The sequence below is a fragment of the Capsicum annuum genome, chromosome 5, assembly GCF_002878395.1.
Source record: "Capsicum annuum cultivar UCD-10X-F1 chromosome 5, UCD10Xv1.1, whole genome shotgun sequence".
NCBI lineage: Eukaryota > Viridiplantae > Streptophyta > Magnoliopsida > Solanales > Solanaceae > Capsicum > Capsicum annuum.
This window is the reverse complement of record NC_061115.1, coordinates 112893135-112965223: the sequence shown is the minus strand read 5'-3', so window position 1 is coordinate 112965223 and position 72089 is coordinate 112893135.

The following is a 72089-nucleotide window of genomic DNA, read 5'->3' as shown; positions in this document are numbered from 1 at the left end:
CCTGTTGTAAAACAGTGCCATATTGGTCAGTGGCACGCCACGCCACAAGCTAAAATGCCAATTGTATTTTTTCCAGTGTCTCAGAATGATTTTTTCCAAATTGCAACAAACATCCATGTCGCAAATAAAGTGGCAATGCGATGGCCTGTATCGGGCTATTCCCCTATTTCCCAATTATTAAATTCCAGTGACACGGAGCGACAACACGGTATCACGCCATGGGTCCAAGTTGAGAAATTTTCACCAAATTTTGAAAGATGAGTCCAGGTTTAAAAAGGTCAATCCCCCCCCCCCCACCCCTATATTTAAACCTAATAACACATGATTTAGCTATTTTTCAACCAAAATATACTAGTTTCTCTCAATTTTCTCTCATGAAAAAACTAGGGTTTCAATTGGAGATTCAATTTCAAGGAAATCTCTCCATCAATCCTCGATAAATCAAGAACAACGGTATGTGTTGTGTTGATTTATGTATTCCTTTCATTCATAAAGCTCAAGAATCCTATTTTAAATTATGAATCATGATTATTATGTTGTGGGTTGCTCAAGTTATATGATGGTTGTTGTTTGATTCCCATGTTGGGATCCTTATGTGAAACTATGAAAACTACATTAGCATATATATTGATATCCATAAATTTACTGGTTTATGATTTGTGAAATTTGATGATTTCACCTATGCCTTAAATTATGTGTGTAAGGTGTTTGATAAAATGCCTAAAAGGATAGAAATTATGAATTATAGATAAATTTTAACCTAAATGACATTGTATGCTTGAACCTTATGTGTAAAATAACTTCTACGTTATTCTTATGTACTGAAATTGCTTGTGGGATTGCTCATGAGTTAGCCTTATGAAATTTTGCTATGTATACATGCTATCTTATTCATGTACCAAGCTATGATAATCAAATGCCCATGAAATATCTCCAACTATTGTATTATGGATTGTTGATATTGGTCATGTATTCAATAATGTCATGCCTTGTTAGTTTCCTTCCATCAAGTCCTTGGGTTTTTTGTACCCAAAAAATATGGCTATGTGCCTAGATTTATTGTCATGTTTCCATGATATCCGCAGTCAAGCCATGGTCCATAGAACCCAGTCTGCCATGTGACTTAGAAAAGCTCAGTAATTCAATATCTCAATAGTATTTTGTCAGCTAATGGAACTCCATGAATTCAGCGTAGTCCAATTTAGTTAATCATGTTCAGTGTCTATTCTGATGGGAGTAAGAATTAGTACTGATTGAACCCAAGGATGGGAACTCACCTATTATATGAGGGTGTTATTATTAGAAGTAATCCTTGCATTTTAGAACTACATAACCTGCGTAGGTTGAGACATCATAGCTTGTTATATGAGGGTAGATGAGGTGGCTTAACCTATTAAATGAGTGTTCCCACCATTCTCACTAAAGTTACCTATTGTATAAGGGTTACTCATAATTGACCTTACCATTGGCGCGGTATTGACACCCTTCCAATTGGGGTTACAGATTGGACCCCAACTTAGCCATAATTATGTATCAGGGGCATATCGGTTAGATGACTAATTCCTATGATTTTGGTTACAGAATTAGGACTGTCAAATACAGTCATTCAATTTCAGTAATAGAACTCAGATAGTTCTTCAGAATTTAGGGTTCTCAGATACAGTCAAGTTAGAATAGTGCAAAACTCCACTAGTTCCATCAAAAACTAGACTGCTAGATACAATCGCTCAGTATTAATTATTTTAGTTATACAGTTATTAGTGTCTTATGTTATCAATACTCAGACTCAATAATCATGTTATCACAAACCTAGTTACAGTTATTATGTATTCATGTAGCTCACGTTCATATTATTCAGGCAATTAGTATGGATCATGCATGTAAACCCTTTACATTCAGCCTACCTCACATGTGTACTAGCACATTCAAAGTATAGATGCATTTTTGCTATAGTGTCTTATTCTATAGGTTCACAAGCACCAGCTCCAGAGCATCAGTATCATTCCAGTCTCCGCAGTCAGAGTTAGCAGTGAGTTATCATCTTTCGAGGACATAATCATTTCTTTATTATCTTATTAATTAGTTTATTAGTTGGACTTAGTTGGACATATGTCCCATCATCTCCTTATTCCGACAGTTATATTTTAGAGGATTTTCAGACTACAGTATGTTTAGATAATTTTGTTTTGGGCATTTATTCCCCATCCCAGATGTTATATATTATCGGATATTATGTTACAGTTTGAACCTTATGGCCTTTCAGTTTATGTTTCCACATTATACAATATATCATGCAGTATATAGGCACAAATATCAATCATGGGTTAACTTATGGTCCTTCGGAGTCATGAGAACCGTGTAGCATTCTGGGTACCAGATTTGGGGCGTTATAAACTTGGTATCGGAGCCTAAGGTTTGATAGTGTCCTAGGAAGTCTAAAAGTCATATTTAGTAGAATCTTATGCATAGGTGTGTTGCGCACCATATTTATGTACAAAAACCTATGAGATTTTTTAGGAACAGTTTCCCTTCTTTCAGTATTCATATTGTGCCAGTGGGCGTAATATCAAGTCAAACTCTCAGCCTAATCTGTTTCTCTCTATCTTTTATAGAACATGCCTCCTAAAAGAAGAAACAAGAATCTGTCATCCCCTCAGCCCTAAGAACCTTTGGGCAAACAAGTTTCTCATGCAGAGTTTAGAGTGTCATTCACTACTCTTGCTCAGTCAATTACCACTCAGAATGAAAAACGGTTGTTGTTTCGGTTAACTCAGTGGACAATTCAGCTGCAGCCAAGATTTGGGACTTCACCTGGATGAATCCTCCATCCTTTGTCATTTCTAAGTCAGCTGAGGACCCTTAAGAATTCATCGATTAGGTTCAGAAGGTTACTGACATTATGGGAGTTTTAGTTGTTCAGAGTGTAGAGCTAGCTGGATATTAGTTGCAAGATGTTGTTCACACTTGGTACAAGAAGTTGAAGTTAGGAAGGTCAATTGATGCAAGACCTATAGAACGAGATGAGTTTGTCACCGTATTTTTAGATAGGTTGTTTCCCCTATAGCTGAGAAAGGCTAAGGTGTTAGAATTCATCAACCTCAGGCAGGCAACATGATGGTGAAAGAGTATATTCTTAAGTTCACTCAATTAGCCAGATATGTCCCTCATGTGGTAGCAGAAAGCTGGGCTAAGATGAGTAAGTTTATTTCTGGGGTGAATGATAGTGTGGTCAATGAATGTAGGTCTATGATGTTAAATAGTGACATAACTTTAGCTAGTCTTTGACTCATGCTCAGTAAATAGAGTAGCAAAAGATTTAGATGAGGGAGAAGAAAAATAAGAGAGCAAGGACAGGTAGATTTAACTTTGCTCAGCCCAATTCAAAAGGAGGAAACCATTCTCAGTTTCATCCAAAGTCATCAGCTCCAGCTTCTTCTTCTGCTAGTGCTCCAGCTCCTAAGTTTAGGGATGGTAATAAAGATTGAGCGCTAGGCAATAACTCTCAAGGCAGTAGTAGCAGTGCCCATACATATCCTCTTTGCTAGGCTTGTAGAAAGTACCATTAGGGTATTTATAGAGCTGGCAGTGGTATTTGATTTGGATGTGGAAAGCCAGGACATAGAGTCAGAGACTGTCCCCAGCCAGGTCCTCAGGGTCAGTAGAACCATTCCTCATCTTAGTTCGGTCGCCTCAATTAGCAGGGTACCACTTTTAATTCTACTAATGGGAAATACCCAAATAGGCTCTATGCTCTCCAGTCCCAATAGGATCAAGAAAATTTTCCTGATATGGTTATCGGAACATTACAGATCTTTCATGTGCATCTTTATGCTTTTCTTAATATAAGAGCTTCTCTGTCTTTCGTTACTCCTTATAAAGGAGTTGATTTTAGAGTCAGTCCTGAAATTCTAGTAGAGCCCTTTTTAGTCTCTACCTTAGTGGGTAAAAGCATCATAACTCGGTAAGTATACAATAACTACCAAGTTAGGCTATTTCATAAAGTCACCTCAGCAAATTTAGTCAAATTATAGATAACGGATTTTAATGTCATTCTCGTCATGGATTGGATTCATTCCTACTATGCCACTATTGACTGCAGACACAAAATAGTCCATTTCTAATTTCCAAATGAACCCATCCTAGAGTGGAAAAGTTGTGTATCCACTTTCAGAGGTCAGTTTATTTTCTACCTCTGGGCATAAAAAATAATATCTAAGTGATGTGTATATCATCTTGTTTGAGTTAAGGAAACTAGTTTTGATTCTCCCAGCCTTGATTTAGTCCTAGTCATTAATGAATATTCAGATGTCTTTCCTGAAGATCTTCTAGGAATTCCTCCTGAAAGGGAAATAGACTTTGGCATTGATCTTCTTCCAGATTCACAGCCTATATTTATTCCTCCATACAGAATGGCACCGTCAAAACTAAGAGAATTGAAAGAGAAGTTAAAGGATCTCTAAGATAAGGGATTCATTAGGCCTAGTGTGTCCCCGTGGAGCTAACTAGTCTTATTCGTGCGCAACAAAGATGGTTCTCTAAGAATATGTATTGATTACCATCATCTCAATAAAGTCACGATCAAAAACAAGTATCCTCTTTACAGATTCGATGATTTGTTTGACAAAATTTAGGGTGCCAACTATTTCTCTAAGATATACCTCAAATCAGGATACCATCAGCTCAGACTTAGAGAATATGACATTCCAAAGATAGCTTTTCATACTCTGTATGGTCACTTTGAATTCCTAGTCATGTCCTTTGGTCTTACCAATTCCCTAATAGATTTCATGGACTTGATGAACCATGTTTTCAAGCAGTACTTGGAAATGTTCATCATAGTATTCATATATGATATTCTGGTCTATTGCCGTAGTGAGTGTGATCATGCAGACCATCTCAGAATTGTACTTCAAAATCCTTGAAATCATCAGTTGTTCACCGAATTCAGTAAGTGTGAATTATGGCTAAGGTCAGTAGCATTCCTAGGCCATATTATTTTCAGTGATTACATTAAGCTTGATCCTCAAAAGACTAAAGCCGTAAAAAATTGTCCTAGGCCTGTGTCTCTATCAGATATTAGGAGTTTCTTGGGTTTGGATGGCTATTACAAATAGTTTATTGAAGGATTTTTTTCTATTGTATCCCCTATGTCCATATTGACTCAGAAGAAAGTCAAGTTTCAGCGGATAGATGCTTTCGAGAAGAGTTTTTAGGAGTTGAAGAGTCGACTAACCTTAGCCCCAGTTTTAAATCTTTCAGATGGTCCAGATGGGTTTTTTTAGTGTACTGTGATGCATTCAGAGTAGGTTTGGGTTTTGGCCTCATGTAGCATGATAAGGTCATAGCCTATGCCTCCAGACATCTAAAACTCCATAAGAATAATTATCCTACTCATGATCTTGAGTTAGCGCCATAGTATTTGCCTTAAAGATTTGGAGGCATTATTTATACGGTGTTCATGAAGATGTGTTCACAGATCTTAAAAGTCTCCAGTATGTCTTTTCTTAGAAAGATCTCAATCTTTGTAAGAGAAGGTGGTTAGAGCTCTTGATAGATTATGACATAAGTGTCCTTTATCATCCGGGCAAGGCCAACATAGTAGCCAACACTCTTAGTAGACTATCTATGGGTAGTGTGGCTCATATTGAGGACAGTAAGAAGAAGTTAGATTAGGAAATCTATCAGCTTGCCAGACTAGGCATTTGCTTAGTCAATATAGAAGAGGGTGATATACGGGTTTAGATTAGTTCAGAATCATCTCTAGTTTCCAAGGTGAAAGAAAAGTAAGATAGAGATCCCAGTCTAGTCAAGTTAAAAGAGTCAGTCAAGGGACAGAAAATAGAGGTTTTCTCCTAAGGGGGAGATGATATTTTGTGATGTCAGGGTCGCATGTGTGTTCCAGGTGTAGAAGAATTAAGGCAGTGAATTCTTACAAAAGTGCATAGTACGCGCTACTGTATTCATCTAGGGGCCACAAAGATGTACCGCAAATTATGGGAGATCTATTAGTGGAGTGGGATGAAGAGAGATGTTGTAGAGTTTATTGCTAAGTGCTCTATATGTTAGCAAGTTAAGATAGAGCACTAGAATCCTAATGGGTCCATGCAATAGTTCCATATTCGTACTTGGAAGTGGGAAGAAGTGAACATGGATTTCGTGATGGAGTTTCCTCGTACTCGTCATCAGCATGATTTAATTTGGGTCATTATAGATAGAATAACTAAATCAGCTTATTTTCTTCCAGTCCATATATCTTATTCATTTGAGGATTATGCCAAGCTCTATAACAGAGAGTTGGTTAGATTGCACGTTGTTCCATTATCCATTATCTCAAATAGAGGTACCCAATTCACCTCTTACTTCTAGAAAGCATTCCAAAACGATCTTGGTACCAAAGTTCATCTCTGTACAGACTTTCATCCTTAGAAAGATTGTCAAGAAAAAAGGACCATTCAGACCCTAGAAGATATGCTAAGGGCGTTAGCAATTGATTTCAAGGGTAGTTGGGATGACCACTTGCCTTTGATTAAGTTTGCATACAACAATATTTATCATTTCTATATTAAGATGGTTCTATTCAAAGCTTTCGATGGTAAGAGATACAAATCTCTAATTGGTTGGTTCGAAGTTAGTAAGGCCTCAGTTATAGGGCCTGAATTAGTATTCGATACCTCAGAGAAAGTCCAGTTTATCAGAGAAAGACTCTGGCCTACTCAGAGCAGACAAAATTCTTGTGCAGATGTGCGTAGAAAGGATCTTGAGTTTGAGATTGGTGACTATGTCTACCTAAGGATTTCTCCCCTTAAGGGAGTGAAAAGGTTTGGCAAGAAGGGAAAACTTAGTCCCCGATATTTCGGTCCCTTCAAAATTCTCAGTTGCTTTGGCAAAGTAGCTTATGAGCTCGAATTACCTTCAGATCTAGCCGCAGTTCATCCAGTCTTCTATGTCTCTTTGCTCAAGAAGTGCATAGGTGACCCAACAGTTGTAGTCCCTATTCAAAGCATAGATGTTCAGAACAACCTCTCTTATGAAGAGATTCCAGTCGAAATCCTAGTCTATCAGACTCATAGACTAAGGAATAAAGAAATCCCTCTAGTCAAAGTTCTTTGGCAAAATCAGTCATTGAGGGAGCTACTTGGGAAACAGAAGCAGATATGCGAATCAAGTATCTTCACCTCTTCTCTGCCAACTCATATCTAGCTCAAGGTAACAGTTCTCCTTAAGCTTTTCAGTTTTCATGTCCAGATTTTAGTTACGACTTGGTATTAGTCTCATGTTCAGGATTCTATTTTAAATTTGGTACTAAGTACCATTGCTTATTTAGTCATATGTTCATGCATAAGATTAGTCATATGTTCATGCATCAGATTAGTGATGTGTTAATGCATCAGACATGCATTCTCCTAGTGAGAAATTATGTTATTAGAAATCTCAGTCATGTGTTCATGAGTCAGTTAAGTCATGAAATCATGCATCAGATATGCACGCTCAGTATAAATCCCAGAAATATCAATCATCTTTCAGTTGTTCGTGATAGCATGTACTTCAGCTTATTGTTTCTCCCATCTTAGTTAGTCATATTCGAGGACGATCGTTCCCAAGGGGAGATATTTTAATACCCTGAAGTTTGTTAACTAATTTCATTCGAAGACTATCAAGAAATAGCTTCAAAATTGAATTACGTTTATTCCTTGAGGAATTTTTAAGATTTTTACCTTTTGTCATGTAGGAAATTCAGTAAGCTTTCCATCGATATAAGATTCTCCCAAATCTGATTACCGGGTAAAAATTTATGATTATTTCAAGTTCCTATTGTAAAACAGTGCTATATTGGTTAGTGGCACACCACAACACAAGCTAAAATTGCAATTGTCTTTTTTTCACTGTCTCTGTGTGATTTTTCATGCATTGCACCAAACATCCAGGTTGTAAATTAAGTGGAATACGATGGCTCTACATCGCGCCATTCCCCTATTTCCCAATTGTCAAATTTCAGTGACATGGCACAATATCGCCGCGTCACGCCAGGGTCCAGGTTGAAAAATTTTCACTAATTTTAAAAGATGCATTCAGGGTTAAGAGGGTCAATTTCCCACCCTTATTTAAACCCAATAACACATTATTTAGCTATTCTTCACCTAAAATATACAAGTTTCTCTCAATTTTCTCTCAATAACAAACTAGGGTTTCAATTGGGGATTCAATTTCAAGAAAATCTATTCATCAATCCTCGCTAAATCAAGAACTAAGGTATATGTTGTGTTGATTTATGGATTCCTTTCATCCATAAATCTCAAGAGCTGTATTTTAAATTATGAATCATGATTATTATGTTGTGGGTTGCTTAAGTTATGTGATGGTTGTTGTTTGATTCCGATGTTGGGATCCTTATGTGAAATTATGAAAACTACGTTAGCATATAAATTAAAATCAATGAATTTGGTGGTTTATGATTTGTGAAATTAGATGATTTCACCTATGCCTTAAGTTATGCCTGTAAGGTGTTTAATAAAATGCCTAAAGGGATAAAAATTATTCACTATAGCTAAATTGTAACTCAAATGACAATGTATGCTTTAACCTTATATTCAAAATGACTTCCATCTTATTCTTATGTATTGAAATTGCTTGTGGGATTGCTCATGAGTTAGCCTTATGAAATTATGCTATGTGTACATGCTATCTTATTGACGTACCAAGCTATGATAATCAAATGCCCAGGAAATATCACCAACTATTGTATTATGGATTGCTGCTATTGGTCATTTATTCAATAATGTCATGCCTTGACGGTTTCCTTCCATCGATTCCTGGGGGTATTTGTACCCAAAAAATATAGATGTGTCCCTAGATTTAGTGTAATGTTTTAATGATATACTCAGTTAAGCCATGGTCCATAGAACCCACTCAGTCATGTGACTCAGGAAAGCTTAGTAATTCAGTTATCTCAATAGTATTCCATCAGCTATTAGAACTCCATGAATTCAGTCTAGTCCAGTTCAGTTAATCATGTTCAGTGTCTATTCAGATGGGAGTAGGAATTAGTACTGAGTGAACCCAAGGATGGGAACTCACCTATTATATGAGGGGGTGATTATCAAAAACAATCATTGCATTCCAGAACTACATAGCCAGCATAGGTTGAGACATCATAGCCTGTTATATGAGGGTAGATGAGGTGGCTTAACCTATTATATTAGAGTTCCCACCGTTCTCACTAGAGTTACCTGTTATATGAGGGTTACTCTCAGATTGTCCTGACCAGTGGTGTGGTATTGACACCCTTCTAATTGGGGTTACAGATTTGACCCCAACTCAGCTTTAATGGTATATTTGGGGCATGTCAGTTAGATGACTACTTCCCATAGTTTTTGTTATACAATCAGGACTGTTAGATATTGTCATTCAGTTTCAGTAATAGAACTCAGATAGTTCTAAAGAATTTAGGGCAGTCAAATATAGTCAACACAGAATAGTGTGGAACTCAGCTAGTTTTATTAGAAACTAAACTATCAGATACAGTCGCTCAGTATCTGTTATTTCAGTTATACAGTTATCAGTATCTCATGTTATCAGTACTCAGACTCACTAATTATGTTATCATGACCCTAGTTATAGTTATTATGTATTCATGCATCTATTCTCGCGTTCTTATTATTCAGTCAGTTAGTATAGATCATGCATGTAAACCCTTTGAATTCAGACTACCTCACAAGCATACCAGTACATTCAAAGTACTGACGCATTTGTGCTGTGGTGTCTTATACCATAGGTTCAGAAGCACGAGCTCCAGAGCATCAGTAGCATTCCAGTTTTCATAGACAGATTTAGCAATGAGTCCTCATCTTTTGAGGACATGATCATCTCTTTATTATGTCATTAATTAGATTAATAGTTGGAGTTAGTTGGAGATATGTCCCATTATCTCCTTATTTAGAAAGCTATATTTTAATGGCTTTTCAGACTAAAGTATGCTTAGATAGTTTCTGTTTGGGGCATTTATACCCCTTCCCAAATATTATATTTTATCGAATAATATGTTACATTTTGAACCTTATGGCCTTTTAGTTCATTTTTCTGTATTATAGAATATATCATGTAGTATAATGGCATAGATATCAGTCATAGGTTAGCTTGTGTTCCTTCGAGGTCATGAGCACTGCATAGCATTTTAGGTACCAGATTTGGGGCGTTACAAACTTGGTATCAAAGCCTAAGGTTCAATAGTTTCCTAGGAAGTCTGAAAGCCACATCTAGTAGAGTCTTATACATGGGTATGTTGCACGCCACATTTATGTACAGGAGGCTATGAGATGTTTTAGGAATAGTTTCCCTTCTTTCAGTATTCATGTCATACTAGTAAGCATAATCTAAATTCAATATTTCAGTCTAATTTATTTCTTTCTTTCTTCTACCGAACATGCCTCCTAAAAGAAGAAATGAGATATGTCTGTCCCTCTGCCCGAAGAACCTTTGGGCGAACATGTTTCTCATACAGAGTTTAGAGCTGCATTCACTACTTTTGCTCATTCAGTTTCCGCTAAGAATGACTGACCAGTTTTATTCCGACCAACTCAGTGGACAATTCAGCTGCAGCTAGGATTCGGGACTTCACCCGAATGAATCCTCCATCCTTTCTCGTATCTAAATCAGATGAGGACCCTCAGGAATTCATCGATCCGGTTTAGAAGGTTACTAATGTTATAGGGGTGTCAGCTATTGAGAGTGCTGAACTATCTGTATATCAGTTGCAGGATATTGCTCATACTTGGTACAAGCAGTAGAAGTCATAGAAGTCGGTTGATATAGGACCTATAGATTGGAAGGAGTTTGTCACTTTATTTTTAGAGAGGTTCTTTCCCCTATAGCTGAGAGAGGCTAACGTGTTAGAATTCATCAATCCCATGAAGGAAAATATGATGGTAAAAGAGTATTATCTTAAGTTTACTCAATTAGCTAGATATGCCCCTCATATGGTTGCAGACAGTAGGGCCAAGATGAGTAAGTTTGTTTATGGGGTGAATGACAGTATGGTCAATGAGTGTAGGTCTACGATGTTAAATAGTGACATAACTTTAGATAGGCTTATGACTCATGCTCAGTAGATAGAGGAGAAAAAGATTAATATGAGAGAGAAGCAGAATAAGAGAGCAAAGACATATAGTTTCAACTTTGCTCATCCCAAATCAAAAGGAGGAAACCATTCTCAGTTTCGTCCCAAGTCATCAGTTCCATCTCCTTCTTCAGCTAGTGCTCCAGCTCCTAAGTTCAAGGATAGTAATAAAGATAGAGCAGCAGGTTCTAAGTCTCAGGGTAGTATTAAAAGTGCCTGTACCTATCCTCTTTACCATACTGATGGCAAACACCATTAGGGTATTTGTAAGGATGGAAGTGGTATTTGTTTCGGATGTGGCAAGCCAAGAAATAGAGTCAGAGACTGTCCTCAGTAAGTTCCTCAGGGTCAACAGAATCATTCCTCAGCTCAGTTCAGTCGCCTAAATCAGTAGGATGCCACTTTGAGTGCTACTATTGGGCAATGCCCAAATAGACTCTATACTCTCCAATCTCGGCAAGATCAAGAAAATTCTCCTTATATGGTTACTGGTACGTTATAGATATTTCATGTGCATATTTATGCTTTGCTTGATCTAGGTGCTTCCCTATATTTCCTTACTCCCTATATAGCAGTTGATTTCAGAGCAACTCCTAAAATTCTAGCAGAGCCTTTTTCAGTCTCTACCCCTCTGGGTAAAATCATCATAGACCAGCGGGTATACATGAACTGTCCGGTTAGGATATTTAAGAAAGTCACCTCAGTAGATTTAGTCGAATTAGAGATGATGGATTTTGATGTGATTCTCGGCATACATTTGCTTCATTCCTACTATGCCAAAGTCGACTGTAGACATAGAATAGTCCAGTTCCAATTTCCAAATGAACCTGTCCCGGAGTGGAAGGGTAGTGTATCCGCTTTTAGAGGTCAGCTTGTTTCCAACCTTCGAGCATGGAAAATGATATCTAAGGCATATGTGTATCATCTTGTTCAAATTAAGGACACACTTTCTGATACTCTCAAACTTGATTCAGTCATAGTCATGAATAAATATTCATATGTCTTTCCCGAAGATCTTGCAGGAATTCCTCCCGAAAGGGAAATAGACTTTGGCATTGATCTTATTCTAGATACTCAACCTATATCTATTCTGCCATACAGATCGCACAAGAAGAACTAAGAGAATTAAAAGAGTAGTGAAAGGATATCTTAGATAAGGGATTCATCAGGCCCAGTGTGTCTTTGTAGGGTGCACCAGTCTTATTCATGCGCAAGAAAGACAGTTCTCTCAGAATGTGTATTGATTACCGTTAGCTCAATAAAGTACGATAAAAAACAAGTATCCTCTTCCCATAATCGATGACTTATTTGACCATCTTCAGGGTACCCCACTATTTCTCTTAGACCTCAAATCAGGCTACCATTAGCTCAAAGTCAGAGAATGTGACATTCCGAAGACAGCCTTTCGTACTCGGTATGGTCACTTCGAATTCCTAGTCATGTCCTTTGGTCTTACTAATGCCCTAACAGCTTTCATGTACTTGATGAACTGTGTGTTCAAGAAGTACTTGGACATGTTCGTCATATTCTTCATAGATGATATTATGGTCTATTCCCACGCCACAAGTAAAAATGGCAATTGTCTTTTTTTCAGTGTCTCAATGCGATTTTTCATGTGTTGCGCCGAACTTCCAGGTCGCAAATGAAGTGGAAACATAATGGCTCCGTGTCATGCCATTCCCCTATTTCCCAATTGTCAAATTCTAGTGACATGGTGCGGTACCGCTGCATCGCGCCAGGGGTCCAGGTCAGGAAATTTTCACCAATTTTAAAAGTCGCATCCAGGGTTAAAAGTGTCAATTTTCCACTCTTATTTAAACCCAATAACATGTGATTTAGCTATTCTTAACCCAAAATATACTATTTTCTCTCAAGAACAAACTAGGGATTCAATTTCAAGAAAATATCTCCATCAATTCTCACTAAATCAAAAACTAAGGTATGCGTTGTATTGATTTATGGATTCCTTTCATCCATAAAGCTCAAGAACCCCATTTGAAAGTATGAATCATGATTATTTTGTTGTGGGTTGCTCAAGTTATGTGATGTTTGATGTATGATTCCCATGTTAGGATCCTTATGTGAAATTATGAAAACTATGTTAGCATATAAATTGAAATCCATGAATTTGGTGGTTTATGATTTGTGAAATTTGATGATTTCACCTATACCTTAAGTTGTGCATGCAAGGTGTTTGATGAAATGCCTAAAGGGAAAGAAATTATGCACTATAGATTAATTGTGACCCAAATGGCAATGCCTTCTTTAACATTATGTTCAAAATGACTTCCATATTATTCTTATGTATTGAAATTTTTTGTGGGATAGATCATGAGTTAGCCTTATGAAATTATGCTATGAATACATGCTATGTTATTGACGTGCCAAGATATGATAATCAAATGCCTATGAAATATATCCAACTATTGTATTATGGATTGTTAATGTTGGTAATGTATTCAATAATCTTATGCCTCGTCGGTTTCCTTCCATCGAGTCTGGGGGTACTTGTACCCGAAAAATATAGTTGTGTGCCTAGATTTAGTATCATGGTTTCACGATATCCTCCATCAAGCCATGGTCCATAGAACCCAGTCAGTCATGTGACTCACAAAAGCTCAATAATTCAGTAATCTCAATAGTATTCCGTCTGCTAATGGAACTCCATGAATTTAGTCTAGTCCAGTTCAATTAATCATGTTCAGTGTCTATTCAGATGGGAGTAGGAATTAGTACCAAGTAAACCCAAGAATGGGAACTCACCTATTATAGGAGGGTGTGATTCTTAGAAGCAATCCTTACGTTCAAAAACTACGTAGCCAACGTAGGTTGAGACATCATAGCCTATTATATGAGGGTATATGAGGTGGATTAACCTATTATATGAGGGTTCCCACCATTCACACTAGAGTTACCTGTTATATGAGAGTTACTCACAAATTATCCTTACCAGTGGAGCGGTATTGACACCCTTTCAATTGGGTTACAGATTGGACCCCAACTCAGCCATAATTGCATATTAGGGGCATTCAATTTTGGTTACCAAATCAGGAGTGTCAGATACAGTCATTCAGTTTCAATAATAAAAATGAGATAGTTCTATAGATTTCAGGGCTGTCAAATACAGTTATGTCAGAATAGTGCAAACTCAACTAGTTCTGTCAAAAACTAAACTATCAGATACAGTCATTCAGTATTAATTATTTCAGTTAAACAGTTATCAGTATCTCATGTTATCAGTACTTGAACTTAGTAATCATATTATGATGACCCTAGTTAAAGTTATTATGTATTCACGCATGTATTCTCATATTCATATTATTCAGTCAGTTAGTATAGATCATGTATGTAAACCCTTTGCATTCAGCCTACCTCATACACATACCAGTACATTCAAAGTACTGACGCATTTGTGCTATGGTGTCTTATACCATAGGTTCAGAAGCACGAGCTCCAGAGCATCAGTTGCATTCCAGTCTCTGTAGTCAGAGTTACCAGTGAGTCCTCATCTTTCGAGGACATGATCATTTCTTTATTATCTCATTAATTACTTTATTAGTTAGAGTGAGTTGGGGATATGTCCCATCATCTCCTTGTTTAGACAATTTTGTTTAGACTCTTTTTAGACTGCAGTATGTTTAGACAGTTTTTGTTTTGGGCATTTATACCCCATCCCAAATGTGATATTTTATCCGATATTATGTTACAGTTTGAACCTTATGTCCTTTCTGTTCATGTTTCTTCATTATATAGTATATCATGCAGTATACAGGCACAGCTATCAGTCATGGGTTAGTTGTTGTCCTTCGGAGTCATGAGCACCGTGTAGCATTTTGGGTACGAGATTTGGGGTGTTACACTAACCATCTCGGGATGCAATATCCATATGTGATACAGGAATCACAGACACTTCTGTTTTTCTATGCAGTGATAGTTAATCTTGGATCGTTTATGAGTTAGCTTGACATGCTAAGCCTCTTTCTCCAGAAGGGTGTTACTTCTTGCTTTATTTTATGTCATATACAATTTCTCATAGTTTCTTTGGGATATTTTAGGGGCATATCCCGACTTTTATTATTTAAGGATAGTAGAGGTTTTGCCTAATTTGTTATATGCTTGGAACTCAGCTTATGTTGATATATGTTCAGAATTTATCTACTGCTAGTTGAGTTGTGTTCTGTTTGGCTAGGTAAAGGGGTGGTGTATAGGCCTCGACAAATTTGATGTACCCGTCATGTCTAGGCCTTTGTTTGAATGGTGAAATTAACTTTACTGGAACAAGAAATACATTATGACATGAAAGGAGTACCTAACTCCATACCAATACCTAGATTATGCTATTATCAAGAGACCTATCCAACAAACATGAAAGGCAACCCTAAGACCACTCTACGTCAACATCAATACAATTATCGAACAATGAACTTATCTAACTAAAAGAATTGATCCCAAACTTTTTAATATCTAAAAGAGACTATATTTCTTCCAACTTTAGGACAATAAAAGAACCAAGGTAGGCCAACCTACCTTCATTTTGATATCCCACTCAGAAACTGATCTAGCTTTACTAATAGAAGATAAAAATAACCAACCTCACCTCGTATAAAGAGAAAAAACCTACCAATTAAGCTGGCCACCTAGGCCAACTAACACGAATCGTAAGGAAGGAAATTCTAATTGGTTAATGTTTGTCTAGGTGTCTATCTAGAAAGGGTCGATCAACATCAAACAATGGTAATAATAACAACAATAGTATAAATATTATCGTAAGAAATAGGTGGTCAAAAAAATTAAAATCAATGACAAGTACCACTCTAGGCCATAAGAAAGCCAATATGTCATTGTTAATGGGACACAAACCCAAATACTACAACCCTAAGGAAACAATGATATTGATCATCTCTGTCTATTAATAAAAAAAATCATCAATGGGGGTAGTTATATAGTCATGAATTCTAAGGCACACACGAAACATAATAAACCAACAAAGGCATATAGTGGTGGGAACAAAAACCCAAATTCACTCAAATTGAAAAACAAAATATCGAAATAAAAGGTGCACCTTTCATAGTAGAATAAAAAGTCACATGCCTGCTACGTACGAGGGAGTATAAATATAAGAGGGCCCAAAATCAAACTGAGCATCTAAATTACCTATTGAGGTACTAAATGCATTGCCTCTAACTGAAGGTTCCACAACACTGTGAGACTAATCAAGAAAAATTAAATGAATAATAATCCCACGATGGGGACACTCTCTAGACTAGAGACCGATCTCTCTATAGTTGTACCAAACCCTTAAAGCTCTAACTTAGAAAGAATCATGTGTCGACCAAAACTATATAACCGACTAATGCTAGGGGCGCTCCCTATTAAAATGACCATCCTCTCTAAACTGATAACATACACTAGGAATCCTAGGCTAGCAAGAAATATATGTCGATCGAATTTGTATAATCAACTCACATCTGGGGCACTCTTTTGTCAATGTCCAATCTCTCCACAACAAAAGTAACCTCCTAAAATACTATGTTGTATGCATATATTGATTAATTATGATTGGCACTGCCTATTAATATATACATTATAATCCATAAGGTCAGATGACAACTCTTGTGCTCAATGAACACTATGACTTATTTGAGAGCCACCGACAAAATAAGATGGTACCTATGAAAAACTGATAGTCTACAAGTGAAGCTAATCTCCACCAAGAGGTTTCCTATTTTTAGATGAAATTCCAATAGAACTATACTAATGGCGTGGCCTCTTTTCAATACATGTTTTTTCTTTGGCCTATGCATGAATACTCCGATGCTAAATTGAGTGGAAAAGTTAATCCCCGAATAAATCAATGCACAATCTCATGCTCATAAGGATATAGCATAAGAGTAAGTTAGTACCATTAAAGAATTCGAATCTCATACACTAAAATAGACGAAGAACCATAATAGACACTAATAAACCATACACTAGCTCAAAAACAATTGGATGAACCAAATCTCATCTCTTGTTGTATGATTTTTATAAAAAAGTTTGGAATCCTAATGCTAAATCTCAAATAGATGGAGCTATCACAAACTCTACCCGATCCTGGACTTGACCCAAATCCTCTGGCTAATGCTGAAGATCTTTGATATCAATCTTTGAATCCTTAGTTTTATGTTGTGTTGATGTTCTGGAAAAACAAGTCAAAGTTTCATCCGCATCTATCAATAACCTCATATCATCTATCTTGGAAAACATAAAGTCAAGGAATGTGCTTAATGTAGTCAAGTAATGTACTTGAGGCTCATAGAAATACGAACATGTGACAAAGAGTCAAAATAAAATCTTCTATAAATGCCCTACATCATCCCATTAATAGGGTGCAGATGTCTCTAAATTGATCTATAAGACAGTACTACACACCTATCTCTTGTACAAATACATCAATAAACCTAGATCAGATAAAAAAATTTCACAACTAAATTTCTCAGGTTATTATGGCACCTACTATAATCCACCACTATGTAAGCCAGCCCTAGTCTAGAACTGCTAGTAATGGACTATCACATAAATAAACAAAGATAGAAGAATAAATATGATGAAAGACAAATACACATAAGTCTGTCCCAAAACCTGGTGGAATCAGTACAAGATATTCTAATACGGTAACAATAAAAAATCAAATACTAAATAAATATACATGTACAACCCATTTCTAAATATAATATATAGATCAAACTTAACCGCATGAAGGAGAGTAGTAATACTCCAAATGTTAGGAGCTCACCCTATATCCCCAATTATTAGCTACTCTTGATGATGTACAAAGAAATAGCAAGAACCCATACTATAATGTGTAGGTTGAACAAATACAGCATGAGTAGAAAACCCATTGTACTTAAAAGGCAACTATTGACTGAGATCAAAAGATAATGCCAGTAAAAATAACATATAAAGCAATAATATAAACTATATGAATCTATTTCGAAAGATAAACAAAACAAGGCTAAGAGAAAAAATGATAAACTAACCTATTTTATCCCTATTTAGGCACTAAAGAACTATATCATATATCATTGTTCTATATACAAATAAAGAATAGAATAAGGATAGATAGTAGGATACAAGGCTAAGGAATGCATATACAATATGAATAAATGATGGAAGAGAGGGATATATAGTAATGTCGTATATATATATATATATATATATATATATATATATATATATATATAACTATGCAAGACTAACTCAAAGGCATAACCTAAGGTAGTTACTCTAACATCTCAAGGCCTCCTAATAAGTAGAAACTAGTGTAGGCATAATCCTAGTCCCTAATAATAATGTCTAACCATGAGATAATTATCTATAATATAATAAATATAAAAGAAAGTAATTGGAATCATACCTCAAAACTTAGTGCTATTCTATAATCAGACTACCATGAATTAAGCATAGTAATAAAAGACCAACCATAAGACAAATGATAAGAAGAAGAACACTAACCTATAGAAATAAGACAATAACCGATTACAAGATAACAAGAAACAAACATGAACTATTGCAATAAAGACAATATAGATAGTTTGAAATATAATTATACAAGCAATAAGAACCTTAAAATGTATCAAATCTAAAGACCCCTAAGACTTATATAAACAACACCAAACTCTAACATGAAATCCACAAGTAAAAATATCAACACAAGTGAAATCCACACTTGTCCTAGTTTCGAATAATACTCTTACAAGAGATAAATGTGTTCTTCAATATCAATTATAAGTTAAAAAGAAAATAAGCATAATAAAAGTGTACTTATAGACTACTACATAATGAAATGAAAATGACCAAAACCCTTTTAATTAAAAGGGGCAGCCCTGGAGTGTAAGCAAGGGATGGATTTAGAGTTTTTAAGCCATTCTTCATGCTTCAATATGTGCACTCATTTGAATGTACTCATGACACACACAGAGAAATCTATCTTCATGAATATGCCTTGAAGAGTTTGAAATTCCCGAGCTCTGCTCCTTATGAATAGTCTTCAGCTCTTTGTACCCATATTGTCCTCTCCATCATGAAAGAAATTTGACCTCAAATTTGTGGCTTCATCACTCTTAATGGTGTCAATAAGTGAGAGTTCACACACATTGAATATTTTGTGCACTTGATATTTCAAAGGGAGATCAACCTTGTATGCATTATTATTAATCCCTTCAAGCACTTGAAAAGGACAATCACCCCTTAACATCAACTTAGTCTTCTTTTGTGTTGGAAATCGATCGTTTCTAAGGTGTACCCATACCCAATCACTCGAATCTAGCACAAGTCTTCTTTTTCCCTTGTTGGCCCTCTTAGCAACTTCTTGGTTTCTCTTCTAAAGGCAGATCCTCACCTTCTCATGCAACTTTTTCATGGCTTCGACTCTTTTACTTGTATCTAAGCTAAAAAAAAGATTACTAGACAAATGGGCTAGATCTAAAGGGGTAAGGGGGTTTATGCCGTATACATTCTCAAAGGGAGCCATACCAGTAGTCAAATGGATAACATAATTATAGGCAAAATTGACTAGGGTTAGATGATCCTCCAAAGAAGTCATCTTACATTTAACCATAGAGTGTAGCATAGAACCCAAGGCCTTATTTACTACTACCATTTGGCCATTTGTTTGTGGGTGGAAAGAGTTTGAGAATGGCAACTTCTTACTAAGCCTACCCTATATCAACTTTAAAAAGTGACTAATGAACTTGGAGTCTCTGTCACTAACAAGGGACCAAGGGATCCCATGCTACTTAACTACATGTTCAACAAACAACAAAGCTACACTAAATGCATTCTTACTTTTAGAAAATTGAATGAATTATGCCATCTTTGAGAATAGGCCATCCACTACAAAAATGCTATTAGTAACTCTCCTTATCCTTGGCACCCTAAAAATAAAGTCCATAGATATGTCAAGCAAAGGGTGTAGGGGTATGGGAAGTGAGGTATATAATTCTTGAGAGAGAAGATTTGATTTGACACTCCTACAATCCATACATTAGCCATAAATCTTAGTAATATCTTAGTGTACCATAGGCCAATAGAATTGTTTCTCTGCGATCTCGAGGATCTTTTTAACCTCAAAGTGTCCGAACAAACCACCATCATATGCCTCTCTCATAAACAATTCTCTCCATGAACTAGAGGGAACACACAACCTTATTTCTTTGAACAAATACCAATCAAACTTGGAATAGGAAATGGAAACCCCATCCTTGGGCCATCTTTCCCTACCTCACTCTTCACATTCCCAAAAGATAGGTGCAAATTAGGGATCCTCAGGATACAATATTTTTGGGGCTCTCAAATCCCATTAACTTGAAAGATAAGTTAGAAATGAATACATGTTTCCTACATAATGCATTAGCATCCGTATTTTACTTTTCTATTTTGAATTAAATAACATAGGGAAGGTTTCTAGAAAATCAATCCAGTTAGCATCCTGCTTGTTGATCTTATCTTGGGCCCTAATATGTTTCAAGGATTCATGGTATGTTTAGATCACAAACACTTTGGGCCACAATTAATGTTGCCAATTACCCAAAGATCTAATTAAGGTGTATAACTCTAAATCATATATGGAATAATTTAAAGTTAGACCCTTAAGATTCTTACTAAAATAGAAAAAATGTGTAAGATCTTGGATTAAGACAACACCTATTCCAACTTCACTTTCATCATATTCAACTTCAAACATCATATCAATGTTGGGTAATTGCAACAAAGAGGCAGAAATAAGCATAAATTTTAAGGTTACAAAGGCTTTAGCTTGATCATCACCTCACTTGAAAGTTTGGTCCTTTTGGATGACCTCGGTCAAGGGATCGGCAATGGTACTAAACCCTTTGACAAACTACCTATAAAAACTAGAAACCTATGGAAGCTTTGAACTTTACCAATAGATTTTAGAGTTGGCCAATTATTTATAGTGTCTATCTTGGGATCATTTACCTCGAATCTTCTTGAACTTATAAAAAATCACAAAATCACAACTTTATTCATACCAAAAGAATATTTCTCAGGATTAGCATACAACTTTTCCTTTCTAAGGACTTCCATCACACTTTGAAAATATAATACATGCTCTTCAAGGGATTTTATCTAAACCAAGACATAATAAAAATACAACACAACAAACTTACCAATGGACAGCTTCATAAAATGATTCACTAACTGCATGAAAGTACTAGATGCATTAGTATAGCGAAATGGCATGACCATCCGTTCATACAGACCAAATTTTTTCTTAAAAGTGGTCTTCTATTCATCACCTGATTGCATTATAATTTGGTGATAGCAACTCCTAAGATCAATTTTTAAAAATACACAAGAACCATTTAACTCATCAAGCATATCAACCAATTGAGGAATGGGATGGCAATAATTTATCTTGATTTTGTTGATGGCTCGACAGTCCTCACACATGTGCCATGACCCATCTTTCTTTAGCACCAACAACACTGGAAATGCACATGGATTCATACTCTCTTTGATGTACCCCTTGTTGACAAGTTTCTCAACTTACCTTTGATGTTCTTTTGTATCTGTATGGTTACTTTGATAGGCTAGTTTGTTAGACAATTGTGAGCCTGACATGAAATCTATTTTATGTTAAATGCCCTGAAGTAGGGGTATCCCTTGTGGAATTTCCGAGGGTAATACATCCTCAAAATCTTGTGAAAATATAGAATAGGGAATAGAAGAAGTAGAGGGGTTAGTATTAAAAGCATGTGCTAGGATAAGCATGGGTGTGGTGTCAACACTCCAAGAAGAGATGCCTCTTTCTCTCCAACATTACCATAGTCTCTTCACTCTTTTGATTTTACCATCCCCTCAGCTTCTTCGCCCTTCCCACTCTCAGGTTCTCTCCTTTTTTACCTTTTTCTTCAATTTCCTCAATTATTGATGTACTTTATTTACTTAAGATGGTGAGACAGGGTAGAGTGTAAACTTTTGGCCATTGAGTTAAAGAGAGTACCTATTTGTTCTTCCATTATGCTTAGTATACCTATCAAATTGTAATGGTCTACCCAACAAATGAAAATCTTTCATACGAATCACATCACATAACACTTTATCTTGGTAGTTTCCTACCTTTAATTGAATCACACGTTGCCTAGTAACATTTAATTCTCCATAATCGTTTTGCAATTAGAGCTTGTAAGGACTGGCATATGTAGTGGTGGGTAGTTTTAAGAAATCAACCATGGTGGCTCTACCAAAATTTGTACAAATACCACTATCAATAACCATTTTCACACACCTCCATTGATAAGACACTTAGCATAGAATAGATTCTCACTTTGACTTGGATCGTCTAAAGAACTAACCATGACTCATCTTACCACAAAGTTTTGAATTTGATGCTCACCATTTTACGTCCAAGTGTCCTCTATATCACCTTTTTCTTGTGTCTTATCCTCTACTTTATCTATATCTTGAGGCTCGGCCTCATTCTCATTGGTTTCAATCCCCACCTCCTCTCTAAGATAGTATAATTTCCCTTCCCTAAGGATCACATTCCTTTGTTTGGGTATTCATTTTCTCTATGAACCCATCCTTGACATTTGAACCATTAAAAACCCTTAGAAGTATGAATAGTATACATGTTACCTTCATTTCTTAGAGGATATTTATGGACTTCCATGGTCTCGAGTTGCTTAGCGTTGGATGGTTGATCCCTCTTCTTTTTCCAACCCAAGGTATCTTGAACCATTTTCTTTCCCTTTGGCCAACCCGAGGATGATTGTTGACCCTTAGTCTTGTAAGTCGATCTCTCTTTGAGATCCCTTTAAATCTCTAATGATGCTTGGAAGATAGCATCTATAGGTCAAATTTATGAAGATTCATGTGTGTATAGATGTCTTTTTTCAACCCGACCTTGAAGCATATGATGTCATGACTCACTTATTCTCTTTGATGATCAAGTTTCAACATTAATTGTTGGAACTCATCATAGTAAGCTATGACACTCTTGCTACCTTGCCTCAAATTGTACAACTTGGGAAGGAGCTCATGTCTTTAACTCTCTGGTAAATACCTTTGCCTCATAAGGTTCTTTAACCGATACCACGAAGGGGGGTTTACCTCATTAAAATAATTCCCAAACCTTTTTACAAACTCCTACCATGTGTTGGCATATCCTTGAAAGTAAGCTATAGCATAACAAATCTTCTTTTCTTTGGAGAGATTATTAACTTGGAAGAGCTTGTCACAAGAGGACTCCCATACAAGATAAACTTTTAGATCACTCTCACCATTTAAGAGTGGAAGGCTCACCTTGATGGAATTGATACACACATCTCTATTTTTGTGGCGATTTCCTTGTTAGTTCCATTAAAACACTCATCCTCTATGCCCTCGGTATCCCCTTTGATCCATACATCTACAACCCATCCACTCTTATATCATGTAGGCATCATCATAAGCTTCATACCCCTCTTATTGATCTTCTCTACCATATTCCTCTTATAGATGGGTCGGTTTTGGTTAAGTGGAGCTTTGAATTGAGGAAATGGATTTGGTGGAGGTTAAGGCCTTTGGTTAAGTAAAGCTTGGAATGGAGGTTTTGGGGTTGGTCGTGTCATTTGGATTCTAAGTAATTATTATTGGACTTGATTGATTTGATGTTGAAGTGGTCTATTGAGGTATCAGTTTTAGGGATAATAGGTAGCTTGGTTTGTGGCATTTAGTGGTAGTCTTGGGGGATTGAACATTTGATTTAAAGTTTTAGGGGTAATGGTAGCAAAAGTATTTTGAGCATGTCCTCTTGAAGAAACATGATAGTGTTGTGGAGTAGAGGGACGACACTTCTTTTCACTCTCCACATGATCTAACCTTCCATTCATAGTAGACATTTCCCCTTTCAATGATGATACATCCTCTTTCACTAAAGCTTAATCTTTTTTTTTTTTACCGAAGCTACATCCGTTAGCATTTTTTCCACGCTTCGTGTGATAGCAAGAGTGGCCATTAAGGTATTATTAGCATTTTTTTCTATGGTTTGAGAAGTTATTCCTTCCATTGAAAAAGTTCCTAATAAGACATTTACAAACCAACAAAGAAGTTAGCTAAAAAAATATCCTCACTGCACTCTCAAACTTTGATTACCTCACACTTGGCTTCACAAGTGTTGAAAGTCGGCTTGTATTCCATGAGAAGTTGAGGGATGAGTCTACTCATGTCCAAAATGGATTTTTGTTTAAAATACTAAAAGAAATCTTGTTCATACTTAAGCTAAGAAGTACAACAAATGACAAATGATAAATGTATGCAAGGAATACAAACATGAAAAAAACAGGTTCAAAACAAACTCACAACCTAGTAGGTGATTACTAGTTGTCAATTCGTACTAGGAACAAGAAATGAAACTAAAGGAACAAAGAAAAGAAATCAAGAATCCAAAATTTTAAGCCTAAAGTTGAGTTGTACGGAATTGGTGACGGCAACATTTGGTTGGTTGATGCTTTTGGAAATTTCTTGTTTTCCAACTTTGAATTTTGATCAATCTTCAATTTGCAAGAGTGAAAAATCATCTTTGGGAGGGAATACAATAGTCTTGGAGCCTTTTCAAATTCAAAAATGTGTTACTTTTTTTGCATCTTTTGGGTTAGACACCTTTTTGAATGCTTTTTAGCTCTTTCCTCTTTTGTAAGTCATGGGATATGCCCTTTTTCCATTTTGTTAATAAGACTTTTTGGAAGTATTTTTGTCCGTTTTCTTGTTTTTTATGTTCTTGGGATATGTTCTAAAGATAGACAAGGGACTACACTTTTCCACTTTGTTTTAGATCAAACCACCACTATTAAAGATTCTTCTTCAACAATACATGGACATGGTTAAGAACACCAAGAACATTCGAACTTGCACCCTATGTATATAACCTTTAAAGTAAGTGAAGTTTGAAGTTCTAGGTTCATGTTGAATCCCCAAACAACAACACACGTCCAAGATTAAATCCACAACAACAACCTTCAAAGTTCAATAACAACTCAATAAATAGCTCAATATTCATATCTAGACTCTAGTAGTGTTAGTGAAGAAGGTCCTAACACTAGAAACAATCAAAATACACAAATAATATCCTAGATCTAAGTTCAATGTTTTGGCCAAGGTACAAAAATGGGACAAATTTATTTTATTGAGATTTTTTCCTTTGCACAATCTTTTTTTGGTTGATTTTCTAATTAACAATCCCAAGATTGATTTTGTTGGAACAAAATCAAACCTTTCTCTAATACCAAATGATACAAGATCAGCCACAAAACAAATGATAACAATAAGAACACTTATCTACAGAAAAAAGACAACAACATATTACAATATAACAAGAAACAAACATTAGCTATTGCAATAAAGACAAGATATATATAGTTTGACATAATAGTATACAAGAAATAAGAACCCTAGAATCAATCAAATCATAAGACCCCTCTGACTTATATAAACAACACCAAACTCTTACATAAACCCAAGAGGGACTCGATTCACCTAAAGAACTGATGTTTCTAAGCCAAAAGATCAACAAAAGTGAAATCCACATTTGTCCTAGTTTTGGGTACTTTTTTCACAAGAGAGAAATGTGTTCTTCAATATAACTAATAAGCTAAGAAGAAAATTAACCTAATAGAAGTCTACTTATAGTCTATTACATAATAAAATTAAAATGACTAAAACACCCTAAATGAAAAGGGGAGGCCTTAGAGTTTAACCAAGGGTAAGCTTTGGAGTATTTAAAGCCCTTTTTCATATTTAAATATGTTCACTCCTTTGAATGAACTTATCACACACTCACACATATCTATCTTCATGAATATGCCTTAATGATTTTGCAATTCTCAAGCTTGGTTCATTGTGAATGGTGTTGAGATCTTTGTAACATTATCACATAATAAGAACAATATAGTTACTAACTAGTCCAGACAAGTATTACCTAATTGTGCCCTGTAAAATGGTAGCTTCAATTAGGATACAACACTCAACACTGATGACCCATACCTATGCAACCCTCATAAGTTGATAAATATATAAACCAAATAACATATTGATGATAGATAATGTGAATGCATGACTGAATGTAAAGTGAATCCATAATATCATAATTGATTGAATTGTTATAACATACCTAGTGTATATACCACTACCAGCTTGATTACTTAAAAAGGAAACACCTATATAGACCTCACTTTTTAAATATGATGGCTCATGGACAAAGCATCCCAGCGGCCCTTTGAGGTTTACGAGTACTCTATACATTAACCTATAACCAATCTAGGATTTACAATAATCATCATCATCAATCTCCTTTGTCTAGTACTAGACAGATCTATATATATAATAAATACATGGACTTAAGTTGTGGATAAAAGTGTAATTTTGTAAATCTATTGCTCGATATAAACTTTGAGACTAAATCATCATAAAATAGTAGAAGGTGTTGGAATCTCTCATGACCAATTTAAATGGTAGCGGTAAAACAATGGACAAGAATCTATTTTGTTCAAGTTTTCAATACATCATTTTTTGTTCGAAAAGTTTATAAATCATCCATAATGGTTGTATGATTACTGTTATGAAAGAATCCATTTTAAAAGTATAAAGTGTGAATAATTCCCTTTTAAGGAAAATGGCAGTAAAACCAAGATTTAGTTGAAATCATACCTCTATGTGAGCGTTAATGTATCATAATCTTTTTATGACATCATCAATATCTAAACAATAAATTCATAAGATTCCAAGAATCCATAGACTAAAACACATTCTTAGAAGGCCAAAATACTAATCTGAAGTCCAACTACTATTGTACTCATAGCCTTAGGTCCTAATAGTACATTTTGATCAAATTATCAGGGGTAAAAATAAGGAAACTATGATCTAAGGCACAAAATAAAGTAATAAACCATATAATAAAGGATACTTATCCTCAACTATGGTTATAATATTTAAAACCTAGAGTGATATGCTTCAGTCACTATAATACACATTTTATCTTAGTCGGCAGTTAAATTTCATATCCCCAAACTCTTAAATAAGGAATAGTTATTGTGTTCTACTAAAAATAATATCCTAACATTTTTACATAACATAGAATATATATCATACACTATCTCATAAGGAAGTGTAGACTAAAGCATACCTCAATACCGAACAAAAAGTCCTTAAGAGTAAAACAAGACCCATATTTCTATATAAAGGGTGATGATGAAATTTGAGTCAATATCCCATGCGGCTCACAATTAAAATCTAAAATTGAATCTATTACAAGTTCCCTTAAAACACAAGGAATTCATGCTCACATAAACTAGGGCCAAAATAAATCCTATGTTTTATTGATTTAACAACCTATTATATGAATTTACTATGAAATGGGATGGAAATAAATGGGAAAAATAATAGGAAATGACCAAGGAGTGTTAGATTAAATTACCTTAGATTCAAGGGTGATTTCCCATTCTTTCCTCTTATTATGCTCACAAATTATTGGAAAAATTATGGGAAAAATAAGGAAAAATAAGATGATGAAAGGGGATTTAACAAAGTCTAAGTGTTTCTAAAGCGACCACTTGTCGACTTAAATGCCTACTACTTAAGCAGCATAAGTCCACTAAAGAGATTAGCATTGGGGATAGGACATCACTAAAGTGGTCATCTGGATGCTAAAATGATGTCCGCTTAAGCAATCCTTGATTGCTAAAGTGGACCTTAGCCAAATGGTCAGGGATGCTAAAACGGTTAAGGGGTGATAAAGTAATTATTACTAAAGCATTTGATGAATAAGTGGTTCCTTAGTTTAGTTTATCGGATGATCGGGATGGGTTCAGAACATCGTGTGTGCAAAAAAAAACTATGCTACCATAAGAAATTTAATATTCTAGACTTAATAGAACCATAAAAATATTCATCCAAGATTGTTTTAACTAAACATGGGGCTAACACCTATCATTTAATTTTTATATCTACCCAATATCCCAAAATATGTTTGGACGCCTTGGGACTATTAATGCCTTGTGTTTTTGTTCCTAGAAATTTTTCTGTATGCTGAGCTTTCTACCCTAGTAATGACTAACCGAAGGAGTCATAATGTTTTATGATGGGTTAGGTAACACTAGTCATAAGGTGTCTAGTGAATGGTGCATGAGTTACTGTCTTAGGTATTATTTAGGGACATGAGTCGTAAAGACTATTAATAATTCATTAGAATAGATACATAAAAATTAAAGAAATTAAGTGGTTAAGTTCTTCTACGAGTATGAGATTCTCGATATGATCCATTAGAACTTCTTATATGTTATTAGGTGCAAATCATAGGATGTCCAGTGTTTAACCAATTAGGTTTTATGTTGAATATGAATGAACCCTATAATTCATAGGGTCTCATTATGAGTGGTATCAGTTGATTCATAGGTTCAATAGTAGGAGGGATCCTAGATAATGTCTTGGTTATGACTTATGGTTATGAGTTGTAAGGAGTGGCTATGAGTTAACGATTGACCCATAGTAAATGGAGGCACTTTTTATCTTTTAAGTTTAGGGCCTTCTTAGCATTTCTGCTCTTATCTAAATTAAAACCCACATTTTATAACACCTTTAGGATGTTATTAGCACTCAAAAACCAATCTAAGGGCTCAAGGGTCGATTTCTCTTCAAATCTCTTGGTATTTAAGGCATGTTACTATTCTCTCATTGTTAATTTCTTAAAAGCACATTTTTAAAGTATTGTTTATAAGATATTCATGTTTGTTTTATAATAAGGGTTGAGGGTTCTTAATGCTTGTTGTTGAACAATATTTTCCCATAATTTACATATGACTTTATTGCTTTAATTATGGTTTTAAACTTAAGGGTACATGGGTATGGTGAATTAACTAGGAACTGTGATTTTTAAAAACATGTGACTTTTGAAGAGGGGGTGATGCTAGCCCCATAATGTGAAATTGGGTTTTAATTATAAGAGATGTGGGAATTTTTAAAATTGAACCAAGGGAGGTTATGAACTTCCCCATGTGATTTAATTATTTTGACATGTTGTTGTTACCTTGAAAATGTAGTTGGTATGATGGTATAAACAATGTATGCATAAATGTGTATTTTGGTTCAAAGAATGAGACTTTGTGATATATTTTTTAATTAGGCTTTAATGGGGGTTGTGTAGCTGAGTCATAAAAGTTGAGGTCTGAGTGATTGATATTAGAAATTTTTTTAGTTAATTTAGGGGTCAAACTGACCAGGGAGGTTCAATTCCCCCTCATTAATTTTTTATGATTAGGGAGGTTCGAGTCCCCCGTAAAACACTACATAATTGGGTGTTTATGTCATCAAAGTATATAATTAGGAGGTTCGAGTCACCTGTGCATCTATTTAAGATTATTATTTTCTTCATGTGGCTATAAAAAATGGGGCCTGACTAGGGGATGAGAGTAAGGTCGTATACAGACCATGGGTGCATGTTATAATGGTTGAGCTACACAATCTAGGCTAAAGTTTCAAATTACATTTTAAGCCTTATTTCTGTATCCCAGAGCTTCATGTTAGCGCTGCAACCATTAACCATCTTTAAATATTGTATCCTCATATGATACAGTTATTGGTCATACTTTTACTCCTCCTACTCAGTGATTAGGATTTGGGATCAAATCGTAAAATGACATTTATTTAGCGAACTCCTACATATCGAAAGTCTACATTCTTGACTTGCTCTTTTGTGTCTCAGACTATTTAGACTTATTTTGATTATAGTTAAGGTGATATCCTGATACTTTATTGATATTCAGTTTTTGGTTCTTTGTTTAGAAGGCTTTGTTTGGACAAATGTGGTTATTAGGTGTTGTTGTTCAGTAGTTTGTCTGGTCGTTGGTCATTGGTTATGAATGTGTTTTGAATTTTCATAAGCTTATAACATGCTATCTTGTTATATGCTTAGAGTTCATCTGACCTTAGGTTATGTTGGGTTTGGTTCTTTTAGGTACAAGGGTTGATCTTCGGTCCACGTGGTACTTGAGATACCTATCATGGACAAGACCTTATTTTGGTCATGACAGAGATGGTATCAGAGCCTATGTTTGATTTCAGTAGGTGTCCTACCAATCTGTGACAAGTGCAGTCTCATTTATGGGTGTGCAGCATACCATACTTATAAGGGAGATGCTATGAGATATTTAGGAATGTTCCTCTTTGTTGTTGTCCTATTTTAAAATATAGATTCTAAGGTCTTGAATATTCACTAATTCTCATGTGTTTTCTTTTCAGATCATGCCTCCCAGAAGATCTGATGCTCGTGAAAATTCTTCTATCTCGTCTGAGGACAAAGTTGACGGACCTCATTCAACTCCTGGAGTTTAGACCCAGTCTAGGCTCATTTTTTCTAATTTCCTTGAGGGAGCTCCACTGGTTCCCCCATCCCTACTCAGGCACCTCAAGTTGATGCGTCTAATGCTAATTTTACAAATTTATTCATTTACTTACCCAGTTGGTAGCCACTCAGACTGAGTGTGTTGCTTCTATTGTCATAATTTGATGCCACTAGGGTTGGACAATTCATAAGTTTGAGTCCTTTTAGTTTCACTAGTTATAAGGTAAAGAAAGATCCATAAAATTTCATTGATGAGATGGAAAAAATCTTCTGTGCGATGTATGCTATTAACGTGAAGGGTGTAAAGTTCATCACATATCAATTAAAAGATGTGGTGTACCAATGGTATGAGGCATGGGACCAGTATATGGGTGATGATGCTGAGTTAGCTTTGTGGGATGATTTTTTTACTGGTTACCTTGGTAGCTTCATTCCTCAAGTGTTGAGAGAGGCAAAGGCTGAAGAATTTGTGAATCTATAGAAAGGCCAGAAGTCATTAAAGGAGTATGCCTTGAAGTTTCATCAGACTCATGTTATGCTCCTAAATTGGTGCCTAGCATGAGGGCTAGAATAAGAAAGTTCATTTTAAGATTGTCCCGTGAGTTGATAGTGGAGAGTAAGGCTTCCTTAATGAATGAAGATATGGACATATCTAGGCTTGTTCTGTATATGCAATAAGTGGAAGAAGAAAAGAAGAAGCAAACAGAGACTAAGAGGGAGAATAAGAAGTTTTACTATCCAAATCCGGGTAGAGGTCGGCAATAAAGTTAAAGATGAGGAAATATTGAAAAGTGGCCTAAGAAGAAGTGGGGAAATTTTGGTTCTTACTTTATGGCTAGTGCTCCTTATTTTAAGTTATTGGGTGACCATCGTTCTCAGTATGATAGTAGGTTTTGAGCACCAGGAGCCCAGTCGCCAGTTAGTGGGGCTCAGTTATCTCTATCATATCCTCCTTGTAGATTTTATGTTCAGGTGTATCATGGTTTTTTTATGAAGGGAAGAATAAGTGTTTTAAATATGGACAGACTTGTTATCTATAGAGGAATCATGCTTCTAAGTTTGCTTCTAGGGAGAATAAATTTATGTTTATACTTCATCAGCTTCTCCCACACAAAAAGGTGCTACATCTGCTTCTGGTTCTGACACTGGTCAAAATTGTTTGCATTCCCTTAACACTCATAAGGATTCTAAGGCATCCCCCTTGGTTGTTACTGGTACACTTCAAGTTTTTTCTTGTGATGCATATTGTTTGCTTGATCCCATTTTTACTCTCTCGTATGTGATACCTTATATGGCTATCCAGTTTGGTTTTAATCCTAAATGTATTCCGGATCCTATTATTGTCCACCCTAGTGGGTGACTCCATTGTGGATAAGAGAGGCTAGTATTTGTTTAATGTCTGTTAAGAGTAAGAAAAGCTTAGTAGATCTGATAGAGTTGGAAATGTCAGACATTGATGTGGTTTTGGGGATGGATTGATCCATTTATGCTATGCATCTCTTGATTGATGAACCTAAAGGGTCATTTTCTATTTCTTAAATAATCCACTAATTGAATGGGAAGATATTTCCTTAGTGCCTAACAAAAGGATTTTTGTGTATCTTACAGATGAAAATTAGTTTCCAAATGGTGCCTCTATCACTTAGTGCATGATAACGATTCTAGATTCAAAGGTCCTTTTTTACAGACTATCCCTCTAATATGTGAATTCCCCGAGGTGTTCCCTGATGATCTTTTCGGTGTACCTCTTGGTAGGGAATTTTATTTTGGGATTGATCTTCTTCTGTACACTCTTCCTATTTCTATCCCTTCTTACGGAATGTCTCCAGCTGAGTTGATGAAAGTCATGGAGTAGTTGAAAGATCTTTTGGATAAGGGTTTGATCCTTCCTAATATGTCTCCAAGGTGTGGTCCTACTCTCTCTATGTGTAAGAAGGATAGTTTCATTCAAATGTGTAGTGATTAACGCCAACTGAATAAAGTAACTGTGAGGAATAAGTATCCACTTCCGAGGATTGATGATCTTTTTAATCAACTTTAATGTGCTAAATTCTTTTCCAAAATTGATCTTTGCTTTGGGTATCATCATTTGAAGATTAGGGAGGCGAATATCTCGAAGATTGATTTTTGAACTCGGTATGGTCACTTTAAGGTTTTGGTGATGTCTGTCACACTTATGGATCTTATGAAGTGGGTTTTTATTAAGTCTTGGATTTTTTCATAATTATTTATCGATGATATTTTAGTGTATTACAAGAGTGAGCAGATCATGCCGATTACCTCCACCTTGTGTTGCAAACCTTAAAGGTTAAGTTATTGTATGTGAAGTTTTCAAGCATGAGTTTTGGTTTAATATTGTGACTTATTTAGGTCATATTATTTCTAGTGAAGGGTTCTTAGTGGATCCACAGAAAGTTATGTTTTTTAGGAAGTGGCCAAGACCAACACTTCTATCTGATATTTAAAGCTTCATGGGTTTAGTTGTCTTCTATAGAAGGTTTTTGAGAGATTCTCTTCTATCATTTACCCATTGACTATGTTGACTTAGAAGAAGGTAAAATTCTTATGGTCTGATACTTGTGAGGGTTATTTCAAGAAGCTGAAGGATAAGTTGACTTTTGATCTAATCTTGACTCTACCTAAAGGCATTGATGGTTTTGTTGTCTATTGTGATGCGCCTCGGGTGGGATTGGGATGCGTGTTAATAAAGCATGGAAAGCTGGTTGCTTATGCCTATAGACAGTTAAATGTTTATGAGAAGAATTATTCCACCCATGATTTGGAATTGTTAGCTGTGGTGTTTGCATTAATTATCTAGCGGAATTAATTGTATGGGCTCTATGTTGATAATTATTCTGATCATGAAAGCTTGCAATACCTGTTCACCTAGAATGAATTGAATCTCAGGAAAAGTAGGTGGCTTGAGTTGCTAAAGGACCATGACATGAGTCTTCACTATTATCTGGTTAAAGCTAACTTAGTTGTTCATACTCTTAGCAGGTTATCCATGGGAAACTTGTCTCATATGCATAAGGACAAGCGAGATTTGGTAAAGGATATTTACTATTTGGCTAATCTTGGAGTTTGTCACTTGGATTTTGAGGATGGTGTTGGGATTTTACAAGATTTAGCAAAGTCATTTTTTGGTGATGAGGTAAAGGAGAAGCATGTGTTAGATCCTATCTTGATACAAATCAAGAATAATGTAGGTAGATAGAAAAATATGGTTTTCTTAATTAGTGGTGATTGTATCTTGATGTATAAGGTCAAATTGTTTGTTCCCGATGTTAAAGGGTTGTGAGTAAAAATTTTGGCCGAAGCTCATGAGTCGCATTATAGTATTCATCCTGGTTTGACGAAAATGTATCATGATCTTACATAGATTTACTGGTGGAATAATATGAGTCGGGATATGGAAAATTTTATGGCTAATTTCATGGTGTGCCAGTAAGTGAAGAAAAAGCACTAGAGGCCTAGTGGGTTGACTAAAGAGATTGAATTGTCTATATGGAAATGGGAGATAATTAGTATGGATTTTATTATAATTATTTTGGAGTCTCGCCGGCAATTTGGTTTGATTCAGGTCATCGTGGATAGGATGACAAAGTATGATCTCTTCTTGCCAGTAAGGACTAATTTCTCTTCTTAGGATTATGCCAAGTAGTTCATTTAGGAGATTGTGAAGTTTCATGGAACTTTAGTTTCCATTACATCTAATAGGGGGTACTCAGTTCTATCTCACTTTTGGAGGTCGTTCTAGCGAGGTTTAGGACTAAGGTGACCCTTAGAACCACTTTCCACCCGCAGAAAGATGGTCAAGCAGAAAGGATAATTCAAGTCTTAGAAGATACGCTTTCATCTTATGTGCTTAATTTTGGGGGTGGTTGGTCTTACCAATTTCCTCTCATAGAATTTGCGGGCAACAACAGTTATCACTTTAGCATTGGGATATCCCCATTTGAGTCTTTATATGGTAGAGGTGTAGATCTCCTATTAGGTGGTTTAAGGTTTGTGAGAATAAGTTATTTGGTCATGATTCTATTCACCAAGCCATGGAGAAGATGATGGTAACTCGGGATAGACTTAAGGCCACTAAAAGCTGCAAAAAGTTCTACACGGATGTAAGGTGAAGGGGGATGAGTTCAGTATTGGTGACTAGATTTTCTTAAAAGTGCCCTATAAAGGGAGTGATGCAATTTGGTAAGACGGGAAAGTTTGTTCGTATTATGTCGTTCCATATGTTATGTTGAAAAGGGTTGGTAATATTGCATATGAATATGAGTTTCCTTCTAGTTTGAGTTACAATCATTGTTGTTTCATGATTTTATTTTGAAGAAGTGCATGGGTGATCCTTTGATGGATTTTCCACTGCAGGAAGTGGGTATTTTAGATTACTTGTCTTATTAGGAAGTCTTGGCTGAGATTTTTGATCGTCAAGTTTGTCTACTGAGGATGAAGGACATGGCATCGGTAAAGGTTAGTTGGAGGAACCAAAAGGTTGAGGATGTTACTTGGGAATCTTAGGAGGACATGAATTCCAAATATCTGTTCTTATTTCTTATTCCGGATAATCGTGCTTAAGGTATGTGTATTCCTTCTCTTCTTTGTTTTCTGAATTTGGTAAAGGAAATTGTGGTTTCCTTGGAATCTTAGTTTTCTGTCTTTGTTGAAGGTAAGATTAGAGGTATATGGAGTCTATAGTGAAAATAAATACCTTGTTCCATCATTCAAGGATAAATGATCCTAAGGGGAGGAATATGTAATGCCCCAGTTTTTTCATCCTAAAAAATTTTCTATGATCTGAGCTTTCTTACCTGGCAACGACTCTACTGATGATTCATTATATGTATTGACAGCTCAGGTGACCCTAGTAATAAGTTGTCTAGTCAATGGCATTTGTGTTGCTATTTTTGGTATGATTTTGGAACACGAGTCATAATAATTCTTAACAAATCATTGGAATGGAATCGTAACCAAATAAAAAATTAAGTGTTTAAGTTCATCACTTAGTACGAATGACTCACTATGAGCCGTATGTTCTTTTTACAATTCATTGGGTGCAAATCATAGGATGTCTAGTGTTTACCCTATTGGTATTTGTGTTGACTACTACTGGACCGTATAAGTAGTAGGGTCTCATTATGTGGTATCAGTTGAGTCATAGGGTCAACAATAGGAGGGTTCCTTTAGATTATTTTGGTTACGACTCATGGTGATGAATCATAAGGTGTGGCTACGAGTCAATGGTTGACCCATTGTCAATGACGACACTTTTTCAGATTATAATCTAATGGCATTCTAGACACTTCCCCTCTTACCCAAAATAAAAATGCACATCGTATAACCCCCGTATGGTGTCATTAGCACTTAGAAACAAATCTAAGTAACTTCTCAAGAACTCCAAAACACTCTCTAAATTCCCTCAGGAAAGTCAAGCTAGGGTTTCATCAAGTTGATCATATACGAACTCAAGGGTCGATTTCTCTCCAAATTTCTTAGTGTTTAAGGCATATTGATCTTCCCTCTTTTTTAATTTGTTAAAAGCACATGTTTTAAAGTATTGGTCATAAGATATTCATGTTGGTTTTATAACAATGGTTGAGGGATTGGAATGCTTGTTGTTGAACAATGTTTTCCCATGGTTTACATATGACTTTCACACTTTAATTAAGGTGTTGAATTTATGGGCGCATGGGTATGGTGAATGTACTATAGAATTGTGTTCTCCCAAACTTGTGAATTTTAAAGTAGTTATAACCGCAACCCCATAATGTAAAATTGGTTTTTAATTATGAGAGAAGTGGGAATTTGTAAAATTTAACCAAGGGCTTTGGGAAAAATCCTAGCATGGGCCGTACCTGATCTATTTTTATATGGGTCGTAGCTCAGAGGTGTAAGCCTAGCATGGGTCGATTCTAATTTGTGCATTTAACACTGATCAACTATTCATTTACATTAAATGGATAACAAATATTATAAAGTAAGAAAGGTAAAATGAAGAAAAGAATGTAATGTACTTGATCCTACAAGTATATGAAAATGTGGTCTACTAATATCATTTATACACTTGTATCTAATTTTTATTTCACTCTTACACTATGTGTAATTACTTTAAGCCCTACATATACATTATATATTTTAATACTGACACCCCTTACGGGGGACCTTTATTTCTTGCTGTAGGCATGGGGGCTTTAGCTCATACCCCTTCTCAGTAGGAACACAAGATATCTAGCATGTATTGGTTAGATCTAGACTGATTTGGGGCTTACTGAGTCTGTTAGATATGTTTTTCTAACATACAATAATTAAGAGTAAGGTGGGGGTTTATCCAGACCTTAACTAAATCTATGTATATTTATAGGGTTTGTATACAAATTTTAAGTTAAACATGGTAGGGTCTTTTCTTTTAGATGTTGTGGCCTCAACAGCTAAGTCTTGTATATATCATTTTGTAATTTTCTATGTGGTTATTCTCATTGATGCATTATATCATATTTGGTAGAACCTTTGGTTTATCATATTTACATGCATCAAATGTACGAGGTCATAGGTTGGTGCTCTCGAGCCTTTGTGGTTACAGGTGCCTGTCCGCCCAATAGGATTTGATTTGACAATGTGGTATAAGAGTAGGTCATCCTTAGGAGTCAACAAATCCATGTCTATGTAGAGTTTTTCTTATCGGTATGTTGTGAACCCCATTTATAAATAGGAGGATATGGGACATTTAGCGATTGTCTCTTTTTCTTAATATCTTAGAACATGAAATAGAGCCTCAATTGTAGGTGAAGCCATATTTAACCGTTGAATATGATTTTTCTAATTATAGTAAAGATGACAGTCATAAGAAAGAGTAATAATATAGGTAAGCAAGTAGATGTGGCTATCGGAGAAGGGACTAGCAAGTCACCACCTAGACTAGCTAATCAATGTAAGGCTCTATATGTGTTTATATCACAAAATTCTTCTACTTCTCCATCTCCAGAGTAGCTAACGGGGAGAGCATCATCCTCAAAATCACCAATTAAAGCTACTAAGCAAGATTTAATGACTGTAGTGCAATTGTTGACTCATATTGTTGCTGCACAATCTCAAGGATAATTCATGCCAATAACAGGTTCTAGTAGATAAGATAGGGTAGCTAGCCTATGGATGTAGGATTTTCTTAAATTAGATCCTCACACATTAACCATATCAAATCATAATAAGGACTCACAAGACTTTATTGATTAAATCATAAGATCTCTAGATGTCATGCATGTATGGGGTAAAAAGACGTTTGTGCTAGCATCGTATAGATTAAAACAAGAGTCTATATTGTGGTATGAAGACTTGAAATGATCTAGGTGTATAGATCCTCATTCTGCTACTTGGAAAGAGTTCAAAGTGGAATGTCTTAATCAATACCATCTATTTGAGATCTTAGATGCCCGTCTAAATTAGTTTTTAAATCTTTGCCAAGGGGATATGAGCGTCAGGGATGATGGCCTTTCGTTTAATTCTTTCACTGTGTTTTCTCCAAATATAGTAGCTACTATGGATGATAGAGTTCATTAATATGTTAATATATTAGATCCATATCTGGTTGGAGATTGTACTATTGTTGCTTTGAATAAATACACAGATATAGGAAGGATACAAGCTTTGGCACGAGAAATGGAGGATCATAGGTAAAGAATAAGAACACAAGAATCAAAAAGAGATTATTTCAAGAGGGCCAAATCTGTGGGGCAGTTTATGACATCCCAAGGAGATTTTACGCCTTGGTTTTCTGATAGACTTCCTAGAACATCATCTTGTTACTCTAAAGATAATAACACTAACCTATACCATTTAAATTGGTAGAGGACGGTCTTTTTCAAAAGCTAAACTTATGTTGAGGTTGAATCCCCGAGGAGCGAAATTAGATTTCTAGTCTTATGTGTGTTAATAGTTACTAAAAATATACTCGTAATGTAAACAAAGTATAATTCATGATTTAAAATGGGGTTGATTTGGAATAAAAATTGATCGATGTATACTAAAAGTAATAAACTAAAGGCAACAATTGTGATTTGAAAATCAATATGAGAGAGATTTTGGGATTTTGTCTACCTAAGGATATGCTATGCATGGTTGCATGATGGTTTGATGCAAATTCTAGTCAATAATGATATGGTAGGTTAGGTTGAAGGTCCTTGAGGCTAGTTTGTCAACAGAACTTCATAAACATCACTCATTCACCCTTTCGAGTACCTAATGAGTATGTAAATTAAAACCACCTAATACCTCGAGTGGGCATCTCTATTTCACGGAAGATGCCCAAGACATAGCTAACTCCCTACTCACCCCTATTTAAAAGATAGTGAAAAGATAGTAAAATGCATCCATTAATGTCCACTAGTGCATTGTCACCCATATACCTCTTTCAAGGATGATATGGGCTCAAAAGATTCACCCACATCTCTCTTTCAAGGATGCCGTGAGCTTTCATGAATTAGTGGTTTTCACCCAAAAATCCATTTTGGGTATTTGGGGTTTTCATGGGGTATTTGGGGTTTTCACACATAACTCCAACTAATTCAAACAAGAAATAGTGAAACTCATCATCAACAAACTAGAATCTACACAAATACATCACAACCCACAAATAATTGCTCCCTAGTTCAACATAATTCTAACATAAGAAAATTTAGCTACTCATGAAGTTAAAGAGAAATGATATACCAAAAGGTTCATTTACTACATCCACTGTAATGGGAAACAAGAGGATTCTTCAATTTAACATCAATTTCATAAAACTCAAATTGGAAAATTCAAACATAAATATTTCCCCAATTAGTAGGGTTAAAATTCTCCAAATTCAATTTTTCAATGTGTGATATACAAAATGGGAAAAGGTTTTAGTGTTATAATGGATTTAGGGTGGGTTGGGCAAAATCACAGAATTACTCCTAGGCGAAAAACCACCTAGACGCGATTGTTGCATCAATCACAGTTGACATGACCACACTATGAATACCGTGATTGTGGACCTTTAACTAATCTTGACTGACCATGATCGTGGCACTCAGACTGCGTTCGCGGTAACTAAGACCAAATTCAGCTCCAAGTATTCTAGTTTCACTTCTTTTCTCTTTTTGATCCATTTCAGCTCAAATCCACATCTTTCTTTCTCATCACCTGTATGTTAGAAAATGTGGAAATTAGAGCATTCAAAAACAAATATGTCTCATTTATTCGTTCAATATGTAGTAGTGTGCTCAAATTTTGAATGCAAATGACTCGTAAATTAACCTCTTATAAACACCCCCAACCTAAACCTTTGCTTATCCTCAAGCATCACTACTTATCACTCAATGAGTCAATGCAAATTTAAGACTATTTATACAACCCTATGAACGTAATGACCTCAAACTTTGTTGCTACCACAATTCGCTCTTCAAACTTGGGCAAAGCTATTCTCACGACACCCCTTAGCATGAAATACAATTTTCAAGGATGTAAAGGACTTTAAAGAAAAATAATACAACAATCACTAACACTCTAGAAGTGTCTCTCTATTGACCCCAAGTCCACTATACTCCTTTTGTCTCATTTTTCTAAAGATGACAATATCAACCACCTCAATTTGTTTACATGTCTCCTCAAAAGAAGAAAAATCCCACACACACCAAATTATAAAATATATAACAAAGGATTTAAGTGCGAAACTCTTTATCTCACAAAGACTCTCGATGCAAACTAGTAAGATACCATAGGCTTGCCCTTATATTCACTTACCATTACAGTGAATACCCTTCGTTGGAGAACTCAAAGGGCTTTTTGAGCTTGTGACATAGGTTCAGGGAAGGTTAGGATATCATTTAGGACAAAGTGGCTACACCCTCCTTGAATATCTATATTACACTATTTCATCCTTCCAACTTTTTTACCATAGCCCACTTCTTTTGTTTTCACACTGCACACATGCCTATTTTAGCTATCTTAACTTACCCAACTTGTGGGAGGCATTCTTAATTTGCCTATTTGTTTGGCAATTTATGCCTCATCTTCTTTTCATCATTCATTTCTTTTTCACTCTTTTTTATTGCTTAGCTCATAAGCATCCACTTACACTTCCATGGCCCCAAAGTTATCTCTTCTAATATTACCACCCCAAATTAACAATTTATCCTTAATTTTCATTTTTCATGTTCAAGAAGGGTAGGGTTAAAGAGTGGGAAAATATTAAATGGATCAAGTCTTGCAATGTGGTTGCCAAAGAAAGGCTTGAAGGCTCGAACTTGGTGACTAAGGGTACTATCCTACTCATGGGTTGGCTATTTAGGCTAAAGTTGGTTTTTATGCTCACAAATATGGCCTAGGATCAATTCACCAACCAAGCATAATAAAAATTAGCCTTCAGAGACTAATGGGCAAGTTCTAGATGGTATAATTAGTAATGAGTTTTAGACCTAAATGCTCACAAGACATGGCATAAAAACTCCTAAAAGGGGCTTAATTTCCAATCCCACTAGAGACAAAATGGAGTATCTACCAATTTCTACAAGCCAAAGCTTTGGAATCACAAAAAGAAGTAAAATATTTTTACGAGGCCGCTCATGTCCGTGCCCTTAATTTTTTAAAAAAATTTGGACTGAGGGGGGTATTTTATTTGCATTTTCACCAAACATAATTTGCTATTTATGGTATCAAACAAAGTTGTCTTCTCATATTTTGGCTTCCATATTGGAAAACCATATGGCTACTAAGACTTCACCATAGGTATAAGTATGATACCAAATCCTTATTGCTACGGGTACTTCGACTTCACCTATATTTATATCTCTGATGCTATAGGTACTCAAAATTTCTATACATCCATGGCTCAAAACCTAATAACAACGATATTCGCTTAAGAATGTTGTCAATAAATTTATCATAGGGAAAGGCTCATTCAAAAATATGGGAACCATTAGAGTGCCTAAATATTAGAACTAAACAAACAAAAAATAATTTAAAATGTCTTCAAAATGTCCTAAAATATCTAAATAATACAGTCCCAAATGAAGTCAATACGGAGATAGACTCCCCTAAATAAGAAACTTATAGTGTACTCACTACATAAATAAGCACAAAGAGAGATAAGGGTGCTTTCTAAAAACGTATCAAGATTTTCTTTATCCCTCAGACTCCGTATCATCTCCTGCATCCTCAGAACTGGACCACTCTGCTGGGGCATTATCATTGCTATCCACTCTTGAAGAAGATAGCCTGTCTCAGGTTTTAGGACCTTCCTTAGGCCCTTTACCCTCCTCCATATCTTGATAAAGAACTTGTCCCTCATTTTGTCCATTATCTTCATCTTCTTATGGGAATAATTAAGCTCCTAGTAATAATCTGCCAATGTTGAGTAGGCCCTATCAAGCCTAGCAATGGTGGTTCCCTAGATATTCTTGTCCTCTAAATACTTCTCATAATCTAACCTAGCTAAATATGAATGGCGGGTGGTGGAGTGAACACTCGGCCCCTGAGGCAATCTTGAGATAAACTCCCTAATCACCTTGAGGTCAACAATAAACTCCTTAAAAGGACTGGTGGTGGATGGCCTACAAGACTTTGGCTCCTCACAAGGAGACTGTCCAAGTCAATCTTTATTTTCTTGCTCTTTCTAGGTGCACCCTCTCCCCTAAATTTGAGAGGGTAAATGGGAGGCCAAGGTACACCCAAGTGTATCCAAGGTACTCTATAACCCCATATTTCCTACATAACTCAATAATAAGAGTAGGGAATAGGATATGCGTACCACCATGGTTCTTAAAAAACCTTATATTAGAGACCACAAGTCAACTGACATTTAAAAAAATGTCGTCTAATATGCAAGAAACAATCCTGGCCCACAAATCTTGTACTGTTGTCATGTTGGTGCAAGGGGATACCCGGCTACAAATGATAGTCAACTAAATCTGGGCCTTAAAAGTCAAGTCATTTATAGAGATGTTCATCTTGATACGACCAAGGGACCTACTTTCCTGAACATTGCTTCTCCGCCAACCAACACCCCAGTTCAAAACCTTTGGCCTCATATTATTCCATGTCTACATTTGGGAGCTGATAGATGTCATTTATCTCTTCTACACTAAAGTTCACCACCTTTCCTCATATCCTGATGACTTGGTCTGAGAAAGACACCATGCTAAGATTAGCATAGAAATCCCTTACCCACTGCCCATTTGCCTGGCTAGGATCATGGGAAAAATACCTCTTTCTAGTGGCCATGAGTATATCATGAAATGCTAAAAGTTTTTCTGACAACTTCCCCAAATATATTCCCCTCTCTGAAATCAGCTTTTGCCTTGGAAGCTCATACATATGTTGGTTGTGGCATTCATAAGCCACAACTTGAACTTGATCATAATCTCCCATGATGTAAACATGTAATATATGAGAGAAACATAACGATAATCATCAGTAACTCTTTCAAGAACAAACTATGCTATGTTGTCCAATTAAACTCATGGGATGGTTACCAGGTCATTTCTAGATAAGAATTAGATATGCAGGATTTTTTGACCCAGGCTAGAATTCAGTCTCAGATATCGCGATCGTGATGCCATAATTAAGATTTCAATAACTGCAGTCATAGTATCTGAGGACGGTTCGAGTTAGAATTTTCAAAAGTCCAAGATTACAATTTCGGGGCTAAATTATGTTCAAAAATTTCTATTAATCATTAAGAACATTGAACAAGTCTTCTAAGTACTTGATCATGCCCCTAAAATGCAAAAACAACCAATGATGGACTCATTTGGGCATTTTATTGAGCACTTGGTATGCACACTACATTTTACTCAATTTTAGAAATAATTTTGGTACTAAAGACTTCCTCACATGTATTTACACCATTTCTAACAACTAACCACCATATACGTACAATTCGACAAAGATTTAGTAATGAAACACATACTTTTAGGCCTTTCCTATTTCATGCATTCTATGGACTATTATCAACAAATAAAGTATGAATTCAAAGCAATTACCATAGGAATTGATTAAATATGGATGCTACAATTATTTTGAAATGCCCAACTTATAACTAAGAGTGGGTACAAGTTAAGAAAATTTGGACAGAGAGTGTGAGCAAATGGTATACCAATGGTCTTTTGAAACTAATTTAACCGCAATTGTTGTCAAGGGTCCACGATCATAAATTGGTGGTTACCGCTATCGCAGTAACTGAGGGCATTTTTGCACCTCTATTCTCCCCTATTCATCTTCTTACTTTATTTTGACTCATTTTAACCTGTTTAGTTCTACATGTAAAAAATTAACACTTTCCCATTCTCAAATCAGTTAAGAAGACTCCAAGGTGCCACTAATGCATGGATTAATCAATAAAAAAAATTAAACTCTACCCTACTTAATTAAAGTTAAAGGATATGAGCCTCTTTATGGAATTTGTAGGTTGCCTCCTGCACAATGCCTTAGTTATCATCACGGAATGACGTCGTTCATCTTTTTCATGTTGGATCGTTAAGGGACCCATCATTCACTTTCTCTTATAAAACATCTATAAGAAACACCACTTAAAGCTTCATAGTTTGTTTCTTCATTTTTAATACCCGAGATACCTCACCATTATGGATCCTAAATTATTTTAACAAGTTCTAAATCTGCAATGGCTCTTCTAGTAGCAAGGGAACGTCGACTAAGGAAAATAGGCACCTCTTGTTGCATGTTAGAATATATCACCAAAAAATCCATTAGAAGGATGAATCTATCCACTTTCACCAACATGTTGAATAAAACACCAACCGGTTTCATGATAGACCAGTCCGCCATTAAAAGCCTCATCAATGTTGGAGTGGGGGTACTCAAGCCAAGCCTCTAATATATTTCAAAGGGAATGAGATTGATACTAACACCAAAGTCAAATAAAGCCTTTTAAAATTTATGTGTCTCGGTGGTTCATGGAATTATAAAGGCCCAGGGGTCTTCCTTCTTTTATGCTACTGTGCTACTCATGATAGCGCTACACCCATGGGTGACTTCAATAGTGTCACCTTCAAAAATATTCTTATTCAGCATCAATTTCTTCATAATTTTAGCATATCCTAAAAACCCTTGGATAGCCTCAAGTAATGTGATATTGATAGAGAGGTTGCTAAGTTTTGCCATAAATTTATTGAGCTTGTCACTCTCCTTTTTTCTCTTAATCCTTTGTGGAAATGGATTAGGAACTTGCATGGTAGTCAATACATCAATAAGGAAAATTTATTGTAGGCAATACGTCACCTTATGGCTCACTATTCATATCGACCTTTTTAATCAATCACAAATGGGTCTTCTTCTTCCCCTCTTTGAGAGTTCAAATATCCTTATTTTGACTTAACCACAGACTTGAAATTCACACTCATATACTTAAACTTGGGATCTTTTTCACCCATATTCTCTCCCTTAACTACCATCAATGATCACCAAGGGTTTTACCACACTTAGTGACTGTTACTAATATTTGAGCTTTATTTTTCGTTCATAATAGTGTAACTAAGAAGGATCCCCTTTTGTCCTACATTGAGTTAGGTGGAGAATTTACCCATTTGTATTTCTAATTTTTTAATAGAAGTGGTGTGGGGCACAAACCTTTGGTTGATTTACGAAAAGTCATCATTTAATTCACGGACCATCATATCTGTTCCCTCTACTTTTATCAAAATTTATGCCAAGACATATTTGATTTTTTATTTGATAGGGTCAACAGGATTTGCTTCTTTGTTATTTTCCTGGTAATGAGAGGTCACATAGCAATCATAGTCATGGTCTCTATCCCTCCAATCATGGGCATAATCCATATCTCTTTTATTCCCACCTTAGTTTCCACCTTCCCTTTGATAGATGGGGTGGGAACCCCCGTATAATTGTCCAAATACTGAGTCTCTTCATCAAGATTCTTGGCTTTTTCATCATCATAGGCCTTGCATGCAATTACATTCACCATTTTTTTAGGTTCACCAATTAAATGTTTTGCTAGTAACTTTAATTGGGTAATTATTTTATCCATGTTTTCCTCACTCTCTCTTCACCTTTCTTCCTTTATTCCTTGTCAATAAAAGAGGTAGTAGGAGATCCTTTTGGTACCTCATCATCATTGGTGTACTAACCCCGATTTTGCGTGGTAACTTCCCCAAGAAAATTTGTATCTGTATGGTAAGTCAACTTCAAAAAAGATCCCCCAACACATTGTCTACCATGGTTTTGTTATGAGGATTGAGAGCCCAGTAGATGATTTAGAAAAGCATCTTTTCTGTAACCTCGTGGAGGGGACATTTCATGATTTTCCCATTAAATCTTTCCCACAACTCGTATAAGGGTTCTTCATTCAATTGCCTAAATTTAATAATTTTATCATGTAATTTGAGCATATTGAATGGTGGGAAATGTTGTTTAAGGAAGGGAACAGTAAGTTCATCTAATGAAATGATTGACCCCTTTGAGAGAGATTGAACTCACAATACCGCTATCCCATTAGAATGAATGGGAAGTGGCATAAATAGATGGATTTTTGGCTTCTGTGTGAAATATTAAATGGTACAATCACATCTACGAAGTTCTTCAAATGCAAGTTGGGGTCCTCATAAGCTTGCCCCCCAAAAAGTCCCTTCATTTGTAGCATATGCCAAATGAAACACATGAAATAAAAAACTCTATTCCAATGAGTAGGCGGGATATGGAAGAAACTTGGATTCCCAACACCATGGAGTTGCTCCTTGTCATTAAGAGGATCGTCAAAATACTTGAAAATACTTGTATTCTTTCTTATAGTTCTATGAATACTTTGGAAATCACTTAAAAAGGATACAAAAACAATAATCTATATAAATACAAACCACTATGGGTATACCCTAAGAAAAAGAAAACACCGAATAAGTGAAAATTAAATTTCACTCTCTGACAATGTTTCATTTTGATAATGCTCACCTATATAGTTTAAATTTGAAGATGACAATCATTGTCAATATCTTTATTTATGTTGAGGTCAAATACATGAGAATTGAAATTAGATTTCTATTCCTATAGGTGATAATAGTTACTAAAATGATACCTGTAATGTAAACAAAGCAAAATTCATGATTTAAAATGGGGGTGTGTTTTGTAACAAGGATTTATCAATGTATATTCAAAGTAACAAACTAAAGGCATCAATTATGATTTGAAATTCAATATGAGAAAGATATTGGGATTATGTAAACCTAAGGTCATGCTATGCATGGGTGCATGATGATTTGATGAAAATTTTACTTATTAATAATGTAGTAGGCTAGGTTGAATGTCCTTGAGGATAGTTAGTTGTAATGCCTTAATTTTCTAAACGAGAATGCTACACGATGCTCTTAACCCCAAAGGACCACAAGCTAACCCATGGTTGATATCTATACCTGTATACTGCATAAAAGACTATAAAATGTGGAAACATGAACTGAAAGGCCATAAAGTTCAATACTAATACATAACTGAAAATATGGTATACAATACCAAAAAAAATCTGAAAAAACTGTCTGACATACTATAGTCTGAAAGCCTCTAAAATGTCTGAATAAGGAGTTGATGTGAAATGCCCCCAACTAACTCTATCTACTGAAATAAAATGAAAACTAAAATAGTAACATGATCAAATAATATCATCCTCGAATGATGAGGACTCACTGCTAACTCTATCTATTGAAACCTAGAATGCTACTGATGCTTTGGATCTCGTGATTCTAAATCCATGGTATAAGACACCATAGTACAAATGTATCAGTAATTTGAATGTACTGGTATGCAAGTGAGGTAGGCTAAATACAATAAGGTTCATATACATGAACATTACTATTTGATTGACTAAAATAAACGTGAGAATACATGCATGCATACGAAACTGTAACTGACATCGTGATAGGACTGAATACCGAGTTTTAACTACTGAGTTTATTGATATTGACATCTGAGTCACTAATGAGTGATAAACAATGATACTATATTACTGAATACTGAGGGACTAATACTATGTTACTAATACATGAATAACTATGTCTAATAGTTTTGATTATAAAAAACTGGTCAGGTTGACTATACATACAGTTCTAAAGTTGAATACTAATAACATGAGTTTTGATAACTGACATAACTGATAACATGAGTGACTATATCTGACAGTCCTAAATTTAATAGAAATAACTGAGTTTCGTACTATATTTGAGTAACTGAATCTGAGATCAGTCCTATCTAGTGGGTGATCTATAAATCTAATGATACTAATCATAAAGATGATTTGACTTAGTCTGAGATCAGTCCTACCCAGCGGGTGATCTCTGAATTTGATTATGCTAATACTGATTGGCCATAGTTGAGATCAGTCCTATCTAATGGGTGATCCCAAAGTCTATTAATAATGATAAGGGTTAACTGTATTTGACAGTCCTAAAATCTGAGGAACTATCTGAGTTCTTTTACTGAGACTGAGTTGACTATATCTGACATTCCTGATTTCATAACTGATACTGTGGGATGTATTCATCTAATCAACATGCCCCTTTCTAGCTAGTCTGGGGTCCAACCTGTAACCTAATTGGAAGGGTGTCTGTACCACGCCCCTGTTAAAGACAACTTTTGTGGAGTTAGTCCTAATCTAGTGGGTGACCCCTGGGATTAGGCCTACATATTTAAATATGCTAACGAGTGATCCCTGAGTATGTCAATCCTTTCAAACGGTTGACATCTCATACCTACGCTGGCTATGTAGTTTTGGAACTTAGGGATTGAATCTAGGGATCTCAGTCCTATCTAGCGGGTGAGTCCCTATCCCTAGGCTTGCTTGGTGGTGAATCCTACTCCCATCTAAAATACACTGAACTGATTAATTTTGCTAAACTAATTACCTGAACTAAAGTAATTAACTAAACTGAACTGATTAACTAAACTAATACTAGCGTATAGTTTAGCAGAGCTAAACTGAGTTTACTAAGTTTCGTTGACTAGCGAAATGTACTAATGTCTAAGGACTGAGTGAGAGTACTGTAGTTACTGAGATTACTGAACTACTAAGATTTCTGAGATTTCCTGAGTCACATGGTTGACTAAGTTCTATGGATCTTGGCTTGATTGAGAGTATCGTGAAACATGACATGGCTCTACGCACACAACTAAATTGTCGGGTACAAGTACCCCCAGGACTTGATGGAAGGAAATTGACAAAACATGACTTTTCTCTTCTTGAACACATGACCAATATTCATAATTCATAATACCATAAGTTGGGGATTTAATACTACACATATTTCTCAAAGTGTTATACATGGAAAGGAACGTACATAACAACATTCCATAAGTCCATCAATCTAGTTTCATGAACATTCCATCAATAATAATGATGCATAACAATATCATAGAAGTCATTATTTTCATAAGGGTATAGTATCCATTTGTCATTTAGGTCATAATTCCACTATAATGCATGACTTCTAGTCTTTTAGGATCTTTATCAAACACCTTACATGTACCACTTAGGCATAGGTGTAATTAGAAAATTATTCATCATGAACAACCAAAGTTACATATTTCTAACTCATATGATATCATATATTCATAAAAACACATAAAGATTCAATCTTGGGAATCATGAAACATCAACAACATGAACATAATCCATTCACCACATAAATAACATAATATAGAATTGAAAAGAGGTTTCTTGGACTTCATGGATAAAAGAAATCCATGAATGAACACCACGTATACCTTAGGGATTGAATCTTGATAGAAAATTGACCTTTCTTTAATGTTCTTGGATTGGGAATCTTAATTCTTGAATATCTTATGGAGAGAGTGATGGGGTCTTGAGGTTAATTGAGAAAAAACCCTAAGTTTGTTCTTGGAGAAAAAGAGGGTTAAGAGCTTTTAAAACTAAATTCCAATAGCTAAATAAGTGTTTTTGGTGTTTTATGTTGTGGGAATAAGGTTTAGGGTGAGGGAAAAAGACCAAAATACCCCTACAAAATTACTTCCCAGTTGTTGAAATTATCAGCTGACGACCAAGGCTGATAAGCCATTAGATCTATAATAGCCTGTCAGCCCAGGTCATCACCTGGGAGCTGAAATTTTTGGGTTTCTATCTAATCATGACGACATGGGCTGATAATCCATCAGACTTATGATAATTTGTCAGTTTAATTGAAGCTGACTAAAACAATATCCTTCCTAAGAATTCAATCAGTAAGGAACGTTTTGATTCATCTAAAAGATAGGAGTTATTTGAAGCCTTAATATACATGTAACTTACTCATAAAACTATAAAAGAACCATGGTATACTATTCATAAGCATGAAACATGGAGCTAATATTGGTTTGAATTTTTTAGGGTATTACAATATCTCCCCCTTCAGGATATTCGTCCTCGAATGAGACTGACTAAGATGGCAGAAAAGATCAACTGAAGTACATACAAGACATATACTAATGAAACATGATTTCATGACTGAAATGACTAAGGATCTGAATATAACATACTGAACATGCACATCTGATCCATGACTGATAAGCTGAATTTATGCATATCTAATGCATGGATAATTAACTTATGAATACATGACTGAATATTCTGATGAATTGAATTTCTCATGGTGAGAATGCATGTCTAATGTTTAATTATATGCCCAAACTTATATAAGAATGCATGGCTGAATATGCAAGGGTACTTAGTACCAAGTCTGTAATGGGGATATGAGCATGATCTGAATACCAAGTCCGTAATGGTAATTTAAACATGGAACTGAATAAGTTCAAAAGGAACTGTTACATAAACTGAAAAGTACTGATGACCCCATGATTATGCTAGAAGTATGCATGAACAGGAACCTGAGAACATGAGTGAGGCTGAAAAATGATACATAAACTGAATTTTGTGAGCTGATATAAGCCCTTGAATACATGGCTCATGACTTAGATACAGACTTGAGGGTCAACTTATGAGTGTAACCTACTCCAAATAGGATTCATTACTTTAAAAGAGAATAGGACGCTTATGTCATAAATCTCGGGGGATCATAGCATATCTCCCCCTTGGGACACTAGGTCCCTCCACGAATACTATCTTAGCTAAGCTAATGAGGGAAACTGTGGCAATTCGTAAGGCATCTAGGAACTGAATCTTAACTGATTATCTGAGATCTGATCCTTGAGGCCTGATACATTACCTAAGATGAAGTAACTAAGCTTTATGCACCATAACTGAGACTACTGAAAGATTTACAAGGTGCTAAGCATGACTGCATGAATATACTAACTTATTTGACTAACTGAATAACTAATAGATAAATACTGGCCATGTGAGACTGGTCTGTACTTAGTCTGAACAACTGGACTAAGGCTATAAAATATTATGTATAGGAGGTAATAATTGACTGGATAACATGAGGTAACTGAGCATGGAGAAGCAAAACTATATCACCTTAAGAATGCAAGGCTAGGAGTATAGTATGATTTGGAAACATCCTATAGACTGAGGTACTAAAATACTACTAACTGAGCGACTGATAGTTGTAGCATGGGTCAAGAAAGTCTGGAACTGAACTAAGTTTCTGATCTGATTACTGGACTGAAGTTGACATTATAACTAAAACTATAACTAAGATTCTTACTGGGACTGAATGCTGGGTTCTGATAACTGAATGTTGATAACTGAGGTTCAGACTAATACTAAAATACTAAATTCTATAACAGTACATTGATTACTGGGTACTGAATACTGGAATTGTAACTGTGATGGCAACTGAGTTCTCATAGTATGCGATGGGGACTCACATAAGTCAAGGATCCGAATATATATTCACATTCTATTTGATACATGTTTGCCTTAATAAACACATTTTCTGCTACTATTTCCTCATATACTACTAATATCGCATTTCCAAATTCACATCCACCTTTACACACTTAATTTCAAATAATAGTCTTAATTTCTTGCTTGAACTGTTAAAGCCTACTAATTCACTTTGGTACATCTATCCCCATGAATACATAATCTGCTCAATCAGGATGATAGTATCCCAACTTTACTACTGCCAAACTCCTGGGTTCATGCTTCTAACTCTAGGTCTATGCTATCACATTCATGTGTTAAAATTCTAGTAGTGTGTATGTATTTTGAAAGTAAATGAGTGGTAAATTCACCACTCATAACATCTAGTGCTCTATCGTGGTTTTAAGGGTCCAAGGGCAATCAGATTTGGCAAAAAAGTGAGAGTCAAAGTTCACGAGCAGTGAGGTATCAAAATAAAGAAAGTATGAGCCAATTAAGACCTCCTCGACAACCATGTAAATAATGTGGAAAGCATTATTTTGGTGCATGTTAGTTTTGGACAAATGCTTTCTCCTTTTGTACTATGTCAAGGTATTTGATGAGAGAATGCTCGCAAAGGGTTGTGGGTGGAATGGCACAACCTACTAGACCAGCCATTGCATAATCATCATCGGTGCCTTTTTTAGATGGGGTGTATAGCCTATAGGTCATGGTAGAAGTGTTAAAGGAGAAACAAAGTCTAGTGGAGTTTAAAATCATACATATGCACTAGCGGATCGACAAAATTTAGAGGCTTGTCCAGATGTGTTTATAAGTACATTTTACATTTTTTCACATAATGTCTATGCATTAATTGATTTAGTTCTACATTATCATATGTCACTCCATTGGTTGCTGGAAAATTCAAAAGAGCGCTAAAATTACTAGTTAGACTATTTGAAGTGTCTAAGCCAGTTTGTGAATAAGTTATATCTTGGAGAGTGTACCGAAATTGTATAATAACTATTTGTTGTCATTATACAATGGCTGACTTTGTTGAGTTAGATATGGTAGGTTTTGATGTTATAATGGGTATGTATTGGTTGGCTTTTGATTATGCCATAGTTGATTGATGAACTAAGATGGTTATTTACATTTTCCAAGTGTGGCATTCCTTGAACAGTTGGGTTATAATGGTGCACCAAGAGGTAAATTTATTTCTTTTTAAAGAAAAAAAGAATGATTTCTAAAGGTTACATATATCATCTAGTAAAAGTGAAGGATATAGATGTGGAGCCACTAACAATTCAAATAATTCCAGTGGTAGATGAATTTCCAAATCTATTTTCTAAGATCTTTCATGTTTGCCTCTAGAATGAAAACTAGAGTTTGGTATTGATATGATTCTAGGCACTCAACCAATATCAATTCTTTGATATTGAATAGCCCCGACAAATTTGCAGGAGTTGAAAGATCAATTGAATGACTTTCTAAAAAAAGTATTCATAAGGCCTTATTTTTCCTCTTGGGGCACACTAGTGTTATTTGTTCATAAAATGTCTCATTTAGAATGTGTATTGACCACCTGCAATTGAATAAGATAATTATTAAGAATAAATATTCCCTTTCGAGCATTGATGACTTATTTGATCAGTTACAAGGCATTAAGTGTTTCTCAAAGATTGATTTCGGGTTGGGTTACCACCAAGTGAGGGTCAAAGATAAGGATATCCCAAGATAACTTTTCGAACAAGGTACAATTATTATAAGTTTCTAGTCATATCCTTTGGCCTAACTAATGCACATGCATCTTTTATGGATTTTATGAATAGGGTGTTCTATCCATTCTTTGATGTTTTTATGATAGTTTTTATAAATGATATTTTGGTTTATTCTAGATTATAAGAGGACCATGCAAATCACATACTAAAGGTGTTAAAGATTCTTTGTGATCATAAGATATATGCAAAGTTCTCTGAATCTGTGTTTTGGTTAAAATCGATGGCATTCTTGGGTCGCATTTTATCTAATAAAGTAATATAGGTTGATACTCAAAAGATAGAATTTGTGAAAAACTTTCCAATAACTACAACACCAATGGAGGTTTTAGTTTCCTTCAGTTGGAAGGTTATTATTGAATGTTTGTTGAAGTGTTTTTGCTTAATTTTTGCACCTTTAACAAAGTTAACACACAAATAATCAAAATTTTAATGGAATGATGCAAGTCAAAGGAGTTTCTAAGATCTAAAAAATAAGTTGGTTTCTACACCCATATTGGTACTTCCATAAGGCATAAAAGGGTATGCAGTGTATAGATGCTTTAATAATTGGCTTAGGATGTTTACTGATAAAACATATTAAAGTAATAGCACGTGCCTCAAGAAATTGGTGCTCACATGAGAAAAATTACCCAATTCTATATCTTGAGATAGCAATAATTATATTTGTTTTAAATATCTAGTGCCACTACTTGTATGGTATTCTTGTTAACATATATATGCTGACCATAAGAGTTTGTGATATATTTGAAATTAGAAGAACTTAAGTTTGAGGCAACGATGTTTTCTTGAACTATAAAAAAGACTGATGTTGATATCTTGTATCATACGGGTAAAGCAAATGTGGTAGTTGATATGTTAAGTCATAAGATGTAACACCCTACAATTTTGGGCTAGAGTTTGAATTGTCGTTCCTACATGTATAAACTCTAATCCATGATTATCATATGAATATAAGTTTCATGATCTTTAGCCTAGTGTGAAAAGTACTTTTCAGCTGCAAAATGTTTCTAGTAACCACTTAGAGTGAACTTAAGTAAAGAACTTTTGATTCGATCAAATTTTGGTATTTGATCCAAAAAGAGTCAACTTTGAATGAGTATATCATTTTTCTAATATTTGGAGTTTTTGAACTCAAGACCTACCAAATTATCGATAAATGTTCTCTCTTTCCAACTAATCTAATTTTTCCTCAATCTGATGCTCGAGCAAAAAAATATAAGTTTTTTCATGAGGAACAAGTGAGGGTGCGCTATTTCAGCGTGGCACGGGGCTTATGCTCTGTGATTTTCAGCCTAGCATAGAACTTCTTCAAAAACTCTAAAACCCGCATTTCTCTTCATTTTTCTAAGGGTAAACAAGTCATTTACTTCCTAGACTATTCTATGGCCAATATAGACAAAATTTTATCATTCCATAACCCTAAATACACCAAAGATATGATCTTTTTCCCTCCCAAGTTCTCAAAACCACCAAGCAAGGGTTTTTTCAAAGAATTTATCTCCCAAGGCTTAAATTCAAGTTTCCATTTCAAGAAGTCATGAAAATCAGGTATGTGCATATTCAATAAGGATCTTCTTTCATCCTCATGTCCAAAATCATGATTCTTACTCATGAATTTTATGAATTCCATTAACTAAGGTTTCATGAAAAGCATAAATTCCATGATCTCTCCATGTAATTCTTGAATTCAACCATGCTTTAAATATATGTCCCCACTACTTGAATGGGATACATGTTGGCATATATATTGACCATAAGAGTTTGCAATATATCTTTATTTAGATGGACCTAAATTTTAGGCAGCAAAGGTAACTTGAACCAATAAAGGACTATGATGTTGATATCATCTATCATTTGGGAAAATCAAATTTGGTAGTTGATGCATTATGTCATAAGGATAGTGTGCACTTATGGGCAGTATATGGAAAGACAAGGGATGAATCTAGGTCTACACCAACTAAAAAATTAGGAGCTTCACCTTCTTGAAACTCCGGATGAGGGGATTATAGTGATAATGCAACAGAATAATCATTAGAAGAAGAAGTGAAAGAGAAGTAGTATGCAAATCCTATTCTATTATTGCTTAAGCAAGATTTGCAATATGGTTTGACAAAGCTATTTGAGCTTATGAAGTGGGAGTACTTCAGTGCCAAAACAAATTTTGTATGCTTAATATAGATAGGATAAGAAAGAGGATTTTGACAGAGGCACACAATTCAAGTTATTCCATCCATCTGTGTCAACTAAAATGTATCATGATTTGAACAGAGTGTATTGGTGGGGTTACATATAGAAGAACATGACAGATTTTTTAACCCAGTATCAAAATTATCAAAGAGTTAAAGAAGAGCACCAAAAGCCCAGGAGTTATATGCAATGTATAAATCTTCTAACCTAGAAGTGGGACATGGTCTACATGAATTTTTTCACTGGATGGCCTAGTACATATCAAAAGTTTGATTCCATATGGGTAATAGTGGATAGACTTACCAAATCAACATAATTTCTATAGGTTAAGACCACTTACATAGTTTAAGAGTAAGAAAGATTCTATATTAAAGAGATAGTTTGGCTACATGGAGTACCAATCTCTATTATATCAAATAGGGTGTCACGACCCAAGACTACCCCCTATTCATAACACAGCACTCAGAACTAAAAGTGATCTCATGCTAACCCATCAACTGGCATGATATTTGAGAAACTAATTTAGAATGTATATAATAGCTAAAATTTTTATGCAGAAATATATTCATGAGAAAATCAAAAATAAGTGTAATACTGATAAAGTTACAACATGATAAAACTAATGAAAGTACTATGATTACATATCATGACTCTGACTGACTATCCACGAAGCCTCTACCATACTGACTATACATAGCTGGAACATTCAACCAACTACCATAAATCAATTCATAAAAATGATAATATTACAGTACAAGACTACAAATGTCTTGAGTTACCAAAATAGGAGAACTAATCACCTGTTGGTTGAAAGCTGAGAACTGTTTGACCTTGGTATATGAGCTATATCTGGAACCTACATTATGAAGGATATAGGCATAAACGCATATATGTTGTCAATCCATTGGAATGTACTGAGTATATCAAGACCCATACTAAATCAAGAAAATCTTTAATATGTGATTTAAACTGAGGATATAAGTTATTTCCTGAAACATACATTTAAAACATGGTTATACATGAAAAAAATTAGTCATAGTTATATTTATAAGTCATGAGACAAAAAAATTATGTAAACTTAGATGTGGTAGAAACATGAATACTGCAGGTAACTCTCATGTAAAGATGAACATGTTGTAAAACTAAAGTGAGGATCATGTATGGATACTAAGAATGAAAACATAAACATGGATAACTTAGAATGCAAGACCAAGTATAGCATGTACTGATATGATCTGAATAATATGAATAATCTATAAAACTGACTGTATAATTACTGAAACCTGATTACTTAGTCAAGTAAACCTAAACTAAAATAGACTGATAGCTGACTGAAACAGTGGGAGCTATCATGTAATGGACATTCCCTAATTTGAGAAAATCAGGGTCCAACCTTGAACGCCAGTTAAAAGGGTGTCAGTACCTTGCCACGGGTACTAACATATAAATGACGATGTGGATCCATAAGGCTGATGTCTCAAGGGACTAGGGAGTCAATCCTAAACTGGCGGGTGATCCCCAAGGGAGTGTTAATCCTAAACAGGTGGGTGACATCTCATAATACTATGCTGGCTACATAGTTTTGGAACTTAAGGATTGATACTAAGGCCTTAGTCCTAACTAATGGGTGAGCCCACATCCATAGGTTAGCTCAGTGCTAAATCCTACTCCCTACTGATGACACTGGTATTATTATGGGTCTAACATGACATGGTATTGTACTAATAAATGCTTACCATGAACATGGTAGTCAGATTATAGTAATAAAAAGTATGACCTGTATGACTTGTAACTTAAAGACAAAGGCATATATAAACTTATAGGTATCAGGTGCTCATAACCCTCTAGCACTTAATTATCACAAATACGTAAACAATGCTTAAAACAATAGTATAAAATTATAGTTGAATGACCCAAGAAATAAGACTTTTCTATAATTGAGGGGAATACATGAACTTGAACATAGCGATGTGTTAAACATTATAAATTAACATAGTCACATGATATAATTCATAACTTGAATATTTTACATGGAATCACTTGAATAGAACAGGAGTAGTAAAACATGTAATAAACTAGTGTACATAGGAACACATGTTGACATGGCTTGAATTCAAATTACAAAGAAATAAATTGATTAAGTTCATAAGTTGCATGGATAATTTCATAAAATAGGTGACAATTCCTTCTTTAAATCAAAAATATGGTTTTTGTGATCAATAGGTGAAAGGAACCCATTGATGAATACCCTACTACCTCAATTGGATGAATTCTTGAAGGAAGCTTGAAATTGGGAATACGATTCTTGATAGATAAAACTTGAATTTTGTTCTTGAGAAGAGGGGTTGGGTTTTGAATTGTGTATTGAATGTTTAGGGTTAAGAGAATGTAAATAACGTGTTTTAAGACCCCTTCAATTGTTTATAAATAATTAGGGACGTATTAGGGTGTGAAATAACTTCAAAACCCTTAAACTAAGTCAAAATGTAGAAATTTTGACACTTTGTTTTTTCTAGGAGACGCACAGCTAAAGCACACCTAGGGGGGGTGTTGCATACAAAAAGCTCAGCCCATCCACTGGCTATCAGTGTTTGCCATGCGACACACAGCCTTAGCATGGTCATAACTTTTTGATCAGGTAGCGGATTAAGGCAAAATTAGTATCGTTGGAAAGCTAATTCAATTTTCTACAGTTTAGTGAGTCTTGAGATGAAAAATCCCATCTATGTAAAAGTTATACATGTTCAGAGCTAACCCTAGTAGGATCAACCACCAAATTTTGTCTTAATCAAAGGCTCTTAGCTTAATTTTTCTTTAATTGATTCTTATGATTATTTTTCACATCGATAGAACTTTACACACTAGGATAATGACCATGTCATAGATATTAATATTCAGATCATGGGATTACAGTTTACGCATGTAGGAATGACAGTTCAATTTGTTTCTAAAAAGTGCAGGTTGTTACATTATCTCTCCCTTGGAATCATTCATCCTCGAATGATGGGTAGTAACTTATAGAAACTTTAGATGTATAGAATAATATAGACATGACATGTCTACTAACTAAGGCTGAAACATTAGAATTTTCATAATGAGACTGATTTCTGTGCTGACTTGACTTTATTAACTATATAGAGCTGATTCAGGTTGAGAGTTTAGAACTCACTTGAAATATTCATGATACGATCATACATATAAAACTACGAAGTGATAACTGATGGAAAAAATCGCAAGAGTTACTAAGGATGCAATAAAGTATGTAACTCCTCATTAGGACATGTCCCTTAAAAAAAAATATATTAGAATCAAAAGAAAAGTGTTTCATGGTATCACGAACTATTTATGTAAGAACGAATCATAAGACAACGAGAATAAGTTCATACAAGAGATATTACAATGTCTGAGCTAAAATACATGGAAAACTGAGGTGATTCATTGAACACTTATGATCCGAATCATGACTAAATATTTGAATTGTAAGTTCATACAAGAGATATTACAATGTCTGAGCTAAAATACATGGAAAACTGAGGTGATTCATTGAACACTTATGATCTAAATCATGACTAAATATTTGAATTGTAGACATGATGCATAGATTAAACTGAATTCGTAACTTGCATGGACGTGAATGAATAAACTCATCGAATAGCCACATTTATTGAATGACGGATAGTAAGATGAGATAGAAAGATTGAAATCTATAGGAGCTTGTCTTTTTGATTGCAAAAATGAATTGTTGGCTATACAGATAAACTCATTCTGAAAGCCTACACTCAACTAGAGTATTTATCAAAAACTTTTCTAAAAAGCTCTAATAATATTAGGAAGCAAAGAATTCTTGGGCATGACCTGAGTGAGATATCTGAATAAGGAATCTCTATATGGCTATAACTCTGCAACATGGAACATAGGCCTATAAAATATAAGGTAGGATAGAATTTCTAGGCATTACACAATTCAACTGCTAGAATTCCATTTTAGCCACACTTATCAAATACTCCCCCAACTATACTTTTCTCCTTAAATACCATGCTCATTTGATTCAAAGTATAATTCTCATATGGGTATAGATAACTACTTCAGCCAAAGTCTGAGTTAAACTACATACTATAACCATGTTCAAGCCTAATCAAAATTACAAACTGAAACATACAACACCGTAATACTAGTGTGAACCATGAATTCAATAGCCCAAGCTCGTTTCACAACTCTCATCTCTAGAATAAATCTTCTTACCACTTCAATTACTAAATTCAACCTCTTACGAGGAATTCACAAGCACACAATGCACCCATCCACTTATATATCAACATGACATTCAAGCCTATGATTATAACCATATATGAACTTCTAGGAAAACAACCTACAAAAGCATCTTTCCCAAATTCTTCAATACCTCTATCAATAACAACTTCCATACATTATCCCCAAGAAAACAGACTTGAAATTTCAAATAACCATGACATATATCAAAAGCATTACCTCATTATTCCTTCAAGCTTATAGGCTTACAAAGGACAAGCATACAACTATCTTTTCCTAATACATAGCATTTACTTACTCCTATCTAAATAATTGTCTATCTTTACTAGATTGACATAAGGAGAGGTCACTAAAAAGTTAGAACATGACGACCTGAAGCAAGAAAGAACACTAAATATAACTTTAACACTTAAATAATGCCCGAGAAATAGAATATCCACAACAAGGATTCATTAAAGTGATCTAAAATGAGGACATACATGACATAATCAGAATTTCATTGATCATTAAGAGTGTATCATGAGTTCCTACAACTGCACTTACTGTGAAGCATGAGTACATGAGTCTTGAGCTGTACGAACTAAGTTTGAAGTTCATAAACTTATGGAATATGATTTGTAATTCTAAATGAACTAGAAATCCATATAATATAAACTAGGAATGTACATGAATACTTGTAAAGAGCTTTAAAATAAGCTATGATCGTAGAGATGACTTGTCAAGCTAGAGTAGATATTGTGATAACTAAAGTACAAAATTTCATACTAAGATAAGAATGGGTCGAGTATCTTCCTCCCCAAATGCTGTTCTACAACACACTGTCATCACTACTAGAATCTGAAAGCCTGACTTAGTTCCTTTTTCCATGATCTCCCCCTTAGCTTTAAGCCATCATTCAAATTCCGTGGACCTCTTTAATAAACTCTAAATTAAACTTCAACCACTTTACTCTAGAGTCTGAGAAATAACAACACACATGATTACTAAAATCACCCTGAAAGTCTACACCTGAAAGAATATAACCCGCTGCTAGTACACCATTCTAAGATACACTTTTTAAATTCCTATAGCAATACTAGTCATCATATAATAACTTGAACAGTTACTAACTAAGAATCTTCATGAGTATCACCATACCCTGAGTTTACATGTTCTAGAACTTCAACTTTTCTTTCTATTAGCTTATCATCAAAGATTCAAACTTAGATTTTAACACTTAACATAGATAGTCCCAAACTTCTAATGAACTATACTAATTTCATTCTTGAACACAAATTTAATATACTATCCATAACTTTCTTTAGCTCTAACAATCATCATCACATACTTACACCATCATACTTAATTTTGGATCAATAAACTTAAATTCTTGCATAAATTGTTTCAAGCCTACTGATTTACATTTATACAACTAGCCCTATGGATACATAATCCACTAAATTTAGATAGCATTATCCCCACTTTACTACTATTAAAATTCAAGGTTCATACTTCTAACTCTAGGTCATCTTCTATCATAGGATTTTGAGAAGGGATCTAACAGCATATATGAAATGGCTTAGTGCACTTTCTTAGAAACGTAAATAAAATACTTCATACTTTAAAACATAAAGGCACTGGTGGGATAATTTTTGTTCAAACATTTTATCCCATAGGTATCTACGGGGAGTGTCTGAGAAAACTCTATAGAAAGGAATTCAAGCTTTAATGTTTTCGTTACCTTGAAAAAAAGGCATAGTTAACATGAATGGAGCATGATAAAAATCTATATGAGCTTCTTAAATAACCTTTCTAGAGCATGTTCTGTGACATGAAGGAAGGAAAACTTTTCTTAAATGCCCTGTAGCCTCTTAAAGAAATGTACAAATGTCTCCATACCATTATGCAAGGCTCTACTTGACATGACATCATAGACACCCTAGGAAAATTGAATCTTGTGCTCTGATACCAAGTTTTTCATTACCAAAGACTACCCCTAGTCATAACACGGAGCTTAGAAACACAAGTAATCCCATGCTAACCCATAAACTGATATGATACTTGTGAAACTAATTTAAAATATATATATATTAAATAAATTTTTTATGCAGAAACATAATCATGCGAAAATTAGAATAAGTATAATACTGATAAAGTTTACAACATGATAAAACTAAAGAATATACTTGGATTACATATCATGACTCTTACTGATTATCTATGAAGCCTCTACAATACTGACTATTGATAACTGGGACATGCCACCACTACCACAAATCAATACATAAGAAGGATAACATTACAGTACATGAACTACAATTGTCTAGAGTTCCCAAATTAGGAGAACTCATTACCTACTATCTAAAATATAAGAACTATTTGACCCAGATCTATGAGCTATATCTGATACAATATTATGAAGGATGTAGCCACAAAATCATAAATATGGTCAGTATGTCGAAATGTACTAAGTATATTGAGACATGAACTATATCATGGAAATCTTTAAAACAACCTTTAAACTGAGGATATAATTATTTGCAGAAACACACTTTTAAAACATGATTATACATGAAAACATAAGTCATAGTTAAATTTATAAGTCATGATCCAAAAATAATTCTGTAAATTGGGAAGCAGTAGAAACATAAATACTATATGTTAATCTGATGTAAAGCTGAACAAGCTTGAAACTAAATTGAGGATTATGTATGGATACTGATCATGGAAACATGAACATATAAAGCTAAGAATACAAGACCAAGTATAGCATGTACTGACATGATTTGAATAACATGAATAATCTATTAAACTGAGTAAATAACTATTGAAATTTAATTACTTAGCAAAGCAAACTTGAACAGAAATAGACTGATTGCTGACTAAAACGTTGGGAGCTATCATGTATCCAATATCCCCCAATTTAAGCAAATCAAGTTACACCCTATAAACCCAGTTAGAAGGGTTTCATTACCTTATCACGGGTACTAACACATGAATGGCTATGTGGATCCACAAGGCTGATATATCGAGGGACTAGGGAGTCAGTCCTAAACTGGTGGGTCACCCCAAAAAGAGTGTTAGTCCTAAACTAGTAGGTGACATTTTATAATCCTATGCTAGTTACGTAGTTGAGAACTTAGGGACTACTACTAATGACTCAGTTCTAACTGGGGCAGGTGAGCCCCCATTCCTAGGTTTTCTCGGTGCTAAATATTACTCCTAGCTGAATGACACAGGTATTATTATAGGTCTAACATGACATGGTACTATAATGATAAGTGCTCAGCATAATCATGGTAGTCCAATTATAGTAATAAAAATCAAGATCTATCTGACTTGTAACATGAAGATAAAGACATGTATAAACATATAGGTATCGGATGTTAATAACTCTCAAGCACTGAATGATCACAAAATATGTAAAAAAGATTTAAAAAAATGGGATAAAATCATAGTTTAAAGACACAAGAAATAAGACTTTTTAACAATTTAGGGAAATACATAAACTTGAACATGGGGATAAGTTAAACTTGAGAAATCAACATATATACATGATATAATTCATAACTTAAAGATTTTACATGAAATCACTTTAATAGAACTCGAATAATTAAAATATAAAACATGAACTAAACTATTTTACATTAGAACACATGTTGACATGACTTGAATTCAAATTACTCATAAATACATGGATTAAGTTCATAAGTTGCATGGATAATTTTATAAAATCGGCTATGATTCCTACTTTAAATTAAAAGGAAGGTTTTTAGGCTTAATGGATGAAAAGAACCCAATTATGAATACCCCACATACCTCAATTGGATGAATTCTTGAAGAAAGCTTGAAATTGCGACTTAGATTCTTAAGTTCTTGAGATATTAAACTTGAATTTTTTCTTGGGAAGAGTGGAACAGTTTTGAATCTTGTATTGAACATTTAATGTTTAGAGAATGTAAATAACATATTTTGAAACCCCTTCATTCATTTAAGAATGATTAGGGGTGGTTTAGGGGTTTGAAAAGATTCAACGCCCTTAAACTAAGTCAAAACAGAGAAATTTTGGCACTTTGCTTTTACTGGGCAATGCAAAGCCAAAGAATACTTGGGGTGTGCATCTCACGCCAAAATCACAGCCCATCCAGTGGCTATTGGCATTTTTCATGAGAAACACGGCCTTAGCATGGTTATAACATTTTGCTCGGGTATTGTATCAAGGAGAAATTGATATCATTTGAAAGTTAATTAAATTATCTACAATTTGATGGGTCTTGAAACACAAAATTAAACATATTTAAAAAGTTTTACATATTCAAAGCTTACCCTTAAAAGATCAAACACCTTAGACAAATCAATGGCTCTTAGCTCAATTTTTGCTCTAAGTGATTCCCATGAACATTTTCACCCCAATAGCACTTTATACACTAGGATAATGATCATGACATATATATTAATATCCAAATCATGGGATTAGATTTAAACACATAGGAACAATGGTTTGATTTCTAGCTCATAAATGTGGGGTGTTACATAGGGGTGCTCAATTTAGTGCAATCTTTTGGAAGTCCTTTCAGACCAATTTGGGAACACAAGTGAATTTAAGTATCCTAATAGTTTGACTAGTTACTAATACACCTTTTACCATATACTTTATAGTATACAAGGTATGTGAGGCATACTCTATTTCACACTCTTTGGCATGACTTGAAAAATTATCCCACTAAGTAAGCTTCAAAAGTTGTCCTATAGCAAATGATATATAATGGTAGTGTATGATTTCCATGGTATACAACGACCTTGTTCCCACTATATAACATGTTAAAACACCTGAATATAAGGTTATTATCAAGTTTGAATGTCTACTTTCACTAAAATATTTCATAAGTTCTCCATTTAATTAAATAAGACCCATGTGTAATTTTAAGCTCCTAAATATTTCATTCATGTACCAATAGCTCCCTACCTTATTTTGGTTGCATTAAGTGCTTATTCATATACCTCTTATAGGTAGATTATTGTTCCAAGGTACCATGATGGTATGAACACCAAAGTAACCATCTCGAAGGCTAAATAAACTAAATAGTGCAAATTTGAATTGAATGGATGGCATCTCAGGAGCGTAAGCCTAGCATGAACCATCTTGATTCCATAATATATGGGTGGAAGCTAGAGGAAAAATCCTAGCATGGGCTATTCCCAAATTATCTATACATATATTGTAGCTCAGGGACGTAAGCTTTCCATAGACCAATCCTAATTTGTGTATTTAGCACAGACCAACTAGTCATTTGCGTTAAATAGCTGTGATGCCCCAGAAAAATTTTCTGTTAAGATCTCGGATGAAAATATGTTGAATTCTGTTCTTTATAGTGATTAATAATTTTTTGTGTGGAATTTTTAGATATGCAACCCTTCATAGCGTAGAGCATCGAATAAGCTTTTCAAAAATATGTGAATCATCCAAAATGGACACTCGAGCGATGAGTTATGATCATTATGATCTAACCGTGAATAGTGGTGAATAGTAAATATGCAGGAAAAAAATACTGAGGCCAGGCAAATTTAGGGTCAACTTCAAATGATCATATAACTCCTTGTACATAATGATCTGGGTGAGCTACTATATATCAACAAAAATCTCTGAAAGTTCTCTTTCCAATGAAATTGGCTTCACCCAATTTGGCCATCGAACCAAAAAGTTATGGTCGATCTACTTCAGCCTACCAAAACAGTCCACCAAAGGACAGATTTGACATTATTTGATTTTTAAGGGTATTTTGGTCATTCTTACTCCAATCCATCCGGGTAAACCATGGATTTAAGTCCATTAAGAGCATTCAATAGCTCATTTTTCTCCATAATTTCCAAAGGCTCAAACCCCAACCCTACTACTTCGAATTTCATCCTTCAGTGTCTCATGATTGAACCGTAGAAATTTCAAATTAATTTGGGATTCGAGTTGATCATGTTAAGGGCTTCGAGAAGCACCCTTTATTTTCATGAATAAAGTTTCAGAGTCGGAAGTTCATATTTATCTTCCATTTTTAGGTATGTGGGGCTTTGAACAAGATTATCCTTTCGATCTTGTGCCCGGTATTTTTGTTGAATTACATTGACATGAGATTTTACATGTTTTACCATGAATTGGAAATATGGTTTATATCTTATATTATTGTCCATGAGCTATAGGATTATGTCATCCAATATGTGTATGATGTTGAGATGGAATTATGTCCAAAAAGTATTTGATTATGAGAGTATGATGATTTACTTTGTTAAGCCTTGATTTATACTATCATTCAACTATTTCCTTATTATGAATTTATAATTTATATTGGAAATTCTATATCCCTACTATGGGTTGATGTCTCAAGTACCTTTAAATGAGAGTTGGATGGCAAATTGAGAAATGTTGATATTGAAGTTGCAGTGAGTCTTGGTATTTTTCGGATGGTTTTGATGAGTTAAATTGTTGACAATATTATGTATTGAGTCTTCATATCCTTGTCAAAATGTCGAGTCGATTATGGTTCAATGCATTGATACCTTGTTGATGTTGAGGAAGATTAAAATGTTTTGAGCTAAAATGTGTTGAGTTAGGAATCCACAAATTGATATGATTTGATAAATGAGAAAGATATTTTATTTGGTCTTTATGATAGACCCTTGTGATATTGTGGTAGATTTCCTAACGCGTTCTGAGCTTGTCGTGGAGTAGTACTTAGCACCGAGAGGGAAATTTAGTATTTCCCCAAACCTATGTGCCACCATAGGGTTGTTTGATGATGATATTATTGGCCTGGGAGCCCGATTGTGATTATTGCTGTTTTAAGGGCGTACTCCCTAGCAAAGAGTATGACGCTCCCGCCAATGGGGGTTTCAAACATTGGTATTCCATGTAGCTCACATGGGGTTGTCGGTTATAGGAAACTCCCCTGTCCATAAGAGTCATGCTTATTGAAATACCGAGTCACTCCGAGTTTTGATATGGTAAGTCAAGTTGCCTATGATGATCTATAATGATTTATGAGTTTTTTCTCCTACATTTCCTATCTAAGATGTTATGAGTTGCATGATTCAATGTCACTCAAGCCAGGTGTGTCATTATGGTCCGTATGTACGTTTTTATGAAATTTATGATATTATTTATATTTTGCATGCGCCCTCAAATACTCAGTACGTATCTTGTGCTGACCCACATTTTCTCTATGGGCTACATTCTTACCATGATGTAGGTTCATGTACTCAGCCACAGCCGCGACAGTGATATCCGAGTGCTGCATCTATGTTCCTTCAGTGGTGATTCATCATGGTTCGAGGACCAAGTTTCTAGTTTTGGTGCTATTGTTTTGTGATACCTTTGGTCTGTCGAGTCAGTTGGGGGTTTGTCCCAATGGCTCGTTGATTTTTCTATATAGAGGCTATGTCAGACTAGTGTATTGTTGGGTTGGTTTGTGTATAGACATTCCATATATGTACAGTCTAACAATATTACATGCCATGTGCGATGTGATATCATATGTACTTATATATATATATCCTTAGAGTAGCGTGTATGTTGTTGTGTGGGAACCCGAGGGTAGTGTTTTGGCTTAAAGGGTTAGCTGGAGGCTACGTGTAGCCTGGGGCACCGTGTGGCATCTTGGGATGATATTTTGGGGCGTTACAAACTTGGTATCAGAGCCTAAGGTTGTGAAGAGTCATAGGGAGTATGACAAGCCGTGTTATATTGAGTCTTGAGCATCGGTGTGTAGCTCGCCGCACCTATGATAAAGAGGCTACGCGGGGTTCTAGAAAAAGTCATTTCTTTCTTTCTACAAGAGTCTATCATGCTTACAACTGTTTCCTTCTGTTGTTAATTCGTGTGTTCTTATGACAGAAAATGCCTTTACATCGAGCTCGCGGAAACAACAACCAACCTCAACCCATTGATCCATTACATGAGTCAGTATCCCATGTCGAATTTCGGGCAGCTTTTCAAACACTAGCCCAGGCAGTTACCGCCAATACTCAGGCCAATGCTCCACCTCCGCAGGAAAATAATTTGGTAGCAGAACGAATTTGTGACTTTATGCGAATGAATCCGCCAGAGTTTCATGGGTCGAGAGCAGGTGAAGACCCTCAGATATATGTTGATGAAATGAAGAAAATTACACAGATGAAGCACGTGACCGAGGAAGAAAGTGTGGAGCTAGCTTCTTATCGGTTGAAGGATGTTGCCTAGGATTGGGTGCAGATGTGGATAAGGGTAGTGAGAAAGATACCGCTCCGGTGACTTGGCAATTGTTCCAAGATGCTTTCTTGGATAGATTCTTTCCTCTTGAGTTACGGGAAGCTAAGATAAAGGAGTTTATGAATTTGAGACAAGGCTCCATGTTGGTTAAGGAGTATTGTCTTAAGTTTAATCAGCTATCGAAGTACGTTCCCAATATGATGGCTGACTCGAGGACTAGTACGAGCAAGTTTCTAACTGGGGTGTCGAGTTATGTGGTGAAAGAATATAGATTTGCTATGATAAACAGGGAGATTGATCTTCCTAGGTTAATGATTCACGCCCAACAGATTGAGTCGGACAAGATAAACGAAAGAGAAAGAGTAAGAGGGATTAAGAGAGTCAGATCAAAGAAACAGGGGTCTGGTTAGACTATATTCTCCGGAGGGAGTCGCCCTCAGTTTCATAGACGTCCATTTATATCTGCGCCTTCCATAGCTAGTTCTCCCATATATCGGGACATGCAGGATGTAACGCCTCGATTTCCATGAACCAAAATGCCACATGGTGCTCGTGACCCCGAGGGACCACAAACTAACCCTTCACTGATATCCGTATCTGTTCACTGCATAATATAATAGGATAAATGCAAAAACTGGCTAAATCTTTCCACAAGGTTCAAGCATCTAAATATACAGTACTGAAAACTAAATATCAATACATCTTTCTAAAAAGCCTCTACACTGTCTAAACTGTGGAGTTGAAGGGATAATTCCCCAACTAACTCCGTCTACTAAAATCACCAAAACACTGAAACAGAATATCCTCGGATGATGAGGACTCACTACTGCACCCACTGCTATAAGATCTGATAGCTAAATATACTCTGAATCTTGCTCTTCTGAACCTATGGTGGCGAAAGCACAATAGCGCGAATGTATCAGTACAAAGAATGTACTGAGCATGCAAGGATAGGGTAAGGTAAAGTATAAGGCTTATGAATAAACATAACAATCTGAATAATATGTATTCGCTGGAATAAACATATATAGAAAATCTGCAGTTACCAATTTTGAAACATGTCTGATCAACAATACACATATGGATGCATAAAGTACAACTGAAATCATCATGACACCGAATGTTACATTTTGAACGCTGACACCTAAAAATAAAAATACTGACAATAAGATACTGAGTATCTGAAGATACTAGAGCTAACATCTGTATTTATCCATACTAAGAAATCGGATAACTGATATTACTGATATTTGATATTCAAATTCACAAACTCTGGAACACTGAACAACTGAATCTGAGATCAACCCTCATCTAGTAGGAATTCTCTAGAACACTGAACAACTGAATCTGAGATCAACCCTTATCTAGCAGGAAGTCTCTAGAACACTGAACAACCGAATCTGTGATTAACTCTCATCTTGCAGGAAGTCTCTCTACTCAATGATAATGATAGCAATACTGGGAAGCCTGTATCTGACAGCCTCAACATCTGCACATTAACTGACTTCTTTTCTGAGACTGTTACTGAAACTGTGGGAGTGATCATTTAACCAACATGTCCCACTTACCACAAGTGGGATCCAACCTATACCCCATCTGGAAGGGTGTCAATACCACGCCATCAATAAAGAAAAACTGCATAGGACCCTCTACTATCAGGACCTCAAATGAGAATGGTGGGACCCTCTACTCGCAGGACAACCACCTCATCTAACCCTCTACTCGCAGGATAGATGTCTCAACCTACGCTGGCGACGTAGTTCTGGAGCATAAGGATTGCTACCAGGAATCAAACCCTCTACTCGCAGGAATGTTCCCATCCTTAGCTCGCTCGGTGCTGAATCCTACTCCCAACTGAAAGACATTTAACCGGTTCTTAACTATACTCAACTGAACTGAATCTTTTCTCACATTATGATACTTTATCAATATGACAGAGTTCGCTTGATTTCGTTCTCTGACGGAGTATTTTTAATTGCCACTTATTTTTAAGATAAGCTTACTATCTCACAAAATGTACAGAGGTCTGTAACGTAGTGAATTGATATGTAAGATTTCAGAGTTTCATGGCCCGATTATTCGATAAAGAATGATTTCTGAGATTACTGAGTTTTCCCCAAGTTTTGAAACTAGCCGGGAGTTCATTGTTCATTGCTCGACTGAGATTATCGCGAAAATGACTCGGCTCTAGGCCAGCAGACTATTTCGGGCATACGTACCCCCAGCACACAATAGCATAAAGTAACACATGATAGATAACTCATACACAACATGTCCATAGGCCATCATACGAAACACATAATTGAGGACTTAACATTTAGCAAATCAAATGGCCTCATTTCTCCATATAAGCATCCAATCGAACACGTGGGGAGCATGCTTTGGGTCCACAACAAATACTACGCACAAACATCATAGTTACCTCAACAATTCATCATGGCATTCCATCATACACCCACAACGCACCATAAATTCAAGGAAATCAACTATCCATAGGAACAAAGCATGAATTTATATTTTAAGACCAAATGAACCACAATGCATAGTTTCCTATTCTCTTAAATATTTTGTCAAACATATGGTAGACATAAGTTAAGCATATGGATATGGCATGAAATCATAACTTGGATAACAAACATGTCAAATACTTAATTATTCTTCACATAAGCATTTTAGAAATCACCTTACATGCACCATTTAGGGCATAGGTTTAATGCTCAATTTCATGCACCACAACACCATCATCCTTCAACTTCAATATCCACATTTCTCAATTCACAATCCAACTCACATTTACAAAATATTTGACATATCAATCAATAGTAGGGATATATAATTCCCAATAACAATTATCAAGTCATAACAAGGAAACAATGGAATAATAGTTTAAATCAAGGCTTAACAATTTAAATCATCATATATTCATAATCAATTAATTTTGGACCTATTATGTTATAAAAACAAAATCTCTAGTCTCTTAGGTATTTTCACAAACACCTTACATGCACTTCTTAGGCATAGGTGGATTCATCGGGATTACAAATATTCAATCACCCATGTCATATATTTATACATCACACACCACCATAGTTTCAACAAACATACAAAGATCCCTTCTTGGATGTCATCAACTTCAACAACATAATCACCAACCATCACACAAATACTACACACATATACTTCAACCAACACACATAATCATCCCACACATATATCTCAACCATCATGTGAATACTACACACATACACAATGAAAATTTAGAAAGTATAATCATATAGATATATATATATATATATATATATATATACACACATGTATCTTGAGCCTTTGAAAAAGGATTTGTGGGCTCTATGGACGAAAGGATCCCATAGATAAACACTTGCATACCTTAGATTTCGTGGCCGGAAGAGATTGACGGAAGGAATTCTTGAATCAAAGCCTCCAATTAATTTCCCCCAATTCAAAACCCTAATCCTAAGTTGATATATATATATATATATAAGAGAAATGAGAGGAAAACAATACAACTTCTCAGCTGAATGGGGTATTTATAGAGGTTTAAAAGAGTGGTGAAAGACCAAAATGCCCCTAAGAAACAAATAAAATCCGAATCTGTCCTTCAGTGATCTATCCGATAGGCTGAAGTAAATTGGTCATAACTTTTTACTCCGATGTTCAAATTGGATGAAACCAATTTTATTGGAAATAAGACTCTCAGGGATTTCCGTTAATATATAGCAGCTGACACAGTTCATTATGTACAAGGAGTTATGATCGTTTGAAGTTGACTAAAAAAATCAACTAGCTGCAGTATTTTTTTTCCTGCACATTTTACTGTTCACAGTTCGATCAGAATGGTCGTAGTTTGATTGGAATGGTCGTAACTCATCGCTCGAGTGTCCATTTTGGGTGATCCACATATCATTGGAAATCTTATTCAATGTTCTACGAAATGGTGGGTCGAAATACAAGAAATGACACCCAAACAAATGATCAATCATTCTTGAAGATAGGATCCAATACGTTTATGCACAAAATTTTGACGGAAAAATTTTTCGGGGTATTACATCATCTCCCCTTGGAAACATTCATCCTCAAATGTGAAGGCCAGATCAAGAACACTAATCGACTGGGTTTATTCAAGACAGCAACACATCTCAAAACATAACCACAAAACTGAAGCAACCAATACTCTGCGTACGTTCCCTAGTCATGCACATCTATCGCATAAAACATTCAAAAACCCACTCATAGGTAAATTTTCACAACACACATGCATCTCATATGCACAGAATCATAACTCAACCAATTTCTTTAATACATATTGAGACATGCCCACAATTCGAGTTCCTTTCTATTGAACGTGCATATTA